The sequence below is a fragment of the Panicum virgatum genome, chromosome 7K, assembly GCF_016808335.1.
Source record: "Panicum virgatum strain AP13 chromosome 7K, P.virgatum_v5, whole genome shotgun sequence".
In the NCBI taxonomy this organism is placed as follows: Eukaryota; Viridiplantae; Streptophyta; class Magnoliopsida; order Poales; family Poaceae; genus Panicum; species Panicum virgatum.
In genome coordinates this window covers 21,444,555-21,516,643 of record NC_053142.1, presented here as the reverse complement: position 1 = coordinate 21,516,643, position 72,089 = coordinate 21,444,555, and the positions used below count along the sequence as shown (strand labels likewise).

The 72,089-nt window shown below is 47.1% G+C and overlaps 1 protein-coding gene and 1 long non-coding RNA gene across 2 annotated transcripts; both read right to left on the bottom strand.

Moving 5' to 3' along the window:
• Nucleotides 1-31,635: 31,635 nt before the first annotated feature.
• LOC120640516 lies at nucleotides 31,636-34,245 on the bottom strand. Its single transcript, XM_039916383.1, has 2 exons — nucleotides 34,106-34,245; nucleotides 31,636-33,732 (listed from the first exon to the last, which is right to left on the bottom strand). Exons 1-2 carry the CDS (start codon nucleotides 34,174-34,176, stop codon nucleotides 31,770-31,772), a joined length of 2,034 nt encoding a protein of 677 aa, XP_039772317.1. The 5' UTR covers nucleotides 34,177-34,245; the 3' UTR covers nucleotides 31,636-31,769.
• Nucleotides 34,246-57,245: 23,000 nt separating this feature from the next.
• Nucleotides 57,246-61,763, bottom strand: LOC120642948. Its single transcript, XR_005662805.1, has 3 exons — nucleotides 61,540-61,763; nucleotides 58,693-58,833; nucleotides 57,246-57,486 (listed from the first exon to the last, which is right to left on the bottom strand). It is a non-coding gene; the product is annotated as an uncharacterized LOC120642948 (long non-coding RNA).
• Nucleotides 61,764-72,089: the final 10,326 nt, after the last annotated feature.

The window sequence follows — 72,089 nt, the reverse complement described above, 5'->3', positions numbered from 1 at the left end:
ATGCTATAATAGAGCAACATTTAGTGGACACCAAATCTGAATTGACTTTGTCACATGATAAATATTGTACTAAATTTGGTGATAAAGAAGAGTTGTGTGATAGTTCTATGTTTATCCCTGTGCCACAACTTGTGAAGGAAATTGATCCTTTTATTTTGGAACCAAAGACTTATGCTAAAAATAAACATTTGATTCCAATTGCTACAGAAAAGGATGAAAGGACATTGTTGTCTTCTTTAAATACTTTGGGTTATATAGAGTTTGATACTTTGTGTGCACTTAGTAGTTTGGAGGAGAAATTTAATTGTGTTGGATTGCCATGGTTATCTCGATGTACATATCACTTTATTGGCAATTATAATTGTAAAGGAGAGTACATGGTGCATCGTGTTTATATGTGTTCAAATCTGAAATCTCCTTTTGCTATGCAACAATTAGATGAAAAAGAGGGCTATTTTAAGACTAATCCTATCACGTAGAGTTCCTCTTGTTCTTCTTTGTTTGTTTTGTCACAACAGGTTCAATTTCAAGAAGGGGAGCAACGCAGGATCATGTCAAGAATGGGAACAACTACTTCCGCAAGCATCAGCGACTTTGAGTCGAGGACGACTCAAAACCAAGAAGGGGAGAATGATGAGGACATGACCAATACGCATATGACCAAGGCCTAAGTGAAGATAGAGTTCAAAGCCCACTCCACATTGAAGTCCGATTTATTCGCGAGTCCGGTTCGGACTGCAGGAGCAGGCCTCACAAAAATGGACGCCCAGGCCACATACGGGCTCCGTTTTGGGCGTTCTATATATTGTTGGAAAGCTAAGGAGATAAGCTTTCCAACCCAACTGATCCCATATCAAAATACGCTCGGAGTCGACGGGAATCGTCGAAACAACATGACAACCAGAATCTGCCTGGATGCAGCGACGCCAGTTTTTGGGCCCGAAGGCCTTGTACTCCCTAGGGTTGCCCGGCCACCCCCTTGGCCGCCCCCCTAGCCTCTCTCTTCTATATACACAGCAGCCGCCATTAGGTTACTGGGGTTTTGCTTAGATTATTCTGTCGAGAACAGTTTCGCCGTCGTGTCGGTTTGTGAGACCCCAACTTGAGATTAATCTTTCATCTGCAGAGTCACTTCAATTGAGCTGCGTTCTTTCGAGTTCTTGCTTGTGTTCTTCGTTGCGCTTGCAGGGATTAGCCTTCTTGGCGAGGTCAACCGGGTTGTGACACGGTTGATAACCAGAGGAGTTGTGGTGCTAAGATTGCTGGATTCGGGTCTTAGGATATGAAGCCGGATCGGTGTGTCTCGCTCCGCCTACAACGAGAGTTATCCAGAACCTGACGGAAGATCGGGAACCCACGTCCCCATTATTCTTCAGGAGTCGTTACTCCAATAACTACTCCGACTACAAACCTTTTTTTGTTCTGGCAAAGTCAAAGTCACGGCCTATCGAGTAGTTGGGCTAAAAGACACGCTCTTCGCGGCCCTAGAGACAAGCTTTCTAGTTCTTCAGGAGTTGGTACTCCAATAACTACTCCGACTACCAACCTTTCTATCTTCTGGCAAAGTCAATGGCATGGCCTATCGAGTAGTTGGGCTAAGAGACACGCTCTTCGCGGCCCTAGAGACAAGCTCTCTACTTCTTCAGGAGTCGTTACTCCAATAACTACTCCGACTACCAACCTTTCTTTGTTCCGGCAAAGTCAATGGCACGGCCTATCGAGTAGTTGGGCTAAGAGACATGTTCTTCGCGGCTCTAGAGACAAGCTGTCTACTTCGTCAGGAGTTGTTACTCTAATAACTACTCCGACTACCAACCTTTCATTATTCCGGCAAAGTCAATGGCACGGCCTATCGAGTAGTTGGGCTAAGAGACACGCTCTTCGCGGCCCTAGGGACAAGTTCTCTACTTCTTCAGGAGTCGTTACTCCAATAACTACTCCGACTACCTACCTTTCATTGTTCCGGCAAAGTCAATGGCACGGCCTATCGAGTAGTTGGGCTAAGAGACACGCTCTTCGCGGCTCTAGAGACAAGCTCTCTACTTCTTCAGGAGTCGATACTCCAATAACTACTCCGACTACCAACCTTTCTTTGTTCCGGCAAAGTCAATGGCACGGCCTATCGAGTAGTTGGGCTAAGAGACATGTTCTTCGCTGCTCTAGAGACAAGCTGTCTACTTCGTCAGGAGTTGTTACTCTAATAACCACTCCGACTACCAACCTTTCATTGTTCCGGCAAAGTCAATGGCACGGCCTATCGAGTAGTTGGGCTAAGAGACACGCTCTTCGCGGCCCTAGAGACAAGTTCTCTACTTCTTCAGGAGTCGTTACTCCAATAACTACTCCGACTACCAACCTTTCTTTGTTCCGGCAAAGTCAAAGGCATGGCCTATCGAGTAGTTGGGATAAGAGATATGCTCTCCACGGCCCTAGAGACAAGTTCTCTACCTTCTTCAGGAGTCGTTACTCTAATAACTACTCTGACTAACAACCTTTCTTTGTTCCGGCAAAGTCAAAGGCACGACCTATCGAGTAGTTGGGCCAAGAGACATGCTCTCCGCGGCCCTAGAGACAAGTTCTCTACCTTCTTCAGGAGTCGTTACTCCAAAAACTACTTTGAATACCAACATTTCTTTGTTCCGGCAAAGTCAAAGGCATGGCCTATCGAGTAGTTGGGCTAAGAGACATGCTCTCCGCGGCCCTAGAGACAAGTTCTCAACCTTCTTCAGGAGTCGTTACTCCAATAACTACTCCGACTACCAACCTTTCTTTGTTCCGGCAAAGTCAAAGGCACGGCCTATCGAGTAGTTGGGCTAAGAGACACGCTCTTCGCGGCCCTAGAGACAAGTTCTCTACTTCTTCAGGAGTCATTACTCCAATAACTACTCCGACTACCAACCTTTCTTTGTTCCGGGAAAGTCAATGGCGCGGCCTATCGAGTAGTTAGGCTAAGAGACACGCTCTTCGCGGCCCTGGAGACAAGCTCTCTACTTCTTCAGGAGTTGTTACTCCAATAACTACTCCGACTACCAACCTTTCTTTGTTCCGGCAAAGTCAAAGGCACGGCCTATTGAGTAGTTGGGATAAGAGACATGCTCTCTGCGGCGCTAGAGACAAGGTCTCTACATCTTCAGGAGTCGTTACTCCAATAACTACTTCGAATACCAACCCTTCTTTGTTCCGGCATAGTCAAAGGCATGGCCTATCGACTAGTTGGGCTAAGAGACATGCTCTTCGCGGCCCTAGAGACAAGGCCTCTACCTTCTTCAGGAGTCGTTGCTACAATAACTACTCCGACTACCAACCTTTCTATGTTCCGGCAAAGTCAAAGGCACGGCCTATCGAGTAGTTGGGCTAAGAGACCCGCTCTTCGCGGATCTAGAGACAAGCTCTCTACTTTTTCAGGAGTTGTTACTCCAATAACTACTCCGACTACTAACCTTTCTTTGTTCCGGCGAAGTCAAAGGCACGGCCTATCGAGTAGTTGGGCTAAGAGACATGCTCACCGCGGCCCTAGAGGCAAGTTCTCTACCTTCTTCAGGAATCGTTACTCCAAGAACTACTCCGACTACCAACCTTTCTATGTTGCGGCAAAGTCAAAGGCATGGCCTATCGAGTAGTTGGGATAAGAGATATGCTCTCCACGGCCCTAGAGACAAGTTGTCTACCTTCTATAGGAGTCGTTACTCTAATAACTACTCTGACTAACAACCTTTCTTTGTTCCGGCAAAGTCAAAGGCACGGCCTATCGAGTAGTTGGGCCAAGAGACATGCTCTCCGCGGCCCTAGAGACAAGTTCTCTACCTTCTTCAGGAGTCCTTACTCCAAAAACTACTTTGAATACCAACATTTCTTTGTTCCGGGAAAGTCAAAGGCATGGCCTATCGAGTAGTTGGGCTAAGAGACATGCTCTTCGCGGCCCTAGAAACAAGCTCTCTACTTCTTTAGGAGTCGTTACTCCAATAACTACTCTGACTATCAACCTTTCTTTGTTCGGGCAAAGTCAATGGCATGGCCTATCGAGTAGTTGGGCTAAGAGACACGTTCTTCGCGGCTCTAGAGACAAGCTCTCTACTTCTTCAGGAGTTGTTGCTCCTATAACTACTCCGACTACCAACCTTTCTTTGTTCCGGCAAAGTCAATGGCACGGCCTATTGAGTAGTAGGGATAAGAGACACGTTCTTCGCGACCCTGGAGACAAGCTCTCTACTTCTTCAAGAGTTGTTACTCCAATAACAACTCCGACTACCAAAATTTCTTTATTCCGGCAAAGTCAATGACACGGCCTATCGAGTAGTTGGGCTAAGAGACACGCTCTTCGCGGCCCTAGAGACAAACTCTCTACTTCTTCAGGAGTTGTTACACCTATAACTACTCCGACTACTAACATTTCTTTGTTCCAGCAAAGTCAAAGGCACGGCCTATCGAGCAGTTCGGCTAAGAGACATGCTCTCCGCGGCCCTAGAGACAAGGTGTCTACTTGTTTAGGAGTTGTTACTTTAATAACTATTTCGAATACCATCCTTTCTTGGTTCCGGCAAAGTCAAAGGCACGGCCTATCGAGTAGTTGGGCTAAGAGACATGCTCTCCGCGGACATAGAAACAAGGTCTCTACCTCTCTAGGAGTTGTTACTCCAATAACAACTTCGAGTACCGACCTTTCTTTGTTTTGGCAAAGTCAAGGGCACAGTCTATCGAGTAGTTGGGCTAAGAGACATGCTCTCCGCGGCCATAGAGACAAGTTCTCTACCTTCTTCAAGAGTTGTTACTAGAATTACTACTTCGAATACCAACCTTTCTTTGTTTCGGCAAAGTCAAAGGCACGGCCTATCGAGTAGATGGAGTAAGAGACATGCTCTCCGCGGAACTAGAAACAAGGTCTCTTCCTCTCTAGGAGTTGTAACTCCAATAACAACTTCGAGTACCGACCTTTCTTTGTTTTGGTAAAGTCAAAGGCACAGTCTATCGAGTGGTTGGGCTATGAGACATGCTCTCCGCGGCCATAGAGACAAGTTCTCTACCTTCTTCAGGAGTTGTTACTCCTATAACTACTCTGACTACCAATCTTTATTTGTTCCGGCAAAGTCAAAGGCACGGCCTATCGAGTAGTTGGGATAAGAGACATGCTATCCGCTGCCCTAGAGACAAGTTCTCTACCTTCTTCAGGAGTCGTTACTCCAATAACTACTTTGAATACCAACATTTCTTTGTTCTGGCAAAGTCAAAGGCATGGCCTATCGAGTAGTTGGGCTAAGAGACATGCTCTCCGCGGCCCTAGAGACAAGTTCTCAACCTTCTTCAGGAGTCGTTACTCCAATAACTACTCCGACTACCAACCTTTCTTTGTTCCGGCAAAGTCAAAGGCACGGCCTATCGAGTAGTTGGGCTAAGAGACACGCTCTTCGCGGCCCTAGAGACAAGTTCTCTACTTCTTCAGGAGTCGTTACTCCAATAACTACTCCGACTACCAACCTTTCTTTGTTCCGGGAAAGTCAATGGCGCGGCCTATCGAGTAGTTAGGCTAAGAGACACGCTCTTCGCGGCCCTGGAGACAAGCTCTCTACTTCTTCAGGAGTTGTTACTCCAATAACTACTCCGACTACCAACCTTTCTTTGTTCCGGCAAAGTCAAAGGCACGGCCTATTGAGTAGTTGGGATAAGAGACATGCTCTCTGCGGCCCTAGAGACAAGGTGTCTACATCTTCAGGAGTCGTTACTCCAATAACTACTTCGAATACCAACCCTTCTTTGTTCCGGCAAAGTCAAAGGCATGGCCTATCGAGTAGTTGGGCTAAGAGACATGCTCTCCGCGGCCCTAGAGACAAGGCCTCTACCTTCTTCAGGAGTCGTTGCTACAATAACTACTCCGACTACCAACCTTTCTATGTTCCGGCAAAGTCAAAGGCACGGCCTATCGAGTAGTTGGGCTAAGAGACCCGCTCTTCGCGGATCTAGAGACAAGCTCTCTACTTTTTCAGGAGTTGTTACTCCAATAACTACTCCGACTACTAACCTTTCTTTGTTCCGGCGAAGTCAAAGGCACGGCCTATCGAGTAGTTGGGCTAAGAGACATGCTCATCGCGGCCCTAGAGGCAAGTTCTCTACCTTCTTCAGGAATCGTTACTCCAATAACTACTCCGACTACCAACCTTTCTATGTTCCGGCAAAGTCAAAGGCATGGCCTATCGAGTAGTTGGGCTATGAGACATGCTCTCCACGGCCCTAGAGACAAGTTCTCTACCTTCTTCAGGAGTCGTTACTCCAAAAACTACTTTGAATACCAACATTTCTTTGTTCCGGGAAAGTCAAAGGCATGGCCTATCGAGTAGTTGGGCTAAGAGACATGCTCTCCGCGGCCCTAGAGACAAGTTCTCAACCTTCTTCAGGAGTCGTTACTCCAATAACTACTCCGACTACCAACCTTTCTTTGTTCCGGCAAAGTGAAAGGCACGGCCTATCGAGTAGTTGGGCTAAGAGACACGCTCTTCGCGGCCCTAGAGACAAGCTCTCTAGTTCTTCAGGAGTTGTTACTCCAATAACTACTCCGACTACCAACATTTCTTTGTTCTGCCAAAGTAAATGGCACGGCCTATCGAGTAGTTGGGCTAAGATACACGCTCTTCGTGGCCCCAGAGACAAGCTCTCTACTTCTTCAGGAGTTGTTACTCCAATAACTACTCCGACTACCAACCTTTCATTGTTCTGGCAAAGTCAATGGCACAGCCTATCGAGTAGTTGGGCTAAGAGAAATGCTCTTCGCGGCCCTAGAAACAAGCTCTCTACTTCTTCAGGAGTCGTTACTCCAATAACTACTCTGACTATCAACCTTTCTTTGTTCGGGCAAAGTCAATGGCATGGCCTATCGAGTAGTTGGGCTAAGAGACACGTTCTTCGCGGCTCTAGAGACAAGCTCTCTACTTCTTCAGGAGTTGTTGCTCCTATAACTACTCCGACTACCAACCTTTCTTTGTTCCGGCAAAGTCAATGGCACGGCCTATTGAGTAGTAGGGATAAGAGACACGCTCTTCGCGACCCTGGAGACAAGCTCTCTACTTCTTCAAGAGTTGTTACTCCAATAACAACTCCGACTACCAAAATTTCTTAATTCCGGCAAAGTCAATGACACGGCCTATCGAGTAGTTGGGCTAAGAGACACGCTCTTCGCGGCCCTAGTGACAAACTCTCTACTTCTTCAGGAGTTGTTACACCTATAACTACTCCGACTACTAACATTTCTTTGTTCCAGCAAAGTCAAAGGCACGGCCTATCGAGCAGTTCGGCTAAGAGACATGCTCTCCACGGCCCTAGAGACAAGGTGTCTACTTGTTTAGGAGTTGTTACTTTAATAACTATTTCGAATACCATCCTTTCTTGGTTCCGGCAAAGTCAAAGGCACGGCCTATCGAGTAGTTGGGTTAAGAGACATGCTCTCCGCGGACATAGAAACAAGGTCTCTACCTCTCTAGGAGTTGTTACTCCAATAACAACTTCGAGTACCGACCTTTCTTTGTTTTGGCAATGTCAAGGGCACAGTCTATCGAGTAGTTGGGCTAAGAGACATGCTCTCCGCGGCCATAGAGACAAGTTCTCTACCTTCTTCAAGAGTTGTTACTAGAATTACAACTTCGAATACCAACCTTTCTTTGTTTCGGCAAAGTCAAAGGCACGGCCTATCGAGTAGATGGAGTAAGAGACATGCTCTCCGCGGAACTAGAAACAAGGTCTCTTCCTCTCTAGGAGTTGTAACTCCAATAACAACTTCGAGTACCAACCTTTCTTTGTTTTGGTAAAGTCAAAGGCACAGTCTATCGAGTGGTTGGGCTATGAGACATGCTCTCCGCGGCCATAGAGACAAGTTCTCTACCTTCTTCAGGAGTTGTTACTCCTATAACTACTCTGACTACCAATCTTTATTTGTTCCGGCAAAGTCAAAGGCACGGCCTATCGAGTAGTTGGGATAAGAGACATGCTCTCCGCTGCCCTAGAGACAAGTTCTCTACCTTCTTCAGGAGTCGTTACTCCAATAACTACTTTGAATACCAACCTTTCTTTGTTTCGGCAAAGTCAAAAGCACGGCCTATCGAGTAGTTGGGCTAAGAGACATGCTCTCCGCGGCCCTAGAGACAAGTTCTATACCTTCTTCAGGAGTCGTTACTCCAATAACTACTCCGACTACCAACCTTTCTTTGTTCCGGCAAAGTCAAAGGCACGGCCTATCGAGTAGTTGGGCTAAGAGACACGCTCTTCGCGGCCCTAGAGACAAGCTCTCTACTTCTTCAGGAGTTGTTACTCCAATAACTACTTTGAATACCAACATTTCTTTGTTCCGGCAAAGTCAAAGGCACGGCCTATCAAGTAGTTGGGCTAAGAGACATGCTCTCCACGGCCCTAGAGACAAGTTCTCTACCTTCTTCAGGAGTCATTACTCCAATAACTACTCCAACTACCAACCTTTCTTTGTTCCGGCAAAGTCAAAGGCATGGCCTATCGAGTAGTTGAGCTAAGATACACGCTCTTCGCGGCCCTGGAGACAAGCTCTCTACTTTTCAGAAGTTGTTACTCCAATAACTATTCCGACTACCAACCTTTCTTTGTTCCGGCAAAGTCAAAGGCACGGCCTATTGAGTAGTTAGGCTAAGAGACATGCTCTCTGCGGCCCTAGAGACAAGGTCTTACTTCTTCAGGAGTCGTTACTCTAATAAATACTTCGAATACTGTAACACCCGGTTTATAAAAGGACATAAACCGAGCAATCATATACGTGCCAGGATCAAGTCACACGTATATACAACAGAATGAACAGTATATCACAGCACATATCACGTAAAAAGATATAATAAAGCGAGTACAAATGTTATTTATTACATTAATGACAAAATGTCTGATACAGTGGAAGCGAAGTACAAATACGGTAAAAACTCTCCGAAGCTGAGCAGGGCGCCACAGGGACGTCCACTGGGAGACGAACGCCTAGAAGTCCTCGTAGCCCTGGTAGCGCTGAGCGAACTCCCCCGTGTCAGCAGGAACTGAGCAGCAGTAGAGTATCCAAGAGGAAAAAGTAGAGAGGAGGCAAGAGTGAGTACACAACTTGTACTCAACAAGTATAACACAAACTATGAGGCTCTAAGGTTGGCTGACTCAACTGCTTTAGATTTTAAGTGTTGGCAAAATTTTATTAAAGCTATTTACTACGAGTTGATGAATTACCAAAAACCCAGTTTCATAGTAATTAATCAAAATTAATCATGTTACTAATGAGAACCAAACCAAACCAAACCAAGCCACCCGGGGAAATCTGCCTCGTCAAAGGAAGACAACCCCACTAATCAAAAGGAGGATCTGGGCCGCTCATGACCGTGAGCACGTCTAGTATACCAGTTTTACACTCTGCAGAGGTTGCACATCTTTACCCACAAGTCGTGAGCTACGCTAGTTGTTCATCACACTTCCTTAGGTGAGATGACTAACAAACTCACTACGAGGCCTTTACAAAGAATCTCGTTGGTAGGGAGTAACCACGAGGGTGGATCGGCGACTATGGAGCAGGTCTAGTGGGCGTCAAGACACGAAGCACAGACGAGGCCACTCAGCACGAGGGCCATAGAAGCTTACCGCCCCTGCCCCACAAGTAAGTTACTCCAAACCAAAAAGACCTAATTATTACACCAAGACCGTCCCATTCTAGTCTTGTGGTAGCGCTGTTGTCCCAGGTTGTCGCTCTATGAACCGGTCCATATGGAGAGTGGCCAACCAAGCACTAAGCACCGTGCTGGCCCCCTAAACCATGTTTCTAACAAAACATATTTTAACGGGACGTGAGCCATCCAAGCACAGAGGGCCACTCCCAGAATTAAGTTGCATATACCATTAATCAAATTAATTAAAAAGGACCATTATGTGTTATAGCGCGGCACCTAGCACAACTAACAAAAATGCACCGTGATGGAAGACATCATGAACTCTTGAGAGGCTGAGAGGTAACTCCAGGCGATAAGCAACTTCGCCTTTCTTCTCTAGCACTTTGAAGGGACCAACATACCAAGGTGCTAGCTTCCCCTTGACATTAAACCTGCGGATTCCTCTCATCGGAGACACCTTCAGGTATACATGATAACCAACACGGAAAGTCAGGTCTCTCCGTTTGCCATCTGCATAGCTCTTTTGCCTGCTCTGTGCAATCCTCAGATTTTCTCGCACAGCCTGAACCATCTGCTCTGCATCTTCTATGATATCAGGGCCAAAGAGCTGCTTCTCACCAATCTGATCCCAATAGAGAGGAGTCCTGCACTTTCTGCTATACAATGCCTCGAAGGGGGACTTCTTCAGACTGGCCTGATAGCTGTTGTTATATGAGAACTCAGCATACGACAGGCACTTATCCCAACTAGTACCATACTGAATAGCACAAGCTCTCACCATATCTTATTTCCGGCAAAGTCAAAGGAATGGCCTATCAAGTAGTTGGGCTAAGAGACATGCTCTCCGCGGCCCTAGAGACAAGGCCTCTACCTTCTTCAGGAGTCGTTACTCTAATAACTACTCTGACTACCAATCTTTCTTTGTTCCGGCAAAGTCAAAGGCACGGCCTATCGAGTAGTTGGGCGAAGAGACATGCTCTCCGCGGCCCTAGAGACAAGGTCTCTACCTCTCGAGGAGTTGTTACTCCAATAACAACTTCGAATACCGACCTTTCTATGTTTTGGCAAAGTCAAGGGCATAGTCTATCGAGTAGTTGGGCTAAGAGACATGCTCTCCGCGGCCATACAGACAAGGCCTCTACCTTCTTCAAGAGTTGTTACTCCAATTACTACTTCGAATACCAACCTTTCTATGTTCCGGCAAAGTCAAAGGCATGACCTATCGAGTAGTTGGGCTAAGAGACATGCACTCCGCGGCCCTATAGACAAGATCTCTACCTTCTTCAGGAGTGGTTACTCCAATAACTACTTTGAATACCAACATTTCTTTGTTCCGGCAAAGTCAAAGGCACGGCCTATCGAGTAGTTGGGCTAAAAGACATGCTCTCCGCGGCCCTAGAGACAAGTTCTCTACCTTCTTCAGGAGTCATTACTCCAATAACTACTCCGACTACCAACCTTTTTTTGTTCTGGCAAAGTCAAAGGCACGGCCTATCGAGTAGTTGGGCTAAGAGACATGATCTTCGCGGCCCTAGAGACAAGCTCTCTAGTTCTTCAGGAGTTGTTACTCCAATAACTACTCCGACTACCAACCTTTCTTTCTTCTAGCAAAGTCAATGGCACGGCCTAAGGAGTAGTTGGGCTAAGAGATACGCTCTTAGCGGCCCTCGAGACAAGCTCTCTACTTCTTCAGGAGTTGTTACTCCAATAACTACTCCGACTGCCAACCTTTCATTGTTCCGGCAAAGTCAATGGCACGGCCTATTGAGTAGTTGGGCAAAGAGACACGCTCTTCGCGGCCCTAGAGACAAGCTCTCTACTTCTTCAGGAGTCGTTACTCCAATAACTACTCCGACTACCAACATTTCTTTGTTCCGGCAAAGTCAATGGCATGGCCTATCGAGTAGTTGGGCTAAGAGACACGTTCTTTGCGGCTCTAGAGACAAGCTCTCTACTTCTTCAGGAGTTGTTACTCCAACAACTACTCCGACTACCAACCTTTCTTTGTTCCGGCAAAGTCAAAGGCACGGCCTATCGAGTAGTTGGCTAAGAGACATGCTCTCCGCTGCCCTAGAGACAAGTTCTCTACCTTCTTCAAGAGTCGTTACTCCAATAACTACTCCGACTACCAACCTTTCTTTGTTCCGGCAAAGTCAAAGGCACGGCCTATCGAGTAGTTGGGCTGAGAGACACGCTCTTCACGGCCCAAGAGACAAGCTCTCTACTTCTTCAGGAGTTGTTACACCAATAACTACTCCGACTACTAACCTTTTTTTGTTGCGGCAAAGTCAACGGCACGGCCTATCGAGCAGTTGGGCTAAGAGACTTGCTCTCCGCGGCCCTAGAGACAAGGTCTCTACTTCTTTAGGAGTTGTTACTCCAATAACTACTTCGAATACCAACCTTTCTTTGTTCCGGCAAAGTCAAAGGCACGGCCTATCGAGTAGTTGGGCTGAGAGACACGCTCTTCGTGGCCCAAGAGACAAGCTCTCTACTTCTTTAGGAGTTGTTACACCAATAACTACTCCGACTACTAAACTTTTTTTGTTCCGGCAAAGTCAAAGGCACGACTTATCGAGCAGTTGGGCTAAGAGACATGCTCTCCGCGGCCCTAGAGACAAGGTCTCTACTTCTTTAGGAGTTGTTACTCCAATAACTACTTCAAATACCAACCTTTCTTTGTTCCGGCAAAGTCAAAGGCACGGCCTATCGAGTAGTTGGGCTAAGAGACATGCTCTCCGCGGACCTAGAAACAAGGTCTCTACCTCTCGAGGAGTTGTTACTCCAATAACAACTTCGAATACCGACCTTTCTGTGTTTTGGCAAAGTCAAGGGCACAGTCTATCGAGTAGTTGGGCTAAGAGACATGCTCTCCGCGGCCATAAAGACAAGTTCTCTACCTTCTTCAGGAGTTGTTACTCCAATTACTACTTCGAATACCAACCTTTCTATGTTCCGGCAAAGTCAAAGGCACGACCTATCGAGTAGTTGGGCTAAGAGACATGCTCTCCACGGATCTAGAAACAAGGTCTCTTCCTCTCTAGGAGTTGTTACTCCAATAACAACTTCGAGTACCGACCTTTCTTTGTTTTGGTAAAGTCAAAGGCACAGTCTATCGAGTGGTTGGGCTATGAGACATGCTCTCCGCGGCCAAAGAGACAAGTTCTCTACCTTCTTCAGGAGTTGTTACTCCAATAACTACTCCGACTACCAACCTTTCTTTGTTCCGGAAAAGTCAAAGGCACGGCCTATCGAGTAGTTGGGCTAAGAGACATGCTCTCCATGGCCCTAGAGACAAGGTCTCTACTTCTTCAGGATTAGTTACTCCAATAACTACTCCGACTACCAACCTTTCTTTGTTCTGGCAAAGTCAAAGGCATCGCCTATCGAGTAGTTGGGCTAAGAGACACGCCCTCCGCGGATCTAGAGACAAGCTTTCTACTTTTTCAGGAGTTGTTACTCCAATGACTACTCCGATTACTAACCTTTCTTTGTTCCGGCTACGTCAATGGCACGGCCTATTGAGTAGTTGGGCTAAAAGACACGCACTTCGCGGACTAGACACAAGCTCTCTACTTCTTCAGGAGTTGTTACTCCAATAACTACTCCGACTACCAACCTTTCTTTGTTCCGGCAAAGTCAATGGCACGGCCTATCGAGCAGTTGGGCTAGGAGACACGCTCTTCGCGGTCCTGGAGACAAGCTCTCTACTTCTTCAGGAGTTGTTACTCCAATATCTACTCAGATTACCAACCTTTCTTTGTTCCGGCGAAGTCAAAGGCACGACCTATTGAGTAGTTGGTCTAAGAGACATGCTCTCTGCAGCCCTAGAGACAAGGTCTCTACTTCTTCAGGAGTCATTACTCCAATAACTACTTCGAATGCCAACCCTTCTTTGTTCCAGCAAAGCCAGAAACATGGCCTATCGAGTAGTTGCGCTAAGAGACAAGCTCTCCACGGCCCTAGAGACAAGGCCTCTACCTTCTTCAGGAGTCGTTACTACAATAACTACTCCGACTACTAACTTTTCTTTGTTCCGGCAAAGTCATAGGCCCGGCCTATCGAGTAGTTGGGCTAAGAGACATGCTCACCGCGGCCCTAGAGGCAAGTTCTCTACCTTCTTCAGGAATCGTTACTCCAATAACTACTCCGACTTCCAACATTTCTTTGTTCCGGCAAAGTCAAAGGCCTGGCCTATTGAGTAGTTGGGCTAAGAGATATGCTCTCCATGGCCCTAGAGACAAGTTCTCTACCTTCTTCAGGAGTCATTACTCTAATAACTACTCTGACTACCAACATTTCTTTGTTCTGGCAAAGTCAAAGCCACGGCCTATTGAGTAGTTGGGCTAAGAGACATGCTCTCCACGGCCCTAGAGACAAGTTCTCTACCTTCTTCAGGAGTCATTACTCCAATAACTACTTTGAATACCAACCATTCTTGGTTCCGGCAAAGTCAAAGGCTCGGCCTATCGAGTAGTTGGGCTAAGAGACATGCTCTCCGCGGCCCTAGAGACAAGTTATCTACCTTGTTCAGGAGTCATGACTCCAATAACTACTCCGACTACCAACCTTTTTTTGTTCCGGCAAAGTGAAAGGCACGGCCTATCGAGTAGTTGGGCTAAGAGACACGCTCTTCACGGCCCTAGAGACAAGCTCTCTAGTTCTTCAGGAGTTGTTACTCCAATAACTACTCCGACTACGAACCTTTCTTTGTTCTGGCAAAGTCAATGGCACGGCCTATCGAGTAGTTGGGCTAAGAGACACACTCTTCGTGGCCCTAGAGACAAGCTCTCTACTTCTTCAGGAGTTGTTACTCCAATAACTACTCCGACTACCAACCTTTCATTGTTCCGGCAAAGTCAATGGCACGGCCTATCGAGTAGTTGGGCTAAGAGACACGCTCTTCGCGGCCCTAGAGACAAGATGTCTACTTCTTCAGGAGTCGTTACTCCAATAACTACTCCGACTACCAACCTTTCTTTGTTCCGGCAAAGTCAATGGCATGGCCTATCGAGTAGTTGGGCTATGAGACACGTTCTTCGCGGCTCTAGAGGCAAGCTCTCTACTTCTTCAGGAGTTGTTACTCCAATAACTACTCCGGCTACCAACCTTTCTTTGTTCCGGCAAAGTCGATGGTGCGGACTATCGAGTAGTTGGGACAAGAGACACGCTCTTCGCGGCCCTGGAGACAAGCTCTCTACTTCTTTAGGAGTTGTTACTCCAATAACTACTCTGACTACCAACCTTTCTTTCTTCCGGCAAAGTCACTAGCACGGCCTACCGAGTAGTTGGGCTAAGAGACACGCTCTTCGCGGCCCCAGAGACAAGCTCTCTACTTCTTCAGGAGTTGTTACACCAATAACTACTCCGACTACTAACCTTTCTTTGTTCAGGCAAAGTCAAAGGCACGGCCTATCGAGTAGTTGGGCTAAGAGACATGCTCTCCGCGGCCCTAGAGATAAGGTCTCTACTTGTTTAGGAGTTGTTACTCCAATAACTACTTCGAATACCAACCTTTCTTTGTTCCGGCAAAGTCAAAGGCACGGCCCATCGAGTAGTTAGGCTAAGAGACATGCTCCCCGCGGACCTAGAAACAAGGTCTCTACTTCACTAGGAGTTGTTACTCCAATAACAACTTCGAGTACCGACCTTTCTTTGTTTTGGCAAAGTCAAGGGCACAGTCTATCGAGTAGTTGGGTTAAGAGACATGCTCTCTGCGGCCATAGAGACAAGTTTTCTACCTTCTTCAGGAGTTGTTACTCCAATAACTACTCCGACTACCAACCTTTGTTTGTTCCGGCAAAGTCAAAGGCGCGGCCTATCGAGTAGTTTGGCTAAGAGACATGCTCTCCATGGCCCTAGAGACAAGGTCTCTACTTCTTCAGGAGTCGTTACTCCAATAATTACTTCGAATACTAACCCTTCTTTGTTCCGGCAAAGTCAAAGGCACGGCCTATCGAGTAGTTGGGCTAAGAGACATGCTCTCCGCGGCCCTAGAGACAAGACCTCTACCTTCTTCAGGAGTTGTTACTCCAATAACTTCTCCGACTACCAACCTTGCTTTGTTCTTTTAAAGTCAAAGGCACGGCCTATCGAGTAGTTGGGCTAAGAGACACGCTCTCCGCAGATCTAGAGACAAGCTCTCTACTTTTTCAGGAGTTGATACTCCAATAACTACTCCGACTACTAACCTTTCTTTGTTCTGGCAAAGCTAAAGGCACGGCCTATCGAGTAGTTGGGCTAAGAGACATGCTCTCCGCGGCCCTAGAGACAAGTTCTCTACCTTCTTCAGGAGTCGTTACTCCAATAACTACTCCGAGTACCAACCTTTTTTTGTTCTGGCAAAGTCAAAGGCACGGCCTATCGAGTAGTTGGGCTAAGAGACATGCTCTCCGCAACGCTAGAGACAAGTTCTCTACCTTCTTCAGGATTCGTTACTCCAATAACTACTCAGACTACCAACCTTTCTTTGTTCCGGCAAAGTCAAAGGCTCGGCCTATCGAGTAGTTGGGCTAAGAGACATGCTCTCACGGCCCTAGAGGCAATTTCTTTACCTTCTTCAAGTATCGTTACTCTAATAACTACTTCGAATACCAACCTTTCTTTGTTTCGACAAAGTCAAAGGCACGGCCTATCGAGTAGTTGGGCTAAGTGACTTGCTCTCCGCGGCCCTAGAGACAAGTTCTCTACCATCTTCTGGAGTCATTACTCCAATAACTACTCCGACTACCAACCTTTCTTTGTTCTGGCAAAGTCAAAGGCACGGCCTATCAAGTAGTTGGGCTAAGACACACGCTCTCCGCGGCCCTAGAGACAAGCTCTCTACTTCTTCAGGAGTTGTTACTCCAATAACTACTCCGAATACCAATTGTTCTTTGTTCCGGCAAAGTCAAAGGCACGGCCTATCGAGTAGTTGGGCTAAGAGACATTCTCTCCGTGGCCCTAGAGACAAGGTCTTTACTTCTTCAGGAGTTGTTACTCCAATAACTACTCTGACTAGCAACCTTTCTTTGTTCCGGCAAAGTCAAAGGCATGGCCTTTCGAGTAGTTCCACAATTCCGGCAATGGTCCATGTACTGGGTCACCACCAGTCCATGTGCTTGTGTTCCTGAAGGGCTAATATCCATGATTCCAGCGTCGCTCCATGAACTGGGTCGCTACCAGTCCATGCTTGCGTTTCTGAAGGGGTAATACCCATGGTTCCAGCAGCGCTCCGTGCACTGGGTCGCTACCAGTCCATGCTTGCATTCCTGAAGCGGTCTAACTCAAACATGGCTTCCATGGCTCGCCTTGGTCATAAGGCTCGGGGGCTACTCTGTCATACGGTGGCTCTAGCAAGGTCAAGCTTCTACAATGACTCGTCAAGCTGCTCAGTGCCTCATTGCTACTCCCATACTCGGGGACTGATGCTGATCCAACGACACCTCCATGCCACGATTTTGGATCCTTAATTCCAAATCTTGGGATTTCGATTCAAGGCTTGGGGGCTGTGGGATACGTGTCATCGATGGCTAATTTTTTCTGGAAGATAAGAAGGAAAGACTGATTTGACCCTCAGCCTGATTCTGCGATTCAACCTAAGGCTCGGGGGCTACTCCATTTGGAACGTGAGTTCATCTCGCACCATATAAATAAGATTTGGGGCTTGAGCACCTCATAGCCTCGATGCAGCCAAGTAAGTACTCAGAAGACTACTCGAAGAACTCGATGGACTCCCAGATGACATGATGGATTCCAGAAGCAATCGAAGCATTCGAAGACGCCTTCAGAAGTACTTGACGCCTACAGGACTTGACTACGAAGAGCTCGGGGGCTTCTCAGACCCGGGGCAGCGGGACTACTCACAGGCGTAGAATATTCTAGAGTAAGGGATAGTACATGGATATACCTTACCTCTACTGTAACTACTCGCACAGAAGTAGGACTAGTTGAAGTACAAGGAAACTACTCGACCTATTTGGAGTAGGACTCTATTGGTACTCAGCTAGGACTTTCCATATAACCCTGTCCCCCCGGATTATATAAGGGCGGACAGGGACCCCTCCAAAACATCGAACAACACCTAAGGCAATACAAACCACCACACAGGACATATGATATTACGCTCCGGCGGCCTGAACCTGTCTAGATCTTTGTGTTCCTTGCACCATCGCGTTCTGATCTAGGTGAGTCCCTGCCTACAAACCACTCTCCTCGGGGTATACCTCAGAGAACCCGCCTGTAAAACACCAACACTCAGGCAACCCGCCGGTAAAACACCAACACTCAGGCGACATGCCAAGTCCAGTAGCCAGATGCCATCCGAGTGGGAATCCCGAGGCAGATCCACCTTGAACCTCTGTTGTAACTGGTGGTGTAGTCGAGAAAAAAGGATTTGTTTGGGGCAATGACGTCACACCGGTAGTTTGTGATGACACCTAACCATTGTTTTCTTCTGATCGGTTAGCTAAAGCCGATAGAGCAGTTGCTGTAGTTGACCCCATAGGAGCAAAACCCATCTGATTAGGCTGCATGTAGCATGGTCCTAGGTATCCTTGGGTTGCCTCTACCGTCTTGAGCACTTCATTATGCATGGTTTTTGTCATGATGGGTGCACTGTTGACGAATGCTTGACCCATAGCTGGATACACCATGTCTATCATCTTGTTGTCACGTTGTGCTTCTGTTAACGGTTGGAGAGCTGGGAAGTCAAACTTCTTGATCACGTCGCTAGATCTAGTGGTACTGTATGACTTGAGACATTCACGCTCATATCTTTCCATAGCTTCACGCAACTCCTTTTGCTGATCTTCTTTAATCTTGTTCTGATCAACAGGGATGTAGTTATCATCATTGACACCAGCTCCATCTACAGATTTCGTCATGTTGAAGCTTCTTGTCCCAACAGGCGTGCCAAAAGATGTGTTGACACAAAAATCAACACACTAGAATCTGAGGGCAAGTGTTCGCCAAGCTTCGGAAAGTCAACCAAGCGTGCTAGTCAATTTAACCTGCAATTGACAAGGAAGAGATAAATGTTAAATTTGAGAGCATATCGGCTGGAATTCCAAATATCTCTCGTACAGGCGTATCGACAAAAGAGTATTCAATGCAGGTGCAAGATAAACAAGCGTATCGACAGATCAGCCGATACAGAAAAATGACAAGATCGGCTAGGAGCAGCCGATTACACGTGTATAACAATATCACAAGATTTCCACAGCCGATTACATGTGCTTCAAAGCAGATAGATTTGATAAAAGCCAAACAATAGGAAAAACCTATAAATTTAGCAAATATCGATAAATTGTGAATTAATCTAGACGAGACAATAGCGATACGCCCAGAAGTCAAAGCCTAAATATAATTCGATAACTTTTGAATAGATCTTAACGAAGCAACAGCGATGCGCCTGGAAGCTAAAGCTCAGATATACTCGGTAAAATGAAAACTTACCAGTAAATCAAGTCGCATCGAATGTGAGACATCCTTGATCAGCTTTAAAGAACTCGCCGAAAATAAAAAGGTGAAGTCGCCAACTTGAAAGTAAAGTGCAAGGAAATTATAAAGCGTTGTTGTATTGGATGTGTATCAATCTTTTCCGGTCCCGTGCAACTGATATATATATATAAATAGGCTATTCTAACAAGTCCTAGCCGATCACGGCGAACACATTACTTAGCTAAAAAGTAAAAACATATTCCTAAAAAATATACTAAATTACAACTGAATCATCAGAATCCTGATCGAATCCAATCTCCTTTTCTCTTTCTGATTCATCGGCAACGCTGTCATCAGTCGATTACCAAACCGCACGGACTAGCATCTTCTTTGGAATATTCCTTCGGCCCTTCGGTTGTAACTCCATCGGCTGACTCCAGTCCTGTGCATGTTTTGGTTTCTTTTGAATCGGCAACCTTTTTCTTCACGCCACCATCTTTCTTGACACATGTCAAAAAACGGTGTCAACACGCCTATGGCAAGGGAAACACTGCCACAACCACGAAGGTCGGCAAGGCTCCGCCAAGCGCGGGAATTATTATTGTTGGACAACGATAACCCTGCGACATATGCAGAAGCGATGGTAGACCCTGACTCCATGAAATGGCAAGAAGCCATGGAATCCAAAATAGAATCCATAAGAGAAAATCAAGTTCGGAACTTGATTGACCCACTTGATGGTGTCAAAACCATAGAGTGCAAGTGGATCTATAAGAAAAAGAAAGATATGGATGGAAATGTTCATATCCACAAAGCTCGACTTGTTGCAAAAGGTTTTCGACAAGTTCAAGGAGTTGACTACGACGAGACATTCTCGCCCGTAGCGATGCATATTTTGATTACGAAATATGGCAGATGGATGTCAAAACAGCTTTCCTTAATGGAAATCTGACCGAGGACGTGTATATGATGCAGTCCGAGGGTTTTGTCGATCCAAGCAATGCTGGAAAAATATGCAAGCTTTGTAATCCATTTATGGATTGAAGCAAGCATCTCGGAGTTGGAACATTCATTTTGATGAAGTAGTCAAAGGGTTTGGCTTCATTAAAAATGAAGAAGATGCTTGTGTTTACAAGAAAGAAAGTGGGAGCTCTGCTGCATTGCTAATATTATATGTGGATGACATATTGCTGATTGGAAATAACATTCCTATGCTTGAGTCCATAAAGACTTCAATGAAAAATAGTTTTTCGATGAAGGATTCAGGAGAAGCAGTATACATTCTGGGCATTAGAATCTATAGAGATAGATCGAAGAGGCTTATAGGATTAGGCCAGGATACTTATATTGACAAAGTGCTAAAACGGTTCAGCATGGAAGAGGCAAAGAAAGGGTTCTTGCCTGTGTCACATGGCATACATCTCAGCAAGACTCAGTGTTCTAGGACGGCTGATGAGCGGGAGCGCATGAGCAAAGCTCCATATGCCTCTGCAATTGGATCTATTAAATATGCAATGATAAGTACCCGCCCAGATGTTTCTTATGCTCTAAGTGTTACGAACAGGTACCAGTCTGATCCAGGTGAGAGTCACTGGACAGCTGTGAAAAACATTCTTAAGTACTTGAGAAGAACTAAGAATGCGTTTCTAGTCTATCGAGGTGAGGAGGAGCTCGTTGTAACCGGTTACACCGATGCTAGTTTCCAAACCAACAAAGATGATTCAAGGTCCCAATCAGGTTATGTGTTCACAATAAATGGTGGTGCTGTAAGCTGGAAGAGTTCCAAGCAGGAGACTATGGCTGATTCTACAACAGAAGCCGAGTACATCGCAGCTTCGGAAGCTGCGAAGGAAGGTGTTTGCATAAGGAAGTTCCTTATTCAGCTTGGTGTGTTTCCTAATGCATCCAGCCTGCTGGATCTTTACTGTGACAATAGTGGGGCTATTGCACAAGCAAAGGAGCCTCGAAATCACCAGAAAAGCAAACATGTCATGTGGCGGTTCCACCGTATTCGAGAGTTCATCGAATGAGGTGAGATCAAGATATGCAAAATACACACGGATTTGAATGTTTCAGATCCGTTGACAAAACCTCTTCCGCAACCCAAGCATGAGGCACACACAAGAGCAATGGGTATTAGATATATTCTAGATTAACTCTAGTGCAAGTGGGAGACTGTAGGAAATATGCCCTAGAGGCAATCATAGAGATGATCATATTTCCTTATATTCATGATTAATAAAGTGTTCGTTGAATATCCATGAAAGGCAACTTGTATTGATTGACTATTATGTGAATTGTTTGTGAAACTCTTTACTCGTATGGTTATTCTAAAGATGTTCCTAGTCGGAGTTCATGCAAGGACACACATGAATATTAGACTAGCACATGTATTAGTTGATGACTATATTTCACAGGTCATAGACATGGAGATGTCAAACTAATAATGTGGACTCATGTAGAACATGAGTATGAACTGACCCAACATGAGAGATGGTGATTTCTTATTACACAATATGTACGTTGTATCCTTAAACCTGAGGTTGTCGCATGTACTCAAGATGTGAACTGACTTACATAGGAGCCATCAAACGCTACTCCGTAACTGGGTAGTTATAAAGATGGTTTTCGGGTTTGCCAAGAAGCATGCTGTGAGACATGGTCAGTCGAGATGGGATTTGCCCCTCTCTATCTAAGAGAGATATCTCTGGGCCCCTCGAGTGAGTCAGATCAAGAAGTGCATGGCCATGCTGAGGTTAAGTGTTAACCAAGGATCTGAATCACGGCATCGAGAAAGAGAGGTCAGCTTAGAGCAAGACCAAATATCGTGAGGCAAAAGGAACAACATGTATATAACATTGTGATGGCTCGTCTGATATGATCTTTGCGTGCGTATAGAAGTTGACATGTCTTGATAGAGGCCGCTGTCTACTATTGGGCCGAGTAAGAGTACTCGGGCCATGTCTGTTCGCATGTGAGCCCATAGGGTCACACACTTAAGGGAAAGAAGCCTGATAAGGATTGAGATCCGAGTTAGACTGGGCTTAGGTGCACTAATGGGCCTTGTCAGGCCCAAAGGGGGCGCTCAAGGTGGGGCCCAAGAGGAGACCACGTAGGGGGCACCCCAGGGGCTATATAAGCAAGGGGGGCGCCCAAGGCTAACCCTAGCCCTCTTGCTGGCCACCCCTCCCAGGTCGCTGCCCTCCTCTTGCTTGGCGCCCCTCCTGCGCACCCAAGCCCTAGTTTTCTCTCGCGGATCTAGCAGTCCGGAGTGCGACGCTTCTTCCTGTACGTCTGAATACCTTGGAGGTGCCGCATCTGCTGCACAAGGATGAGCCACTCATGAGGAGGTTCTCACAACTGCACTGCTGACTTCCATCTGCACGACATCGACACGCTATAGAAGTTCCGCACCTGCGCGTCTAGTGGTAATCTAGTGATCTATAACAGCAGTAGTTCCTAGTTACGGGCATGCCCAAATCCCAACACAGCATCGAGGTCGTTGTGCGGGCGCAGGCGTGGGCGACAGCGTCCTCCTCCTTGGCGTTCCCTCCTCCTTGGGCTCGGCGACGGCTTCGGTGTCCCGGTGGTGTTCCTGAGTAGCGGCTCCTCCTTGCTGGCGTGGTGGCGGCATTGGGCTCCGGCAACAGCAGTAGCGTTGGTGGCCGGTGGCGCACCTCCTCCTTCTGGCCTCCCACCACGGCTCCTTCTTCTTCTCCCCTTCTTCTCTTCTGCTGGTGGCAGCGGCTGAGCAGAGGACAGGCCTCGGGCTTCCTAGTGTTCGTGGGCGGCGACGCTGGGTCTTTATAGAGCGGCCACTAGGGTTAGGGGCGCGAGGTTCGTGGGTGATGTGTGCAGGGCGCTGGCTGGCCGGGTGGCACCTCCATGTCTTGTCGCGCTGCGGGGGAGGGCGTGGCGCTGGCTGGGCAGAGCGGAGCGGCGCGTGAGGGGCGGCATCACGGGGAGAAGAAAGGGGAACAGGACCCCTAGCAGGTGGGGTCTGCCTGTCATTGGCTAGCGAAGAGGGTGTAGGAGTGGAATGGGCTGGCTGGAGCGGTGGTATTGGTCCGGTTTTGGGCTAGTGCGGCGTTGACGGGGTTTGGGCCGCGCGTAGGGAGCAGGCCAAAAAGGCTACTTGGTTGGGGCTGAAAGGATTAGGTGGGTTTAGGCTTGGCTGGGCTAGGTTTGTGTTAGGTGGGTTAGATGTTAGTTGGGTTTCGGCCCAAGTTAGGGGTAGGGGTAGTTAGACTTTGTGTTTAATTTGAATGACCTATTCAAATTAAACACCACTCAATATCAATCAAAAACCATCCAAATAAATTAATCAAGGTAGCTCCAATAAAATTCAAATAACTCCAAATATTTTCACACTAGCAAAATGATTTTCCTCAATTCAAAACAGAATTTTAATTTACTAGGAATTTAAAAAGGTAGAATTCTTACTTATATGAATTTTTACAGCACTAACATAAATTTTTTTTGAAATTCACATTTTTCGACTTTTTTTAATATTCCGGAAAAAATCCGGGATGTTACAGATTTGGATGCACTACTGGATCTCAACAAGTTTAGCAGCGACACTGAAGATGAGTTGGTAAGCTCCTCCATCATAAGCTTGCTCGATGATGTATGGTCCCAACCATTTGGGCTCGAATTTTCCCTTCATCTTATGTGTAACGATGATAGGGCATCAAAGTACGAGCACTAGTTCACCTTTCTTGAAAACTCGTCGCTTAACAAGTTTATTGTAGGCTCTCACCATGTTTTTCTTGAAAGCATCGAGCTCCTGGAATTGAAGACGTATCTGCTCGTCTTGAGTGAGGCCTTCGTGGAGCGCCACCTGTAGCGACGGTAGCTGAATTTCTAGTGCAAGCTTCACACCCACAGACAAGAGAATACGGGGTGGCTTGTGTTGGGGTACCACAGTAACTCGATACGCCCTCAAGGCTTCAAGGAGCCAGTCATGCCAGTCCCTCTGTCATTTGTGCACGGTCTTCTTGAGCATGTTGTCGAGGGTCTTGTTGAATGCCTCAATGGCACTATTTGCTTGAGGGTAGTAGCCATTGGAATAATTACACGTGATCTTGTACTTCTCTATAAATCTGTACATCTTATTAGACCTAAAAGCCTCACTACTACAAAAATGATTTGTAGAAACACTCCAATTTTTTTTAGGGGCGGACCAAAATGTCACCATTGATACAAATAGAGCGGGGTTACTGTAGCATCCGACTCACTTCTAGAAAAGTATTTTTAGGGGCTGGTCACCCCCTCAACCCCCCCAAAAAAAGAGCGTCATTTTCAGGGGCAGTTCATGGCGTCACCCGCCCCTAAAAAGAGCATTTCTAGGGGCGGATGACACCATGAACCGCCCCTAAAAATAGTGGCATTTGTATGGGCGGGGCGCAGCCTCATCCGTTCCTACAAATGCATTTTTAGGGGCGAGTGATGGCATGGCCCGCCCCTACAAATGGTTTCATGCAAAAACAAATTTATAATTTTTTCATATGATCTTGGATGAAGTCAAATTTTATATCAAAATTATAGAGAATGACGAGATCTAAAACTTTGTAGTTGATAACTTTTTCTTTTGAGGTCATCTAATGGTCCAAAAAATTATTATAAATTTTCTAATAGCTATAACTATATAATATCTCATATAACTCAAGTCATACTTTGAGGTTTTCACAATCTTAACTTTTATATATACTGAAATATACTTGGCATAGTTTTTTGTTTCTATAGTTCACAGTAACCATCGTGTAAAAGTTTCACATTTTTTTAATTTGTTTTGCTATATATAAACAATTAAATAAATTTTTGGATAAAATATAAACTATATTTAAGGGCGGGTGGTGGCATCACCCACCCCTACAAATGATTTGTGGGGGCGGGTGATGGCATCACCGGCCTCTACAAATTAATTTCAGAATTAATATAAAAGAATAGCATACCTCATAGAGTCACAAGTGACTGTGTAGTGTGGTGGTAAAGAAGGTACGCGCGAGGCTTGAGGTAGGTGGTTTGAATCCCGATTTACATAAGTGTGTATATCTCGTAAAAAATGTACCTCAATAAGAGAGAGGCTTGTGGTGGTGGCCGGATAGTAGGGATTTTTTTTCTTTTTTATTTTGCTATTTTATAGTTTTTTTCTTATTTTTTTGTGTTTTGGAAAATGATTTGTAGGGGTAGGTCATGGGCTCACCCGTTGCTACAAATCATTTGTAGGGGCGGTCATGTTACCCGTTCCTATAAATCTGATTTTTAGCTGCGAAAACTAGAAGTGGGTAGCACATCCGTTCCTAAAAAATAGATTTTTATCCGCCCCTAAAAATATTTTTTATAGTAGTGCCTTACCATCAGGGGCGTAGCCAGGATTTGGGTATAGTCGTATAGGGGGAGCCAATCAGTCATGGGCTAGCTTTGAGAGGGGCCAATATAAGCTAATGTTGATGATTAGTACATTTTATTAGGGAGTACTAGTGTGCTACGGGAGCATCAGGGGCGGCCAGGCCCCTGCACGCCCCCCTCGTGGCTCCGCCCCTGCTTACCATTTATCCGAAGTGATGCGATGCGGAATTCCAAAGTGATATATGTTTTGTCGCTCTAGGAAATTTATAACATGGCCACTCTTCACTTCTCGGAGTGACACGGCTTCGGCCCATTTGGATAAGTAATATGTGGCGGCCAAGATGAAGCGATGGCCTCCTGAGGAGGGAGGATCAATCGGACCAATAACATCAACCCCCCAGGCATCGTATGGCCATGATGGGACAGTTGGGTGGAGTGGAACAGGTGGTTGATGTTTAAAGTCACCATGAATCTGGCAACCTAGCAACCGCGACAGGATTTCGCTACTCTCATGCAGTCTTCCATAATGTTGGGCCAATAGTATCCAGCTAGCCAGATGCTGTGATACATCTTTGGCCCACCTTGATGTCCACCGTAAACCCCGTGGTGTACTTCCTGTTGGACTTGATCAGTTTCACTCTGGTTGATGTTGGGCCAATAGTATCCAGCTAGCCAGATGCTGTGATACATCTTTGGCCCACCTTGATGTCCACCGTAAACCCCGTGGTGCACTTCCTGTAGGACTTGATCAGTTTCACTCTGGTTGACACATCAGAGTAAAATCTCTTGCCCGTAGGAGTTCCTATAGAGGATGCCTGCCATGTAGACATAAGAGGGGAGACGACTTTGTAGCTGGCGTCTTTTAACTGGGTCGTTAGGGAGGCTGCCATGCTTGAAATAATCGAGGAAGGGCTGAAGCCAATTGTCCTCTTCAACAACATTTTTAGCAACAGTATTAACTTCAAATTCTTCCGGGATGAGCTCTAGGACAGTTCAAAGAAACCATCTTTTCCTCCACGGTAACTTGTGAGGGCTCGCCTTCCAGAAAGACAAGTGCTGCGGCAAGCTTCGCTAGGGCGTCAGCGGGTGCATTCCTTCTTCGTGGACATGTACGACTTCAATATGCTTGAATTTGCCCATGACTTTCCGGGCCGCCTTAAAGTACGGCACCAGCTCTGGTTTGCAAACTTCATATACTTCATTGATCCGTCGAACAATAAGTTGAAAATCTCTGTGAACTCTTAGAGAAGTTACCTCCATTGATCGATCGAGATGGCTCGAAATGGGCGCCGACGGGCAACAGATCCTCATCTCCTCCAGAGATCCTGCTAAGGATCCTCCTCGCCCACCTCCTTCCCCTGTCATATCCAAAACCAGCGTGTGATGCACCTCATCTCAGCGCCCCTTCTCAAGTCTGGGCCTGCGGTGCATGGAGCAGGGCGGCAGCGGTGGCAGAACGAGCTGGAGAGGAGAGCAGTCGGGATCAGGAGGACGGGAGCAGATGGGTAGGGGGCTGGGGGGAGAGCGGGGTCGTGGGTGGGCGGTGGACGCGCAGTCGCATTCGAGCAGATCGATCGGGCGCGATGGCGTCAGCGAGGGCGCCGGCGGGTGGAGCGACCACAGACTGATGGAGGCAGTGTCGCTGGAGGCGGGAGCGGTTGAGGTCGAGTTCGAGCGGATCGGCGTGACGTCATCGGCAAGGGCGCCCTGGTGCATGGTCGTGGGGAAGGAGGCATCGCGTGCGAGGGCCTGGGACGGGGGAGGCGAGGCTGCGTGCGAGCGAGGACAGGGAGCTGGATCGGACGTGGGCGATGGACGGACGTACGGGATCGAAGCGTTTCGACTGGAGGATCCAGATCGTCGCACGGCAGAGCCACCACAGGGAGGGGGCTTGAGTCGCACCAAAGTTTTTTCTCCCAATCGTTCCTTTTAGTAGTAGAGATTCTATCAAATACCTGCAGGTATCCCCCGTTTGTTGCCAAAAAGTTATCCCCCGTTCATTTAACCACTACTAACCATTATAACATGGCCCTGTATTCTATGGAAACAAAGTCTCTTGTGGAAACTTTGGAAACTCTAATCAAGGCCACAAGATTCTCATCCAAGGGCTAGGGGTAGAGGTGGGTTATTTTAGCACTTAAACCCCCCACTCATCCCGCCAAGGCTTTTCGGAAGAGGCAAAGGGGCACTACTACAAAAATACATTTTCGGAGGCAGGCAAAAAGCATTTTCCGAGGCGGGCAGCGCAACCGCCTCGGAGCTTCTGTCACAGTTAATGAAGCATTAACCGAGGCGGTTTGCTGCCCGCCTCGATTAATAAAATAAAAAATTTTAAAAAAATAAAAGCCCGTGCAAGCCCATCACGGGCCCGCCGAGCCCATCCGCCGCCGGACCCAGTCGCCGGTGCTGCCAGATCCGGCCTCGCCGCAGCTCCTGCAGGCCGGGAGGAAGGTCGGGGAGGGGGCCGCCGTCCACGGCCCGAGCTCTGCGCGCCGCACGCCGTCCATGGGGAGGCCGCTGCCGCCGCCGGATCCCGCCAGATCTGGCCCCGCCGCAGCTCCTGCAGGCGGGGAGGGAGGTCGGGGAGGGGGCCGCCGTCCACGGGCCACCATGCCGCCATTCGCCGCGCCACACGCTGTCCACGGGCCGTACGCCGTCCAAGGGGAGGCCGCTGCCGCCGCCGGGGAGGCCGCCCCGCCTCGGGCATGCTCTGCCCCGCCTAGGAGGCAGCTAGATCCACATTGGGCCGTGCCGGCCTCCTCCGCCGTCCGGGCTAGCCGCCAGCGCTGGGCCTCGCCGGCCTCCTCCGCCGGCCGCGTCAGCCGGCTGAGCTGCGGGAGGGGAGGGAGGGAGCCTGGGAGAAAGAGGCGGCTTGGGCTGCAGGAGGGGGCTGCGGCGGCTGCCTGAGGGAGAGGGGGAGGAAGAGAGAGAGAGAGAGAGGGGGGAGAGAATGAGTATGTAAACCCTAAAGTGTTGTTTATATATGCGTGCTCGAAATTGGGCCTTTTGGGCTAGCGGGCTGGGCCTAATTTACCGAGACGAGTCATTTACAATGCCCACCTCTGTTAATCAATTTTGCGAGGCAGTTTTTTATAACCACCTCGGTTAATAAATAGTGACCGCCTCGGTTAATGCAGGCCATTAACAGAGGCGGTTAATTTTTCTGCCTACCTCCGAGCCCATTTTTTAGTGCCTCGTAAAATAGAATTTTGTAGTAGCGGGGTTTGCACGAGCTCAAGCTCTCGACCTTCCCGACCAGACGAGCGCACTAGTTCTAACGATCACACACTCACACCAGAGACTTGGGGCACCCATTCCTCTCTTTACCGTTTGTACACGCCTACTGCAAACCAGTGCAAGATACACAAGCAGCCTCGAACTGGACGTAGAGTATTCCGCTTATGAGCGGCCCGAACCAGTACAAATCCTTGTGACTTCTTGTACACCATCCGCCCATTAATGCAAAATCCACGAGAATCACTAGCAGGGAATAAAAAAACACCGATAGTTGGCGCGTCAGGTAGGGAACTTTGCACGTTTTGATTGTTTTCTTCACCAGGTGGCGAATCGCCAGCGATGCCGGAGGTTGGGTCCCGGGCGCGCTCATGCGCTTTAGTGGACTGCACTTCATCGTCAATCTGGAGGGCAGTCTAGAGCGCATGTGCTCTCCCGGCTGCTCCACCAACACTGCCTGCTCCGACCCCGTCATCGACTCCCTGCGGGGGCCGCAGCTGGATGCAGCTGGATGCACCGAGGGGCAGTGCGCACCCAGTGCCCCTCCGCTGACTGCGGGAGCATGGAGCAGTAGCTCGGCGCATTTCTGGGCGACTAGCCATCCCAAAATGGTTTGCGTTGTGGCCTCTTCCCCCTCGCCGACGACATTGCACAGCTCCCCGGAGGAGAACCGATCTCTCATGAGATCCTCACCGGGAGCTGCCCACAGTGTTGTTGTTTTGTTGGCGTCAGTGTTGTCCATCTTCTCTAATCTGTCCAAAACAGCTGCAAGAGATTTGTTCACATCCCCAATAGACCTCTCTAGTGTGGCTAGCCTAGTGTTGGTGTCGACTTTGGCTGTTTCCATTTGATCAATGCGTTCATTGGTGACTCGAACATCATCATCTTGGTGTTCAGCGTGCAGCCTCACTTTGCGCTCAAAGTGCATCAACAAGGCCTTTAATCTTGGTGATTGGGGAGGGGTCCTTTCGTCTTCCTCTGTCATGGTTAGTAAGCAGCAAGAAATGCACACAAAAATATATAGGATCAACTACTAGAACTAGGTGACAACAACTCCATCCTCTCAATCTTGTGCAACCATGTTCGTACATGTTCTTACCATGCAAATCAGGAGGTGTTGGCAGCCAGCAAGAACAACACAAATAACCACACAAGCACAAACTTGTGATGAAGTAGATAATTTGTGGAGCTATAGGTGACTGTAGTGAAAACAAATCAAGGTACGGCTAGAACCATGTTAGTCAAAGTAAGTTGACTAAGAACTCATTGATGGTCAAATGCTGGTCCTAGGGATAAATCAAGTTAGAGACGTGAGCCTGAACACAAGTATTGTCACACACCAAAGTAGCAAAACAAAACAAGGAAACAACAGCTTTACCCCCATTACTTTTGTTTTTTTTTGCACTTTTTTCTTTCTTTCCTTACTTTTCAGGGCTAAAAATCTTTTTTTTTGTATCACAACAACCCAAATAAAGGGATTATTGCACACAGATCCTTTGAAATCAGATCGACATCTCGAGTTTTAGATAGCAGATTGCGAATCTCAAGCGCTATTGCGAAGCGTTCAGAAGGAATTTGGGAGCAAAGTTAGATCCGTTGGAAAGAACACAAGATAAGCTTTCTAGATTGTATATAAACACTTGAATCGTACATCTAACACAAAATATAGGATTGTTTTCTTTCAGTGCTTAAATCTGGAAGATGGATTCGTGGTGGCAGAAATGACAGCGAAAAAATGAATGGATTTGGTGAATTTCGTGGTGACTAAAAAGTGACCAGAACTCAAAACTCTAAAGATTAAATCACTAAGAACCAGCAACTAGTCCAAACAATACAATTGAAAACGCAACAAGCAAAGAACTAAGTAGAACAGTAAAGGCTCAAACTTGTTGAGATTTTCAGATCTAACCTGTTTTGTGATTTTTTCGGACTGTAGGTATAGGGTGGGTAGAATCTCTCATCAAAATATCTTGCTTTGATTACCACATGATAGAACCCGCATGGGTTTCTTCCCAATCTTTCAATGAGAGTGGGGGATAACTCGATTTGAGGTGGATCGACATTGTGCTGCCCAACTACAACACCACAAGGGTTGCGCCTTAGCGACAGTTACACCGCCTCCGTTTGTGTTGTTCTTGCTGTGCCAAGAACAACCTTGAATCTGCAAGCAAGTCGAAGAACAAGCAAGAACAGGTGGACAAGCAAACAGCACACAGACCTTGCCCAAAGGTTGAATCCGATACACACAAGTTTGGGGTTCTAAATCAAGAAAATGGGTGGTCTAATCGACACACGCGTTCACCAGGAAGTAGCAGAAGCTAAACTTACAACAAAACAAAACTCAAGTGTTTCCTGGTGGCTGCTACTAGTTTATATAAGTGGCAGCAGGATGGTGCTCAAGTTGAAACCCTAACTTAAAATGGGCCCCTAGTGGGCTAGACGAGATACAAGTGACCCAGCCCATGTCTGGAAGTCCGAACGTCATTTTGGTGATAATTCCTAGCTCCGGATGAATCTGATGATGAGGTTGGATCCATTTGAAAGTAGACTTCAAGATCTTTCCAATGAGTACTCATGGGCCTCAATCCTCCTCTGGAGTGAAGAGTCACGCTCAATGGGAGTTTCTGTTGCGTGAAAGGTCTGAAATAGGACGAGCAACTCTATTTCCTCCTCCATTTCTGCTGCGCGGACGGTCCAAAACGGAAGGAACAACTCCATTTGCTCCTGCTCCGCTGCTGCTATGCGAAAGGTCAGAAATGGAACGAGTTGCTCCGTTTGCTCCTCCAAATGTTGCTGCTGTGCGGAAGGTCTTTTAAGGACCAATTTTTTTTTCCTTCCCTCTAGTTGCCGCTGTCTGGGCAATGTAGACAGCCAAGAAAATAACGTGACATTGCTAGTTGCTTGTAAAACGTGACATTGACAGATGTGATGAGGATCAGCACCAATGACGACTTTAATGTTTCCGATCCAATCATGCACCTCCATACTATTATGAATGAAATCACAATATATATACTCATAAAGAGCTATTCTTATTATTACACAAAGATTATTAAGTTTAATCCAATACACAACTACAGATGTTTGTATATAGGATCACCGACAATATTGGCACGTACGGCTATCTTATGCACCTAGAAACTTCATGAGAAGGAGAACATGTGTGGCGAACTCCCCACCTGTCGCTAGATGCATGTAGTGGAAAGCGGCCCCGCAACGAGGAACGGTGTAATACAGCATCTCTGACCACACTGAGGTGATGAGGCCCCAACGTTGAGTTTCATCATCGATGCTCATGAGCTCCAAAGCCACCTTATGTGCATGGTGTACTGGTGAACGGTCTTCAATTCCAGCAATCCTCTGCCTGAGTTCCATGACAGCTTCCTTTTCACATAGTTTGGCCTGAGGCAAAGTTGATCCAATATTTCCACGAGTTCTGTCATGTTCAAGCTGGGATTCGTTAGTAAGCATAACACCACACTTGAAGACAAGGTACATGATATAGCTTGATAGTTCTCTGCTCATCTCCTTATGCCTCTTCGCTTTATCACAAGAACTATTGGTGTGGCCTTGGTCTTTCCAGTAGTAGCACATGTCTGTTGCAATGTGCCAGATGAGCACGCTTGCTGGGAAATCAACACTACCGCCGACGCTCCTGTGTATTGAAGAATCTGAATCTGCTACGACCTGAACATTGTCCATCTGCCACTGCTGAAGCGCTAGCTGACCACGGGAGCTGGCAATTTTGTTCCATTCTTTTCTTGTTCGGCAGCCTACCAATTCTTCTAAGATAAACTCCTTGATGCCTTCACTGAGGGGTACGTGCGTTACATCGAAGAGTTCAACACCCAAGAAAGACAATTTCTCACGGATCCGCTGCCACACCAATGCCATGTCTTGCCTCTTCATCATGCTGTATTGCGCGAGCTCTTGAGACCACTGCTTTCTGCAACATGCAGGCTGGATGTAGTTGGCCAGACGCAACGTTGCCCTCTTAATAATCCTGTCCTCCGGAACTATGGAAAAGATGAACACGGCGGCAGAGGAGATATCTAGGACTATTGCTCCTACAAGCAAAATGTAGGACACGATGATATCAGCTCTAATAGTAGTATGGTCCCCTTTTTTGGCGGCTGTGAAGAGCACAAGGGCTATCGGGGTTGCAACATACTGGAAGAGGGTGAATAGCAGACAGAGGGTAGATTTACCAAGGGAAAATGTTGACTCAAAAACTGCGTAGAAAGTACGTCGAACTGGGTTTTTGGTGTAGAGGTATTGGTAGCAATGCTCCAAACTTGCTCCCACAAACTCATAGGCCGCCCAACCGCAAAACTTCGGTTCGGGCATATCTGGTGGATTGTTTTCAACTTCTGTGGTCCTCAACACCCTAAGGGGAGCATCCGTTGACATGATATCAAGGACAAATGCTTTGATCCCCTCTACTCCTATCCAGCTCCAACTACTTTTCATCTTATGAAGAGTCCCAATTTGCCGCGTGGTTCGAGTTGGTAAGGCAGCAAAGTTATTAAATTCACGTAACCCACTTTCAATTATCTCCTCAGCTTCTGCTAGGTAGAAGGTAAGGATAGATAGGGACCTGAGCCATGCTGGGCTCGAAGCGAAGAAACAGATGGTCCGCTCAGCGTACTTGAAGCACCCAGAGAGGAACATGAGCACCATGGCGGCCCTGAGCCGTCCGTCCGGCCAAGAGGCCTTGGCCACAACATACCCGGCGACCGCTGCTTGGATCGCCAAGTTCAGCAGGTGGCGGTTCCATAGGTCATTGTCCTCCTTGGAAAAGGCGGTGATGGTGTCCTGCCCTCCCAGATGGACGAGCACGAACGGCGCCCAGAAGAACATGAGGTGGTGACTTGGCCCTCTCATGCGCACCGCTAGGTGGCCAAGCACGAAGACAGCCACGGAGTCGGCCGACAGGTACGCCAGCCACAGGACGGTGCGCAGGACCCAACCTGAGCTGTGCTTCCGCATGCCCGCCGCGAGGAAGAGGAAGACTTGCAGCAGAAGGCTTAGGAGGATAAGGCAGTGGATCTCCCATTCCTCCCAGAGCCCTTTGACAGACTCAAATACCCTGAAGAGTTGGTTCACTGCGTAAGCCCCCGTAAGCAATCTTGAAGCAATTAAACTCAAACTATATATATGCATGCAAACTTGTTATTAACAAAAGGGAATGGTTGGATCGGACACGTAATGTTTAAATTAAATTTTACTACTCCATCCGTTCCAATTTTAAGTTGTTTTAGCTTTCTAGTTACATAAATTTTGCTATATGCCTGGATTTATATATATTACATCTAAATTTGGGCGGCATGTTTGCAAACTCTACTTCAAACCAAATCAATATAATGTAAATTTGAGTGGCATTCTGTTTGCGATCTGCTTCAAAATGTTACTCTATTGCAACTCAGAACATAAACAACCAAAACCAAGCTGCATATTTTTACCTTTGTTTCTCCATCAGATTGCCCCCGTCGATTACCTCAGCATTCTTCGTTGGGAGGCATAACGAAAGCATTACACATGGTGTTGCCTGTCTATGCAGTCGTATTTATAGACGCTTGGAGTGAATGTCGATGGATATGCTTATACACTAAGGCCAGTCTCAGCTCAATGTGAGTTTCATGGAGAATTTCATGACATTAAATATTATTAATTTTGCTGACATGGCAAGAAGAGACAAGGATATGGTTTCACAGGATGTGAGGAGAATTTCATCACTATGAAACTCATCTGGCACGGTTACCTAGTTCTCAGTCTAGGTAATTGTGCCCATAAAACTCCCACTGAGACTGCCTAACAGAGAACTGTTCATATCAGGCCTGTTTAATTGTGTTTTAGCTAGGGATTCTAAAAGTCAGCTAGTATAGATTGAAGATTGTGAACAAAAAAGGTACACCATATACCAGTTTGAAAATGTAGGTTGTCTTGGGTTTTCTAGGTACACTCGTGTGTAGCTACTCTCATTATCAGTATACCATCGTGTATATATCCGCATACTCATTTATCACTTTGAGTATGTTCATGTACTTATTCTAAGATATTTCGAAGGTATATACATGAAAATTTTCAAAAGCAGCCCTATTTTTTAAATATACTATGATTATATCTTAGTATTAGTATATAAAATAAGTATGTCCATATACTCTATGTATTGTCACATACCCAACATATATATCATCATATGTATTTTAGTATGAACACAAACTCCACATGCATACTCTTCATTGGATCAGATACGTCATATATCATGAGATACACATATATGAGTATATATATATATATATATATATATATATATATATATATATATATATATATATATATAAAAGCTATTGGGAGCCCTAGCCACACGCGCGAGCTGGTTCAACCGAACCAACTCCCTCAACCAGCCCCCCACTTGCCTACATCAGGCCCATTGGGCCCAGCCCAGGACCCGACGTATATAACCATCCCTCTCAACTCTAATAATCTCCCTCCCCCCTCCCACCTGCAAGCAGGAAGCCGCCAGTCGCCACCCATCTAAACCGCACCCCACCCCTGCGGCGGCGCCGGCCCTCAGGCCACCGGCGAGGCACGTGCAGGTGGAGCAGCGGCGCATGGCGTGAGGGCCGCACGGGGCCAAGCCGGTTGCAGCGCTTCCAGTGACCGGAGGGGGCGGCGACACGGTGGCCACGCACGCTGGCCACGGTAGGCCTCGCGGCGGCGGGAGGCGCGGCCTCGAGGCGACCCGGCGGCAGCACTCCAGGCGTCCGGAAGGGCGGCGACGCGGCAGCCGGGCGCGGTGGCCACGACAGTCCTCGCAGCAGCGAGAGGCGCGGCCTCAAGGCGAGTGGTGGCGACACTGCGGCCGCACACAGGTTCACGGCGGCGCCCCTACAATCTCGTCTTCCTGGCGGCACCCATGCCCCTCCCGTCCCTCCTCTCCTTCTGACGCGTCGCCGCCCTTCCGGTGGGGTAAGCCCCATGCCGGTGGAGCAGGGGGCATGTGGCGGGATGCTCGCGAGCGGGAGGGCCACGCGGGCCCGTTCGAGGAGGAGGAGCTCGGCGCCCAGGGTGTCCGCGGCCACGGCGGGCTCGAGGCGGACATCAGCGGTGCGCCTCCCCATCCGCCCCGCGCGCACCCGGGCGACCGGCTCTAGGTAAGCTCTAGGCGCGCGCGGGCCCCTGCCTCCAAGACCGTCCCCGGCGGCGGTGTCCCCCATCCCCGGCGACCTCCCTCCCCAGGGGAGGCGCTCCCGGTGGCACCCCCTTCTCAGCGGCGTGGCCACCAGCACACACGGGGGCCCCTGCTCCCACGCGCGTGGCCCCCTAGAGCGCTAGCCGGCAGCGCGGATCGGCGGCCACGCGACGGGGCAGGCACGCGGTGGACATGCGCAGGCCCTGCAGGCTGTGGCGAGCGGTGGCGGCAGCGCCTGCAGCGGGTGAGGAGGCACTGGCGTGGTAGCCGCACACCACGGTGGTGACGGTGGCTCCCTGCGTGCTGCCCCGAGCGGCAAATAGGTGCCGGCGTGGTGGCCGCACACCACGGCGGTGACGACCCTCCCCTGCAGCGGTGGCGGCGAACCCTGCCCAAGCGGCGGACCCAAGCGACGGAGGCTATAGCGGTAGCGAGGAGCATGGCGAGGCGGCATCAAGCGGCGTCGCTCGGAGGGGGCTCATAGGGTGCGGCACGGAAGCTGCGGCGATGTCGAGCAGCGGGGGGCGCATATTTTCTATGCCAACGTTCATGCGTGTATATGCCGCTGTGTGTATATGCCAATGTTTATGCGTGTATATGCCAACGTTCGATCTCCAAGGGACCTGTATCATTGAATCGCTGCCACTTATGATCTGTATCTGTGTCTTCTAAGACATGTCTTATATGATTGTAACGCTACCTCCTATGACCTATAATCACTGCCTTATATGATTTGTATATCGTACTGTATTGTTGCATTCTATGGTCGTAGTATGACAGTGTGATTTCTTTGGCTCAATAAGATTCAAAAGTTCAAACTCTACGACATGATACTGTGATTTTTATGAGCCAACTAGATGCATCGCTGCCTTCTGTGCCCTGTATGAACTACCATCTATGACCTTCTATGACCTGCATCTATGACCTCCTATGACCTGCATCGCTGACTTCTATGCTCTATATGACAGTGTGATTTCTATGTGTCAAATTCTATGACATGCTACTGTGATTTCTATGAGTTAATTAGATTCAAAATTCAAATTTGTCCATCCCCATACTGTTATATGAGGTTCTATGGGTGTATGTACATATTTCTATGACATGCTAGATATTTGTTTCTATAGTTCAAATTTCAAATTCTAGAGAGAATTTTGTGCCTCTGCACATATATTTCTATGACTGCACGTATATATTCATATGCCATGTTTTTAGGACAGATGCATCTATGACTATAACCATGTGGATCTATGATGTCAAGATTCAAATTTTAAAAAAAATTAAAAAATATTCAAAAATGGATTCTTATGATGTAAAAAAATGTCAGGAATCTAGTGGTGAAGACCGTTTGCAAACTGGATATCCGAGTGAAAATTTATCGTGAAAAAACAAACGTGAAAACCACCTTTTTGCCTCTCTCTCACCTGGCTGGGCATGCATGCAGGGGGCTGGTGCAGGGCGCGCGCAGGGCTGGCGGACGCGGCTGGCAGGGGCGTGCATGGGTCCGGCGGGACCAGCTGAGGAGCGCAGGGGCCGGCTGGGGCTTCCTAGTGAGCCCAGGGCTTATTTTAGCGTGGGGATATATATATATATATATATATATATATTGTATTTGCTACAGTAAATGCATAGATCCCCTCCCGGCCTGCGCCCCCCGCCCCTCCCGGCCTGCGCGCCTCCGCGCTCGCGCCCCGCCCTGACATGGCCCATCTGCCCACATGTGGGCCAAACCCGAGCCCCCCCACCCCGCGCCCCAGCATATGGGTCCGCCTGGCGTGGCCCACCGCGATTAAACGATAAATTGCAATATTTTGTGTTACCAGTTGTACTGATTACAATTATCCAATTGCAACCTTGAGCGATGACTTTGAAAAAGGGCGTCCGGACAAAATAAATGTGGGGGGTGAGTTTTTTGAATGGATCGAGGAACATCCGAATCGCCCAGGTGGGAGGGACCGCTGCTGCCGCCACCGCCACCTCCAATGAGGGCGCCCCCTGATCTGGTTGTGCGGGTGTAAGGGTCACCGGGGTGTCCGACCCTAGAGGGGGAGGGGGTGAATAGGGTCGCTAATCGCTTTCTATCCTAGGGCTCAATCTATTTGCATAAGATAAATCTAACATGTCCTACACATGCTAGTTATGACTAAGGTTTATCTATGCTACTCTCTACTTACCCCTAAAAGACTTGCAACCTATAGCCAATCCTAATCAAACTAACTAGAAAAGTAAAAGCATGCAAGATAGAGCAAATGCAGAAACGCAATACGGTAAGTAAAGAGGTAAGGAAGAGAATATGCAAACTCCGTGAAGATTGAAGATTGAAGAGACCGTGAAGAAACCAAGTCCAAAGGATTCGAAGATTGAAGAGACCGTGAAGAAACCAAGTCAAAACAATCAAGACAGAGATATTTTAGTATCACCGGTTGAACCGATGCTAAGAAAATTACATACGTCGGTGCATTGACTTGGAGCACGTCTGGGAGTTTTGGTAACACCGGTTGAACCGACGCCAGAAAAGTTGAATACGTCGGTGCAATGAACTCAGCAGCTGAGGCAAAATCTATACACCAGATGAACCGACGCTAGATATTGGTGAACGTTGGTGCAGTTGTCCAGAGAGTTAGTTTTTCAGCAACTACACTCACCGGTTAAACCGACGCTGCATCGGTTGATTACGTCGCTCGATTGAGGTAGCTGTTGAAGCATAACGGCTAGTTGGAAAATGCACTCACCGGTTAAACCGGTGATGACAAAAACGGGAGCATCAATTTAACTAGTGATAGCGCTTTTTGTCAGCCTTTTTCCAACGGCTAGTTTGGGGTGTGTGGGCTATATATATGCCACCCCACAGCTCATTTGAGAGTGCTGGAGACTAAGGAAGCATACTACACTTGAAGAACACCTCCAACCACCATAGAACTTCATTGTACATCATATAGGCTTAAGCACACTTGTGAGAGTGCTTAGTGCTTGAAATAGGGATTAGTTCTTGCGAGAGCTCCCTTGAGAGAAGTCTTGCTGCGGCAAGCAATCCTTGTGATCCGTCGTGTGACCCTCCGACTTGGTGTGGAGTGGCAACGTCACTTTGTGCGGGGGAAGAGGAGACCCCCTCCTTGGTGGAGAAGCTCCGTATTGGATTTCGGCCGGGTGACCGAGAGAGACGGTGGTGGTGCACGAGACTCCGTGTCTTGTGGGCACTTGCCTTTGCTTGCCGGCATCGCCTTGGTGGCGTAGTGCAAGACGGTGATCGGAAGAGCCTCGGTGTCCCGTGGACGTAAGCGTTTGTGCCGAATCACGTTACATGACCATGTCTACTTGGAAGTTTGCATACCTCTTGCACTTACCTCTTTACTTACCATATTACGTTTCCGCATTTACTCTTTCTTGCATGCTTTTACTTTCCTAGTTAGTTTGTTTAGGATTGGCTATAGGTTGCAAGTATTTTGGGGTAAGTAGAGAGTAGCAAAGATAAACCTTAGTCTTAACTAGCATGTATAGGACGTGTTAGTTTTATCTTATACAATTAGATTGAGCCCTAGGTTAAAAAGCAATTAGCGACCCTATTCACCCCCTCCCCCTCTAGGGTCGGACACCCTGGTGATCCTTACAGTACACAAAGTAGTGTTTCCCTGAGCATGCAGGCATGAATACCTGTATGAAAAAAGAGACTAAGCCCCCAATTGCAAATAACTTACAGAACAGTTGCAAAAGCATAGTGAAAAAGCAACAGCAAAAAAGTGGTGGCTCACAAATCACTTGCAATGTGGGGGCTGATGTGAATGTGAAAAAATAGTTGACCAATTGCAAAGTAAGCTGGCAGCAGTTGCAAGTGAATAGTTGGCCAATTGCAAGTAAACTGGCAGCAGTTGCAAATAATAATTAACCAATTGCAAAGTAAACTGACAGTAGTTGCAAGTGGATAGTTAAACAAATGCAAAAGTAAACTAACCAACTTTGCCTTCAATATGTCCTCATAATGCTCAATTTCTGATTCCAGGCACTGCCATAACGTCTTGAAATCGTCGGTCTCGGTTACTCCATCCTCCATGTAGATGCTCTGAACGGACATTGCCTGACACTAGGATATATAATTTGAATCACATTGGGCAAAGAGAGAAAAAAAGACCAGTGAGATAAAAAAAGAGGTTAAAACAGCAGGTGAAAAAATGTTGTATAATCAGGGGCTGGGTGGGGGACTCACAAAGAACCCGGTTGTCAAAAACACCATGTATCCCACCGAGTCTTCCTTGTGGACAATGTTATCATAGCGAAGGCAATGCACAGTAAAGTCAAGTATGGAAGAGTCTCCATCTTTGTCATAAGCAAAACTAGTCAGTAGATCATTCCCATCAACATAGAGCAAAAAATGCTGAAGTCAATCAAAACTTTCCTGAAAAACACAAAACCAAAAAAAAATGTATTAGCAACTGTATGTGCAGGATTGTACTGCTGCTTGCAAGCAAAAAAAAAACAAAAAAATGTCAGTTGATTTGTGTTTATGCTTACTCTTTCAACGCTGGATCAGCAGCAATCTTGTTCTGCAATGCAAGTGCCTTAGTCAATGGAACATTCGGGCGACACCCTGGCAGTTTGAAGGGCGATATGTACTTCTTTGGTCTCTTCTTCAACCTCTGGCCAATGTACTTGTAGACCATCCTCTGGAACTGGTTGAAATTCTGTGAACTTTGTTCCATTTCCTCTTGAGACAACTAAACAAGTGGGGTCTGGGAGTTAATTTCGTCAATTGGATCCTCTGGGAACCCTAGAGCACCTGCGGCACTGGGGCCTGCCTCTGCATCAACTACATTGCTCTTCAACCTTTGAATTTCTTCATCAGTGTGCTGGCGCAACAAGATCAACTTTTTCTCGTGTTCATCGCGTAAAGCTTGGTTATCTTTTGCTAGCTGGGCCTTCGCCCTCTTGTTCTTTATAGCCTCTTTTGCTCTTTGCTATTTCAGCTTCCTGGTTTCCTCCATCTTGTTCTTTTCAGCCTCAGCCTCAGCGATCTTTTTTGCTGCATCATCACCTTCCTTGTTTTGAGCTTCGCTAGTGGAGCGCACGCTTCTTCTGCTGTATGCTATTGGACCAGTGTGAATGTTTCCTGCAGACTGAATGCCATATATTAAAGAAAAAAAGGAAGGATTAGCTACATCAAAAATTACAAAAATGAAACTTGTCAGTTGCAGACAACAACAAAAAAGAATAGTGTGTGATGGGGGGCAAAAGTAACTTACATCTGAAGTGCGTGATGGGGGGGCAAAAGTAACTTACATCTGAAGTGCCGCCACTTGCAGATCTCTAGGCTTTGGATGCGTCTTGGGGGGCGCGTTCATCTGCCATCTTGTTATGGGATGACTCCTCCTCATTCTCATTTGTTTTCTCTTGTAGACACACAGATTGCAACACTGTAAGTCACAAAAATGCAAACACGTCCGCTGCGAATTGCTACAAATGTGAAAAAGGGGCCCAAGTTGTGTTACTTCAAATGTGGCCCCAAGTACAGAACTCTAGGCGTTGGGTGCATGTTGGGGGGCACTTGAGTCTGCACCCTTGTTCTGCAGTGCCTCCTCTTCAGTGTCATCTCTTTTCTCCTGTACACATATAGATAAATTGCAAACACTATAAGTCATGAATTGCAAAAAAATCCATCATGTGTGAATTGCTGGAAAAGGGTGTGTGAAAAAAACACAATGCTACGCTGTAAAAAAACATGGAAACATGCACATTTCATCCTATTTTGAAAGAAAAAATGTCCAATGTGAAAAAAATAAAAAACCATAATACTTACAGCATGGTCCCTCTCCTCGTCGTTGCCATCTTTGTGGATGCGTGTATCACTGAGACCATCTCCATCCGTCACTGGATTCCTGATTTTGATTTTGAAAACACAAATTGCAACTCATTATGTATAGGAATTGCAAACGTGTGGTAGACATATTGCAAAAAAAGCTGTCAGAGTATTACATTTGATTTTAGACTATCATCAAGGAAGTGAGTCCTCAATTGTGGGGGGTTCTGGGGGGATGCGTTGAAGAAAAAAAGTCACAAAAAATGGAGCGTGGGAAGAAAAAAAGAAATAACTGTTGCATTAATGCGTACCAGGGCATCCGGGCGATAAGCAGTGAGCTGTAAAACATGTCACATGTATTATCCACATCATGCATAATGTCTCTATCTTCGGCATCATCATTTCCGTGGCTGGGCGCTGGAGAGCTGTGATAAGAATCATCTAGCGGTGATTCCGGAACTTCATCTTTTGGATCTTCACGTTCCAGCGGGATCTCGTCTAGGGGGCGATCACGTCCATCGCTGGTTTCTGGATCATCATCGTCTGCTGCGCTGTCATCATCTGATTGTGCCCCCCTGCTTCTGGCTCATCGATCCTTGGTCTAGCCTGCCTCCTAGCCTTATTGAAAGAAGCCTTATCGGCATGGGCATCAATAAGTAGCATCTGCATGGAGGTGAAGCACTCGTGGTGGGCTTTTGCCATGAGCTCATTTGCCCTTGATGTATACTCGACAGCCTTCTACATGAAATCCTGGGCCTGCCTGGTGCTGTCATCAAATGCCTTCAAGATGCTAAGCGCATCTGACTTCCTGCTTCTTCCAACTACATCAACAATGCTTTGGCCGAAAGAACTGCTGAAACTAGGGTACCGGTACGTGGGTGGAGGCTCCGCGTTGGCAGCGGCATGACCGCCAGGGGCATCAGAGGTGCCAGCCCCCCCTACTGGGAGCAACTGGTGCTGGCTGGGAAGAAGTGCCAATGGCGCAACAGGAGGGACACCGTAGCATGTGTCAGGCAAGCTCCTCAGCTGCCAAAATTTTTTTTATAAAAAATAATATAAAAGTTAACCAACTGGTGAATGAATGGGTAACAAATTGCAATGATGTATGTACACAAATAACAACTTTTCCTTCAATGCAGTTGCAAAAAAGAAAGCTGAAAAAAGAACAAAAAAAGAAGAAGAGGGATGTGTGCCAAGAGGGTGTGAGTCCTTACCATAAGTTTACCAAACTCAACAGTCTCACTAGAAGCATCTCGCCTGCGATCCATGTTTGCTATAGAATCAATGGTACTCGTGTCGAGGAAGGCACATCGAGGCAGTGAGAACGGGTTTGTATTTAATCCATGCTGCAGGTTGTCAACATATAGCATCTGCAAAAAAAATAGAAACAAAAAAGTTAGGAAAAAAGTACTGGCTATCATTGAAGATAAGCATGAGAAAAAAAATATGTGCCAGTTGCAAACTAAAAAGGTGACAACAGTTACAACATGATAGCTGCTCTAGTTGCAAACACATACATTATGGGAGGTTAAAATGAAGCACAAAACATGATAGCTACTCTGGTTGCAACATGATAGCTACTCTGTTTGCAACATGATAGCTACTCTAATTGCAAACACAGACATTATAGAAGGCTAAATGGGCACGAAACATTATAGCTACTCTAGTTGCAACATCATATCTACTGTGGTTGCAACATGACAGATACTCTGATTGCAACATGATAAGTAAATGGACACAGTTACACAAAAAAAAGAAAAAAAAAGAGAGAAGAAAAAGTATGGGGGAAACACTAACCATTAGGAAGATTCCACAGCCACTTATCGGTGCCATAATACCTTTCTCCGGGAAATCCTTTCTATACAAACGAGCAGCTTTCCGAAGATGATCAACTACTGCTTTGCACCAGTTCCTATAGCCAATGTTCTCCAAATCTTCGGTGTACTTTACATCCTCCAGCCTGATGTAGGCGTCAGTGTAAGAGAATAGCAGCGACTGGAACGCGCACATGAAGAACGCACTAAGCCCCAAACTTCCTCTGAGCATCTTTTTGTTCAAACCATCCAAAATGTCTCAAGCACTGAACTCCCGCCTTGGGTTATATGCATTACCACAAATTTGCAATCCCAACTCCCTCCGAATAATACGAGCTTCATCGTCCGTCATATGGGGTGGGTCACTTCCAGCATTGGGGATCTAGAACACACACCATACACTGTGCTCGGTGATTGCTATCTCTTTTCCACCACCAATCTCTAATTTCATTGTTTCTGGGTTCAGCTTCCGCATAAGCCATCTAAGCAAATGCCTATCAAGTTCATGAGGCTTGAACTGCAGCAGGCCCCCGAAATGCTTTGCCACAACTTGACCTTTCAGAGTATCGTCGAGAGCTGCGACAATTTCTTTGAATTTCATGGGGGAGCATCGAATGGAAACAGACCTCCCCTTCGGCACGTCTTGCCCACCAACAACACCGCGAGGGGCTGCAGCGGCGTCAGCGGGGGCGTGACGGCGAGCCTGTTTGCGATGCCTCTTCCTATTACTTCCCTCTGCTGCAATGCCAGCCTGGACAGGAGAGGATGGTACATAATCCGAGTCGTGTCCATCACTCTCATCACTGCCTCCGTTGGGTGGAGCAGGACTGTTCAACCTTAATACTTTCCTCCTTATCTGTACCATGATCTTCACCATGATTGCCGCTGCACTGATGATCTGAATCTGCGTCCATTTGTAAACACTGCAACAGAAAAACACAAAAAAAAGCCATGAGAAACGTTTGGATAGACAAATTGCAACTAGTGCTTAGGTATAAAATGCAGCACATCGTTAGCTAAAAATGCAGCACATGCTGATTTCTGAATTCTGATGACACAAAAATCAATCAAAGATATTATTCTTGCGCTAAAAAAAGATATCCAAAAAATAAACGAACAACGGCATGTTTGCTGTTCTCTAAACTGGTTAACTAGGCCAAAAATGCAAGTCAAATTGGAAATACTTTACACTTTTTAATACTCTGCTCACAGTGTTGCAACCATTTAATCTCCTATAGACATATAACCAGACATAGGACAGCACAAACTAACCAAGACGAAAAGAAAAGCACAAACATTCATAGGCCAGACAAAAATTGCAACCAGTACTTAACTTTAATTGCAACAAAAAGTTGGCTAAAAAAAGGATGCAAAACTAGCTGATAACACAAAAGCCTTTAGAGAAACGAATTGCAACCATTGCTAGCTGCAAAATGCAACACATCATGGACTAAAATTGCAAAAAGTTTTAAAAACACTAGCTGATAATTATTACTGCATGGATGGCATTCCCACCCTCAATGTATCATACTACATTGTAAAAAAATCTGAAAAAAAGTGCATCAAGGAGCAAACCCGTCTACCTAGTTGCAGAGTTGCAACCCCCCCCCCCCGGCCTGTGCCCCGTTGGCTAAATTGCATCGTTAGCTAACAAATTGCAAAGGTGGGCGAAAAGCAATTACAAAAATGTACGACCTCCATCACATAATCCATTAATAAACCGCAACACAAAAAACTCCCCAAGCACGCGGCATCACTGGGCCCCATCCCCCCTCCCTTCCCTCCCCCTATATGCACCAGTGAAACCCTAGGATGTAGCGCGAAGATGAAATTATGCGAGATTTGTGTGATTTTGGGGTGTGGAATGTGCAACGAAAATGTGGGGGTGCAGCAAATGCGGAGGAGGAGGGGGAGATATAGAGGGGTATGATGGTGTTCAAATCACTTCCCACGCCGGCGATGGAGGGCGCGGCATGCTGAATCCTATGTCTTGATGCAGTACGTGTGATTGTGAGCCCAAATGTGGTTGAGGGTCGAGGTTAGGGGGGGCATTGGATGTAACACCCGGTTTATAAAGAACATAAACCGAGCAATCATATACGTGCCAGGATCAAGTCACACGTATATACAACAGAATGAACAGTATATCAAAGCACATATCACGTAAAAAGATATAAATAAGCGAATACGAATGTTATTTATTACAATAATGACAAAAATGTCTGATGCAGCGGAAGCGAAGTACAAAATACGAATAAAGCTCTCCGAAGCTGAAGCAGGGCGCCACAGGGACGTCGACTGGGAGACGAACGCCTAGAAGTCCTCGTAGTCCTGGTAGCGCTGGACGAACTCCCTCGTGTCGGCAGGAACTGAGCAGCAGTAGCGTAGCCAAGAGGAAAAAGTAGAGAAGAGGCAAGAGTGAGCACACAACTTGTACTCAACAAGTATAACACAAACTATGAGGCTCTAGGCTGGCTGACTCAACTGCATTAGCTTTTAAGTGTTGGCAAAGTTTTATTAAAGCTATTTACTACGAGTTGATGAATTACCATTTACCCAGTTACATAGTAATTAATCAGAATTAATTATGATACTACTGAGAACCATACCAAAACCAAGCCACCAAGGTAAACCCCGAGAAGCACCTCCCTCGTCGGAAGGAGATAACTTCACTAATCAAAAGGAGGATCTGGGCCGCTCATAACCGTGAGCACGGCTAGTATACCAGTTTTACACTCTGCAGAGGTTGCACATCTTTACCCACAAGTCGTGAGCTACGCCAGTTGTTCATCACACTTCCTTAGGTGAGATGACTAGCGACTCACTACGAGGCCTTTAAAAAGAATCTCGTTGGTAAGGCGTAACCGCGAGAGTTAGGTCGGCGACGATGGGGCCCACCTCCGGGGGTACAAGCACAGGAGCGCAATCCAAGCACAGACCAAGCCGGAGGAGCAGGGACCATTGAAGCTTACTACTCTTGCCCCGCAGGTAAGTTACTCCAAACCAAAAAGACCTAATTAGTAAGCCAAGTCTATCCTATTCTAGCCTTGTGGTAGCGTTGTTGTCCCAGGTTGTCGCTCTATGAACCGGTCCTTATGGAGAGTGGCCAACCAAGCACTAAGCACCGTGCTGGCCCCCTAAACCATGTTTCTACAAAAACATCTTTTAACGAGACGTGAGCCACTCATCCACACAGAGGGCCACTCTCAGAATTATGTTCAAGTAAACCATTAATCAATTTAATTAAAAAGGACCAAAGTGTGTTATAGCGCAGCAACCTAGCACAACTAACCAAAAATGCAACCCAATGGTATATTTAAAGGATATAAACTGGCTAGGAAATCCTTAAAGGCATACAGTATTAAATGCAGTATGAAAATGTATTTAAACGTGATGGGTTGTTCATGTTACACTTGCCTTCCTCGTACTGCTCCTGCTGCTGCTCAAAGTGCTCAGAAGACGGCTGCTCCGGGTACTGGTACTGGGGCTCAGATGGATCAACGTCTACTCACGAACACATGGCCAAAACAATGCACGAAAATAAGCATACAAGCAAACTCTAACAAAAAGCTAAAGAACAGTACATCAATACATAAAAACAGCACACTAAACTAGTCTAAAACTATTCTACGCGTTACAACGATCGCGTGGATAAAAAGAACGCTAAAAACGGAGCTAAAACGCATAATCTAGGCTAAAAACAAGGTTCAGGGGCTTATTTGTAAGAAAACTGAAGTTTCAGGGGCTTTTCTGCTAAAACCGAGGGCTAAAACGTAATTAAACCTTAGTTTCAGGGGCTAACGCATAAAACTGCCACGGGTGGACGGCGGGTTCAAAATTAAAGAAACTCAGGGGGGTCCGTGCAAAATTTTGGGCTTAACTGCAATTATTTTTCAAAGGCGGTGGACTGCGGGTTAATTCAGCAGAAGACTGAGGGCTCTTTAGTAAAAAGTGGCCGCCGAAGGGGTATCTTCGAATCGGGGCTGTCGGTTTCTAATCCCGGCCGTTGGTTTCTAAATGGGCGGCTCAGAGGGCTCGGGCACGCGGGCGGCGGCACAGACGCCACGGCGAGCGGCGGCGCTGGAAGGGGGTCGCCGGAGAAGGTCGATTCCGGGGCTACGGTGCTCGGTTTGGACTGCGGTTTGGACGTGGAGATTCACCAGAGAACGCGTAAACCACTTGGGTGGCTAGCTGGGTTCGGTGGGGGTTTTGCGGGGTTCGCCATGGCGCCGGGCGGCGCTAGCTCGCCGGCGAGCGGCGTTCTAAGCCCCGAAGGGGTCTACAAGCTGAGTTATCAGGCGAAAAGGTACCAAGGGGATCTAGGGGTGCTTACTGAAGCCTTGGGTCGGCCAGAACCGGATCGCAGGAGTTCTCATGGCGGGGTCAGGAGGCGGTGCTGAGGCGACACGCGTGGTCCCGACGACGCTAGGCTCCCCAGGGCTCCAGAGCTGCACTGGTCGACGAGGGGTGCACCTACGAAGCAAGAACCGGAGTCAATTCGGGACGAACTGCACCGGCAGGGTGAAATCGTGGCGGCGCGAGTGACCTTACCGGACTTAAGATCCACGCAATTCCGTCGATGGCGGGGTCCGGGATCGGGGGCAGTATGCTTAGGGTGGGTCCTGGGCACACGGCGGAACTATTTCGGGGGGCGTGGCGGGCTGTGCTGCGGCAGGGCGGCGAGACCGCGGCGATGCAGAGGAGCGGCGCGGCGGAGCAGCACGGGGGCGGCGCGCTAGGGTTTACTGGCGGCGGAGGTGAGGGTGAGGGGTATGGAAGAGGCTGGGGACCCTTCTTATAGGGCGGCGGCGGCCTTGGCGTGCGCGCCTGGCGTGGGGGATCTCGCCGGGAAAGGCGGCGTGACGAGTGCAGCCGTTGCGCGAGGAAGGGGGTGGAGCTGACGCGTGGGCCCGCTCGGTCAGTGAGGAAAAGGGGTGGGGTCGGGCGAGCGCGGCCCGAGCGGGGTGCCGCTGGCGGGTGGGACCGGCAGGTCGGGCGGGCGACGCGCGTGGCGTGCGGGCCCGGGGCGCAGCGGCTGAGGGGGACGCGCGCGCGGCGCTGCGCGGGACGAGTGTGGGGAGGCGCTGGCAGGTGGGGCCAGGCGTGACGGGCGGACGACGCGCGGCGCGGGCGAGCGGGCTGCTGCGCGAGCGGGGGTGCGGGGCTGGGCGCGTGGGCGCTGGCCATGGGCCGAGCTGGGCCGGAGCGCTGCACTGGGGAAGGGAGGAACGGGCCGCAGGAGAGAGAGAAGGAGACCTGGGCCGCGCTGGGCCGGGCCTGGGGTGGGTTTGGGGGTCTTGGGCTGGATTGGGCTTGGGGTTTGGGTTTTCTTTAACCTTTTCTATTTCTATTCCAAAACAAACAAAGTTTGAGTTCAAACAAATTTGAATTCAAACTCCCTAGCACTCAACCAAAATAAACAAAATATGCACCAGCATGTATGCATCATCAAAATTTAAAATCTATGATAAATTTTAATTTCTTGAGGAACAAAATTGGATTAAATGCCAGCTAAACACAATAAACCTTAGAAAATTAAATAAAGCCAATTAAATTTATTAATAAATGCTGAAATTTAAATTAGGATGTTACATTGGAGCAGTGGAAAGGCGAATTAATTTTAAGCGCATGTGTGGTGGAGGATCGGGGCGAGGGGGGATGGGAGCGCAAGACTTACCACGCCGATGAAGCCTCGGCGAGCGCGGACCGGCGAATGAAGAAAAATGCGGCGAGGGGCAACGCGCGGAATCCCCCCCCTCGCGGCAACGCTTCCTCCACCCCCTGCTTGCTCCGCTCCTGCTTGCTCCGCCCCACGGAATCAGCAGTGCGGGGGAAGCACTCGGCAGTGCTTCGACGCCGGCGGACAAGGCGGCGCGGCGATGCATAGGCGCGGCGTAATCAATGAGGGGCGAGGCGGCGGTGCGGCGGAGCAGAGGAAGCAAAAAGAAACGATGCTTTCGAAAAATAGGGAAACGTGGGGTGCGGTTAATTGGGGACCGTGGGGGGGTGGGGGTGCAGTTAATCGGACCAAGTGGGCGCGCAGGGTGGTTCTGGCTCGGACTAGGTGGGCGCGCGGGGGTGGTTCCGGCTCGGACCAGGCGCGCCGGATGGCCTGGGTGCATTCTATGTGTAGAATGCACCCAGGTGTTATATATATATATATATAGAGAGAGAGAGAGAGAGAGAGAGAGCCCCTATACACACACGCACGCTATGTTTTGACATATAGTAAAAATAATGTATCTAGAAAAGTCAAAATAATCTACATTTTGGAACGGAGTATATCTTAAAAATCTAGGGGTTTTTGTATATTTTTGTCATGTTGAATTTTACTTTATTTTTTAAAAAAATAGGGCCTTTTGCTCCAGCCTTCAGGAGGCATGAGGAGCCAGGTTGAATTTTACCTTGTCGTATTGGACTTTGTATATTGTGATTGCTTGTTTCAGTTTGTATGCAATAATTCGTGGTTCTTTGTTTTGTGTGTCTGTGGAGCAGCATCCGAACCACCCTTTAAGACCTGCAAACTTATTGTTGACAGTCAAAATTGGCACCAACCGGTCTGACCGGTCGAGGCACTGTGGTCTGTCCGGCAGGGACCGACCGGTCCGACCGGTCGGACCGGTCCAGGTAGAGTCCGAGTACAACTACGGTTTTTCATAAATTTAGATCTGTAAATAGTATTTCTTGCGGGATAAGTCCACCCCACCCTATAAATATAAAGGGTCACGGCCGATTAGGGGATCCAATCGAACAAAATCAATACAAAGTCTAACATTTATCCTCTTCTCCAAACCCTAGCTTTTCCAACACCCTCTGTTATTCTTCCTTCGTCTCCGTGACATTTGAAGGCGTTCTAGGTGGCCTGCCGATCCTAGAAAAACCCTACGTGTGCCTACCCTGACGGGGTCCCTCCCGGGTTCGCGTTCGTCGGCCGTAGCCGATTCTCACCGGCGACTGGTCTGACCGGTTCCTTAGACCGGTCTGACCACTCCACGCAGGGAGAGCTGCATCGAGCTCTTTCTCGCGCCGCACGATCTAGTGCATTCGTGTGTTGACCGAGATTTGCATCAACATACTTTTTGGCGACTCCGCTGGGGAAGAAAGATCTTGGTTAATAAAACCGATCTAATCTACTCCAAAGAAGATGGGCTCCAACACAGAAATCGACAAGGAGAACATCATCCCTTTGACATATGAGCATCTTCCGGAGGACGTTCGTCTGCTACTGGTGGAGCGCAAGAAGAAGCGTGATGAAGAAGATCTACAAGCGGCGCTTGCGAACATCAAGGTCGGTCGATGCGGCAATGTCACCAAGATCAAGGAGATCGACTTCGCTTCTACCTCCTCGGATGCATCTACTGAGGTAATACCTGCTGCAACTGCTCCACCTTCCGGTGTTACTATGGAACAAATTCAGAAATTGCTAGCTGAGCGTGATGTTTATTGGGTTAATTGGCTTAGCTCTAAGGAAAGGGAATTGGTTGGTAAGAAACCAGAATCAACCGATGAACCTTCATCTGTTCCTACTTCTGAATTTTATGTTCCTCAACCATCGGCAGCATCTCCTATGAGTCAACCTCAATATGGGATGCCGATGAATTATTTCAGTGGTCAAACTGTTACACCCACGTACACTGGTCCTATCTCCGACCAAACGAGATTGTTCAGTACACACCACCAGAAATCTCCAGGAATTCAGTGCCACACACCAGTCCTATCTCCGACGAGATGTTCGACCGATATGTGCAGCATTGGCAAAACCGACAGAGACCGGTCAGACCGGTATATCAGACCGGTATATCAGTCCGGTCAGACCGGTTCCCCCCAACCGGTCCGACCAGTCCATCCGGTCAGTTTGTTCCAAACCAGCGTGAGGTATCTACATCCACACAGCCAAATTCTTCGAGTAATTTCGATAAAATGCTTACTGATTATAAGAATGATTTGGCTAATCTGCTTAGAGAGTTTTGGAGTGGATGTTAGAAGTAAAACCCGCACATACCAAAAGCCGTATCCTACTTCGTTTGATTCGGTTGCATACCCTGCTAGTTTTAGGTTGCCTGAGTTTGTTAAATTCAGTAGGGAATATACTAGGAGTACTTTTGAGCATATTAGTCAGTATCTTGCCCAATTAGGAGAAGCTGGTTCAATAAACGAGTTAAAAGTGCGTTTATTTTCTTTATCTCTAACTGGAACCGCTTTCTCATGGTTTTCATCTTTGGCACCTAATTCTATTGGCTCATGGGAACAATTAGAGTAGAAGTTCCATGAGCACTTTTTCTGTGGGCATGATGAGCTTAAATTGTGTCACTTGACATCGGTTAGACAATCGCGTGATGAATCTGTCAATGATTATATAAGACGATTCCGCGATACAAAAAACTGATGCTTTAGTGTGAATATTGCAGAAAAGGATTTAGCTGATTTGGCTTTTAATGGCTTGCGCTCTCATATTAAAGAAAGATTAGAGGGCTATGATTTCTTTACTATTACTCAGGTGCATCAAAGAGCTTTGACTGTAGAAAGCCAAAGCAAAGAGTCTCAAGAATCTCATAGGCATCATCGTTCTAGTGTGCATGCTTTAGAATGCAATTCAAATTGTTCGGACGATGAGTCTAATGATGTGTATGCTGCTGAGTTTGCTTGGTCATCTCAAGCTAAACCATTTACTTGTTCTACTCTTAAGCTGATTCAGAAAAATCAGCAAGATGAACAATTTACTTTTGATGTATCCAAGTGCGAGAGGATATTTGATGAGTTATATAGGATTGCATATGTCAAGATGTCACATACTCCACCGCCGCTTGAAGAGTTGAAGCGGCGAGCATATTGCAAATTTCATAATACTTTTTCACATGCTACTAATGATTGCAATGTGTTACGTAGACAAATTCAATCGGCCATTAATGAAGGACGATTGGATATTCCTAATATGCAAATTGATCAGAATCCTTTCCCGGTGCATATGTTGGAATTGAATAATCCCAAAGTGTTAGTTCGGCCAAGTCAAGCCAAATCGACAAAAGGGAAAAATATAGTTATTGGTGATGAAAGACCTGAAAAGAAGCTGACATTACAGACTTCTCAAGGCGCAAAAATACTCGGGGGGCAAGACAAAAAGAAGAAGGCCGACAACAAGTCGACCGGTCTGACCGGCCATAGCGGCGGTCTGACCAGTTCGATCGGTCTGACCGGTCATGGGACCGGTCTGATAGGTGCACCCAGTAAATCTGGGTACTCCTCCAAAATCAAGACAAGGCCGAGTTTTAAGGAACTCTTGGCCAAATATGAGAAGGAAGGGAGTGCTCAGAGACAGAAGGGGCCACCAAGCGAAGTCAAGGATACGGGATCATCGTCAAGACATCAAGAGCAATCGAGTCAAGGTAATTATACTTCATCTAGTGGACCGATTGCTCTATGATATTGCTGGTATCCTTACTTTTATACACCTATGGATTATAGTAGAATGCATATGCAATCATATTATATTCAATATCCTCCTATGTATCCAAATCATGCATTACTACAAAGACCAATTGTTGCTAGCAATAATCCGGTCAAGCAAGATGTTGATTGCAGCAAAGAGAAAGAGAAGAGCAAGGAGCAAGATTCAAAGTATTTACAGTCGAGGTGGTGTCCCTCAGGCTTGTCTCATACTCAGAAAGCGAAGGCTGCAACGTATGCGCAAGAAGGAGGCAATGGAACAACAAGTGGAGGCCGTGCCAAAGACGTCAGCGACAATGAAGAAGGTGTGGCAGCCCAAACAAGTTGTTTTAACATCGACTTGAGCAAAACATGGCCAATAATTGTTTACCACCTTTAATACAAAAAATGGCCGATGCAGTGTTAATCATCGCCCTTAGACAATTTTGGCTCAGAAGAATGTTTTTTAGCAAGCAAGCTTTACCAAAAAACAGGGGGGCATATGTTGACAGCCAAAATTGGCACCAACCGGTCTGACCGGTCGAGGCACTGTGGCATGTCCGGCAGGGACCGACCGGTCTGACCGGTAGGTCCGATCGGTCTGACCGGTCCAGGTAGAATCCGAATATAACTAGGGTTTTTCATAGATTTAGATCTGTAAATAGGATTTCTTGCGGGATAAGTCCACCCCACCCTATAAATATAAAGGGTCACGGCCGATTAGGGGATCCGATCGAACAAAATCAATACAAACTCTACTTTTTATCCTCTTCTCCAAACCCAAGCTTTTCCAACCCTCTCTGCTGTTCTTCCTTCATCTCCGCGACGTTTGAAGGCGTTCTACGTGGCCTGCCGATCCTAGAACAACTCTACGTGCGCCTACCCTGACGGGGTCCCTCCCGGGTTCGCGTTCGTCGGCCGTCGCCGATTCTCACCGGCGACCGGTCTGACCGGTTCCTTAGACCGGTCTGACCGCTCCATGCAGGGAGAGCTGCATCGAGCTCTTTCTCGCGACGCACGATCTAGTGCGTTCGTGTGATGACTGAGATTTGCGTCAACACTTATGAGCTAGTACCTAGCTCCAAAAAAAGATACGGCTCTTCTAATGATCTGACCCTTAGCACATAGTTCATAATATGAATGGCACCAAACGTCATCCTCTTGTAATCTCGAAGTTCGTGTATGAGGCTATCTTTTGAATAAGAGTTAGCTCGTCATTTTTGGCATTATTCATCGACTAAAAAATTCTATGAGCCAACTTTTGGAGAAAGCCTAAGGCAGTCTCAATGGGAGTTTTACTGACATTTAAGGAGGCTCCACGTCACTGTTTTCAACCAACGAAATGCTGATGATGAAGCTGCATTGAGCACTGCTAGAAAAACTAGCTCTAGTCCTCGGAACACGTGAAAAAAGGTGACCAGGGATTTATTTTCACACCCGTAAATGTATGTGCGGATCGCGAGGATTCGAACCCAATCTCCGGCCTCGCGTTAAGTTTCCTTACCATTCCACCTATGCATTACATGTGATTGGGTGGGAGATGCATTTCTTTTGAAGTAACCTATGGAGGATCATTTAGAGCATGTGTTAGAATATTTAATAGATGTAAGAGAGTGTGAAATAGATAATTATAATTATTAGTTATAAATTTTATTTTTATATTAATTCTAATTAGTCCGTGCAGAAGCACAGATTGATAGGCTAGTAAAAAACAAACCGGGATATAATCCAATTAACAAGCTAGACCGTAGTGTCTGAGATTGAAAGCCTATTGTTTGTTTCAGTTTTAGATTATGAAACCAACGCACATTGCACGATCCAAGTTAAATTTGCTCTTCGATCCGTTCATAATAACTAAGCATATATATATTTTACCTGGAACAAAGACCCTGGAATTATTTAAGATGACTATATATACCACCTCTCCTTACTGATATACATGTATATTTTTACATTGGAACATACATTAAATCTTGTGTCGTACACTACCTGAAAACAACTGCACGACTGCGAAAATTAATGCATTTTATATTCCACAGCATATATATATTCATGATTCTCGATGCTTCATAATCAGCGTACGACTGATGCGTGATGTACCCACATATATTAGCTGCCAATTATTTGTATCGTGAGGACAAAGATTGTTGTGAATTGATGCATTCTAAATGGTGTCCATTATTTTCGGAATTCTGTCCGATGCGTATGATATAGGTTTCATGTTATTCTGTGAGGCTGACCCACGTTCTGCATGCTATTAGAACCTGTTTTTAAGTGACCCAAGAGCCACGGCTTTCGTTTCGGTTTTTTTTTAAATCATTAAGTACAACTCAGACACTACAGCGCAAGTACACTCACTGCTATAAATATTATATGATATTTTGTTGTCATGTGAATGTAAAACGACTACAAGAAATTAATGAGAGATTAGTTAAAAAAATTGCTTGTTTTAAAAGTAACGACATAATGATGGAATATTTTTTGGCATTTCAGAATATTAGCAGTACACAGGGAGCTCATCAGATTGGCCATTTGTCGATGTACAACGGATACAAACTGAGGTCACATGCAACCATGATTATGGCCAACATTTGAAGGCAGCGGGTGTGTCTGTACATCGGGGAGAGATGAGAGTTACCCCACCTTAGATTGCAATTGCTACTAGTGGCAGGCACAGCTTAAACTTATTACCGCGTGTGTCGCTCATCTGATCCTGAATTACTGACGCTGTCACCAAGTGCAGTAACAAGTTACTTCAGCACCAACCATGGACGATTTCCACAATTACTGATGCCTGGTCCACACCAGTCACTGAGGCCGCCTCCAATAATTGTGATTCATTTTTTTAAAGAATCTACAGCAAGCAAGAAGCCGGCCGCCTGAACATTATATTGATGCAAACGTTGGTGCATACAAAGTTTTGTGAAGATTGTGATTCATGAGTTAGCGCTTATTTGAATTTTGATGAGGCAAAGAAGAGAAGCAGAGAGATAATCATTTGTTGAAGACAAAAAATTAATTGCACTCCAGGTCCCCAAACTTATTCCGAAGTTTCACTTAGGTCTCTAAACTTCGGGACAAGTTTGGGAGCCTGGAGTGCAATTTACTCAAGACAAAATGTGACATAATGACAAAGCATAGTTATGAGGCCATCAATCGAGATGTCTCTCATCTCTTTTTATAAAACAATAAATTAATATATACTTGTAGGAGTCTACACAATAGAATATGTGACAAATAGTGATAATAACATGACAAATTAGAGATAGTTCAACTCCTCTTTTTTGCGACTAGAGATAGTTCAACTCTTACCTTCTCTGCCGTTGGCCCTGGTCACTGACGTGTGGGCCCGGCCCCATGCGTCAGTGACCCAACGGCAGTGGGACCAACGGCAGAGGATCTTTTTGGGGCGAAGGTAATAACACTAATATATAAGGGCTTTTAGGGGCGGGTGCAGTACCTGTTCCTAGTTCTCGCAGCTAAAAATGCTTATTTTAGAGATATGTAACGCAGCCAGGTCATGCTATGGTCCGCCCCTAAAAATTCATATCCAGAAAATAAAAAAATAAAAATAGCAAAAGAAAAAAATATCCTAGCCAACCAGCCACCACCCCTAAAGTATCGAGCTACAATTTTTTGGACGAAATATGCACACTTGCATCACCTGGGATTCAAACAACCTACCTCAAGCCTTTTGCATACCTTGCTTGCCACCACATTACGCAATTACTTGTGACTCCATGGGATATGCTATTCTTTTATATTAACTTTAAAATTGATTTGTTGAGGCAGGTGACGCCACCACCTACCCTTAAAAATCTATTTCTAGTGGCGGGTAACGCAACCACCCGCCCCTAAAAATATTTTTCTATTCTATCCAAAAATTCATTTATATCTAATGGACTGCAGTTTCAAGAGGAAGCCTAATAGAATGCAGTTACAACTATTTGTATCTAATAGTTTGCCATATTATTCGAATGTCTGGGAGCACGGGACGCCTTCCGATCCCCTTCCTCCGCTCGTGACCATGTGTTTTTTTCCTTGGCGTCATATCATCACCTCTGTTTTTGTGGAGCCTGTCATACTTCACTGCAGTGGTGATGCCAAAGGGTAAATGAATAAAACTATGAAGAGCATTCGAGCATGTCTATGGAGAAGTACTACCATACATGGACTCGGCGGATGGTTAGGCATTTGAGAATAATGGTGGTTCACTCTTGGATGATGAGTGCTTGATAATATTGGGTAGATTTGATGTATATCTTTGAAACGAACCAGTTTCCAAAAGGGGAACCCGACTCTCTGTATCGTCGTGATAGTCCCTGGATCAGTAGCTATCACATACAGAACTCATTTCAATTTCTTATCACAGACATAACTCACGATAAAACATTACACGGATTTATTTATTACATAATCCAAAGGATTGTAGTACGAGTCTCAGAGTACAAGTTCCTTGGGCTAAAAGAAAAACAAACAGAAAAGCGGAAACAATATCTAATCTTCTGGGCAAACTCAATCTTCACTACTCTTCTCCACAGGCAACTCGGAGTGTAGCTCGGGCCATGCTTAACTCTTCCTTCGTCGTCATGTCGACTCCTTCACTCGGATCCTGCATCTATCAGTCTATCCCAAAGGACGGGATAGGTTCACGTCACCATCCGCATGCAAGCTTTATGAGGATGCATGGTATAAAATAATGCCAAGGATAGGCTATGTCTTCCTATGCAAGCAGTAAATATATGTCATCCAAATCACCTTCGACGTGGGCAGCTCTGGCATCCCGGACTCCCGATCTACTATCCTCCACTACAAGTAACCCAACTCTGGTTCGGTGCGGGAACTCTCTCTCCCCGCACCTCAGCTGTTATCCGAGCAGGAAAAGTGAACTAGAGGGAGGTAGAATATTATATGTGGGTCTACCTATGATGTGAAGCCAGATTCAGAGTTGTACATGACCGAGTACGCGGCTGTACGTATAGTTTTCACCCTGTAGGGGTTGTACACCTGTACCCACTCGCCCCGAATCAAGCCAGGAGCAACCTGACTATCTCCGAAGCACCAGTCTAACGAAACTAACAACTACGGCACCAATCTGCTCCCGGTTTGGGTTGCGTCCTCCCGCGAGAGGTCGCCCGGGGCTGTGAAGCAATCTAGAATGGAATCCAAACGAATCCAGCTGATCGAAGGCCATAGACCTGCCCTCTCCCTCTAACACTGATACTCTATCCTCCTGCAGACTCGGTGCCACGCATAGCTAGCCCGGACTGGGTCCACCCTCATAATGGATAAGTGGCGTGCACATTTGACATAGTTCCGTCTCTAGGGCCACAAAGTCAAGTCCTTAATCAAGCTGAGGCGAGCATCTTTGTCCAAAGAAAGCATTTCGTCAACACAGTTCGCGATCGGTACCCATTACAGGTATCGACGTCCTAACACCACTGTAGTTCTCGAAGGAACAGCCTTGCACCCGCCATAGGTGCTCGTCACCCATCACAGGTGCTCCGCAGGATTGTTCCCAACACACAAATCCCCAGCTCCCAATCTGAAGATCGGGAAAAGGGTCTGCTCGCCCCCGCTAAAGCCCTAGTCAGCAACTCCTATATGTGGTGGCATCTTCATGCAAGCAAGGACTACCACAAGATGAATTCCCATACAAGTATCTCACTCATAGTTGCCAAAGCATTCATGAATTCAAGGTAAATATAGGAAAACAAGGAATACGGTAAACAAAGTGGCCATGCAAGCTCATCACATCTCACACAATGTAGTAGCGTAGCGTATCTAGCAAGCAATGCCTAATAGGTACTCAAATCGTAGATGTGCGTGAACCTGATAGGTCTTTGTGGTCCTCCTCGGTCTCTGACGTCTTCTGGTCGTCCGGTACGTCCTTCTGGATTCTCCGGGTGTCGGGGAAGTCCTTCTGGATACTCTGGATGCTCAGAACGTCGGCCAACTCCTTCTCATCAGGACCTAGTCGTAATTACATATAAATACAGGGGCCAAAGTACAAGAACACATAAAACAGGCTCAAATAAGATCCAAATCACAATAAAACCTAGTCTAACGTGTTGATCATGTTTTTAGAAGAATTATGAAATTGGTTTCTTAATTTTCGAAGGTCTGGTTAATTTATTATGAATTTTCTATGATTAAAACATTTACTGAAATTAATAAATGATTATCGAAAAATAAAAATCACACAGAGGTGACATGTGGCAGCACCAGAGCATGCCACGTGGCATGATGATGTCAGCATGACGTCACCAGGCCGAGTCAGCTTGCTGACGTCAGCAGTGGGCCCTGCTGACGTCACCCTTGACCAAGTCAACGTTAACCGTTGACTGGTCAACATGTCGGTAGGGTCCGAGGGCTCGATGCGATCAGTGGGTCCTGCGGGTCAGTCTCATGGCATAGGTTGACAGGTGGGACCTGCGCGACAGGTTTCCAAAAAAAAGAAAAAGAAAAAAATGTTTTAAGAGCTACTAGCCGAAAGTGTACAAGCGGCCCAACAAGGCTCGGCTCGGGCTTTAGATCCGGCTTGGCCTGCAGCTCGCAGGCCGGCTCGATCGGGTGGCTTCGAAAAAGGCAGGCTCGGCTCCAGGTTGCGGGTCGGCTCAGTCTCGGCTCGTTGGCCCAAAAACAGCCCACATGCTCACGGGCTTCCCCTATCTCCCCTTTCCTCACTCCTCTCTCTCGGACCCGGGCGTTAGCGCGCCGCTGCCGCTGGCAAGCGGGCCCGCGGGTCGGTCTCTCCTTCTCCCCTCCTCTGTTCCTCCTTGCTTTCCTCCCTCCTCCGCTTGGACACCCGCAGGTGGAGCAGCAGCGGCGGACTTGGTGGCGGCGGCGGCGGCGTGGCACAGCGAGGCGGCGACGAGGTCCTAGAGGTGCGTCAAAGGCCTCCTGGCGGAGTCCAAGCTCCAGCATCCGTGACAGCTCCAGCGGCGAGGCAAGGCTTGGCCCAGCCGTGTGCTCGCACGGGGGTGGCGGCGCCGGGCCAAGGCGAGGCGAGGCAGGAGCAGCGTTCACCAAACCGGTGGGAACCTGTCCGATTTGACCGGTTACCGGTCAAACCGGTCCGGTCCGGTTCCGGTTTGGGCTGGTACCAAACCGGCCCAAATTCAAAATTTAAATTTGAATTCAAAAAAATGAAAAATTCTCAAAAAAATCCTAAAAATACTTCAAGGTGCGACAAATCTAATGGTGTCAAATTTTCTCAAAAATCCGTTCATTTAGTATAGTTTGTGGGGATTTGAAGTTAAACAAAAAAAATGTGCATACAAAAGTATACAAATACAATGTAAAAGTAGTACAAAAGAGGGTTGGAGGGTTCATTTAGGCTAAAATATGTTATATAAATATTTATTTAGTATACTTTGCGGGTATTTGAATTTAATCCAAAAAAGAAAAAATTTAAATTTGACCGGTTACCAGTCAAACCGGCCGGTATACTTGCCAAACCGGCCGGTATACCGGTCTAACTGGCCGGTATACCGGTACGAACCGGTTGTATTGCGAAATTTGAATTCAAATTTGAATTCCATCGTTACCGACCGGTTTCCGGCCAAACCGGACCGGTATACCGGTACCGGACCGCACCGGTTTGGCCGGACCAATCGGTAAGTAAAACCCTGGGCAGGAGAAGGGCACGGTGGTGAGGTGGCTTGCGCATGCAATGACCGGGCACTCCCGGCCCACGGTGGTGGCATGAGGTCAAGGGCAAGACGGTCCGGTCCGGTGGATTCACGATTGGGCATGGCGGAGCACGCCGGAGGCAGGATGTCAGCGAGACGAAGCTAGGCTGGGGGGTTACGACGGCGTGTGCAAGACCGGTGCAAGGCCATGTGGCACGATGGTGGAGGAAATGAGACTTACTCCCGGGTGCCGGCATGCAGAAGCGCACACGAGGCGTGGCCACGGCAGAGCGGCGGATCACAGTGGCGGGCCAAGGGGGAAGCATGTGTCAAGACCCAGGCTTGGCACGGTTCGTGGCCGGGTGCAAGTCCAGGCGGCCTAGGATTGGGGTGGAAACGGCGGTGAAGAGGTCGTGGGTTCATGGCGTGGCACGGAGAGCGGGCCGATGGGCTGCGCGGACGCAACACGGACGCGACGTCGCGTTGACGCCGGGTGGTGGCCGCTCGCGGCGTGTCCACGCAGTCCTGCGCGCACGGCAAGGCCGTGGCAAACTCGCATGGTGAGCTGGCTCGGTCCAAGGCGACCAAGGCAAGGCCTTTGACCTCGGCCCTGGGCGGAACGCGTGACGTCACGCACGAGTGCGTGGCGGCGGCATGGCTACCGTGCCCACGGCATGGCTGTGGCGCAGCGGCCAAGGGCACCGGCTAGCCTACGCGAGGGCCAAGGAAGGGCCTCTGGCCATAGCTTGGCGCACGCGTGCGCACACGGGCCTCTGGTTCAGGCCCGCGGCACGGCAGCGGCGACGCATACGGCCACGGCACGGCCAAAAGGCGAAGCCTTTCGGGCACGCCGAGGCCCTGGCACGTGCGCGGGCATCCGGGAAGCCGGAGCTGCGGCACTGCCGGCGGTGGACGGTCGGCGGCGGCGACTAGCACCTGGTGAGCATGCAGGAAACTCCCTCTGCTCGCTACGTGTGGTTCAAAGGCGGAACAGGGCAGAACAGACATAGGAGAGGTGTGGGGCAGTGGAACGGTGGTGGCCTACCGGTTAGGATGGGGAAGACGAAGGCGACGCAGAGGAGAGTCGAGACCGTGGCGCGTCGATGCAGAGCAGAGCAGAATAGGGACGTCGATGTCGTCGATCGGTGGGCACCGGCTTGACGACGGTGCTTCCTCGGTGGCGGCGCTCTGGTTTCCTCTCCTCCTTCTTCTCCTCTTCCCCCTTCTAGGCTGTCTGCTTCTCCACCCTGCTCGCGGCGGCGGCAAGGGGAAAAGGAACCCCAGGTGGTCTAGGGTTTGGAGGCTGGTGGCTACGGGTTTTATAGGTAGCCTCTATGGTTTGGAGGGCGTGGGGCACAGGGACGGTGGCGATCCTTGGTGTTCGCATTGAGGACGCATGGCTCGCATCGCGCGGCCACTGGGCTGGGGCTTGGGATCCGGTGCGCGGGGGCGGTCAAAAGCGAGGCGAGGAAAGGTGGCGCGGCAACCTCCGCGCGTTGTCGCAGAGCGGCGCTGGCGGGTGACGCAGGTGCGGGGCAAGCCGCGTCAGCGTGCGGGGCGGAAAGCATAGCACAGGAGTGGCAACCGGTTGGAAGAAAGGGGAATAGTTTCCCCGACATGCGGGTCCGGGGTGGCAGGCAAAGGAGGGGCGCCGCGGGCAATGCCAGCGCGTCCGCGCGGGTGAACTGGGCCGGGGCGCGAATGGGCCGGAGCGCGCGGGATTGGGCCGGTGAGCAGGCCGGCTCGTCCGCCAGGGTGAGGCGCCTGGCAGGCCACGCGGAAACGGGCCGGTGCAGGGAAAATGGCCCAGGAACGGGCAGGCTCAGCTGGGCTGAGGGTTTTACTGGGTTTGGGGTTCGACCGGGCTGGACTGGACTAGGGTTTGACTTGCGACGGGTCACGAGTTAGGGTAGCAAGCTAGGGCCGAGGGTTTGGATTTAATTTGAATGGTCCAATTCAAATTAAATCCCACACAAGGTTTAGCAATTGAATTTAAATCGAAGGGCACACTTCGATTTAAATTTCACTCAATTTCACACGAGAGAAAAATAAATCCGAATCAAATTCCATTTAAACAAGGTAGAGCCAATTAAATCCAAATAACTCCAAATATTTCCACACTAGCAATTAATATTCCTTAATTGGAAGCAAGCTTTTAATTTACTAGGAATTTTCGGAAAGGCAGAAAACCTACTTAAGTGGATAATTACAGCACTGCCACAAATTTTTTTGAAATTCACATTTTTCGACTATTTAACATTCCGGAAAAATTCGGGATGTTACACTCTTGGCTCGTGATGTGCAGCTGTAGGATGCAACATGACGTTCTACGGCACGTGGTGAAGGGAGAGCTCCAGCTTGGGTGTGATGGACCATGCGGTGATGACAAGCAAGCAAGAGGCTTGGCACCGATGCATCATGCGGTGGTGAAGGACAAGTGGAGGCTTGACATCGAGGGATCCAAGGAGTCTGGGAGGAGACATGGGCGGTCCACATGGCGCTTGATCAAAGCAAGAATACATGGAGGGCGAGACGGTGATGAAGACGGCGTCGGCAAGTCAAGGAGGAAGACGATAGAAAGTTCTAGTAGGCTGCCCGTGCAGCGGGAGTACGAAAGACATGAAAGCGTCATGCACTTGGTGGAGACTGGACACACGTCGACATCGGTTAGTCACGCAAGGAGAGTGTGCAAGAGGGTTTGACCGGTTTGGCCTCAAAACCGAGGGCGCGTCCGGGGCAGCCGGATGGCGGTGATGGAGGGCACATGGCATCATCGCGAATGTGTCGAGGCGAGGTAGAGGCATGAAGACTGTGTGGTCGTCTAGTGGTCTAGTAAAAAGTTAGACGGTTTTACTCCTTAGAGGTATTTAGATTGTATGCTTAATGTAAGGATGTTTTGATCATTTGTCAGGCATATATATATATATATATATATATATATATATATATATATATATATATATATATATATATATATATATATATATATATATATATATATATATATATATATATGATGAGTTTTTTTCTACACTCGTGTGTAGCTACTCTCATCATCAGTATACCATCGTGTGTATGTCCGCATACTCATTTATCACTTTGAGTATGTTCATATACTTATTCTAAGATACTTCAAAGGTATATACATTAAAATTTTCAAAAACAGCCCTATTTTTTAAATATACTATGATTATACCTTAATATTAGTATAAAAAATAAATATATCCATATACTCTATATATGGTCAGGTACCCAATATATATATCATCATATATATTCTGGTATGAACACATACTTCACATACATACTCTTCGTTGGATCAGATACGTCATATATCATGAGATACACATGTAGGACTAACTATATATATATGTATATATATGTATGTATATATATATATGTATATGTATATATGTATGTATATATGTATATATATGTATATGTATATGTATATATATATGTATATATATGTATGTATATATTGGGAGCCCTGGGCTCACTAGGGAGCCCTAGCCACGCGCGGGAGCTGGTGCAACTGAATCAGCTCCCTCAACCAGCCCCCCACCTGCCTACATCAGGCCCATTGGACCCAGCCCAAGGCCAGACGTATGTAACCATCCCTCTCAACTCTAATAATCTCCCTCCCCCCTCCCACCTGCAAGCAGGAAGCCGCCAGTCGCCACCTATCTGAACTGCACCCCACCCCTGCAGCGGCGCCAGCCCTCTGGCCACCGGCGAGGCGCGTGTAGGGGGAGTAGCGGCGCGCGGCGTGAGGGCCGCGCGGGGCCAAGCCGGTTGCAGCGCTACCTTTGACTGGAGGGGGCGGCGACACGGTGGCCACGCGCGCTGGCCATGGCAGGCCTCATGGAGGCGACACGGTGGCCGTGCACGGGGGCCACGGCCTCGCGGCAGCGGGAGGCGCGGCCTCGAGGCGACCCGGCGGCGGCACTCCAGGCGACCGGAAGGGCAGCGACGTGGCAGCCAGGCGCGGTGGCCACGACAGTCCTCGCAGCAGCGAGAGGCGTGGCCTCGAGGTGAGCGGTGGCGACGCTGGGGCCGCACGCAGGCTTGCGGCAGCACCCCTGCAATCTTGTCTTCCCGGCGGTGCCCATGCCCCACCCGCCCCTCCTCTCCTTCTGATGCGTCGCCGCCCTTTTGGTAGGACAGGCCCCGCGCCGGTGGAGCAGGGCGCGTGCGGCGGGATGCTCACGAGTGGGAGGGCCACGCGGGCCCGTTCGAGGAGGGGGAGCTCGGCGCCGAGGGTGTCCGCGGCCACGGCGGGCTCGAGGCGGACATCACAGTGCGCCTCCCCATCCGCCCCGCGTGCACCCGGGCGACCGGCTCTAGGTGGGCTCTAGGCGCGCACGGGCCCCTGCCTCCAGCACCCTCCCCGGCGGCGAGTCCCCTGGCGGCGGCGGTGCCCCCCATCCCCGGTGACCTCCCTCCCCGGGACGGCGCTCCCGGTGGCACCCCCTTCTCAGCGGCATGGCCACCAGCACACACGGCCCCTGCTCCCACGCGTGCTATGTTTAGACATAAAGTAAAAATAATATATCTAGAAAAGTCAAAATAATCTACATTTTAGAACGGAGTAGATCTTAAAAAGCTAGGGGTTTTTGTATATTGTTGTCATGTTGAATTTTACTTTATTTTTTTAAAAAATAGGGCCTTTTGCTCCTGCCTTCAGGAGGCATGAGGAGCCAGGTTGAATTTTACCTTGTCGTATTGGACTTTGTATATTGTGATTGCATGTTTCAGTTTGTATGCAATAATTCGTGGTTCTTTGTTTTGTGTGTCTGTGGAGCAGCATCCGAACCACCCTTTAAGGCCTGCAAACTTATGAGCTAGTGCCTAGCTCCAAGAACTCTAAGATACGGCTCTTCTAATGATCTGACCCTTAGCACATAGTTCATAATATGAATGGCACCACACGTCATCCTCTTGTAATCTCGAAGTTCGTGTATGAGACTATCATTTGAATAAGAGTTAGCTCTTCATTTTTGACATTATTCATCGACTAAAAAATTCTATGAGCCAACTTTTGGAGAAAGCCTAAGGCAGTCTCAATGGGAGTTTTACTAACATTTAAGGAGGCTCCACGTCACTGTTTTCAACCAACGAAATGCTGATGATGAAGCTGCATTGAGCACAGCTAGAAAAACTAGCTCTAGTCCTCGGAACATGTGAAAAAAAAAGTAACCGGGGATTTATTTTTACACCCGTAAATGTATGTGCACGATAGCGAGGATTCAAACCCAACCTCCGGCCTCACGTTAAGCTTCCTTACCATTCCACCTATGCATTACATGTGATTGGGTGGGAGATGCATTTCTTTTGAAGTAACCTATGGATGATCATTTAGAGCATGTGTTAGAATATTTAATAGATTATAATTATTAGTTATAAATTTTATTTTTATATTAATTCTAATTAGTCTGTGCGGAAGCATAGATTGATAGGCTAGTAAAAAACAAACCGGGATATAATCCAATTAACGAGCTAGACCGTAGTGTCTGAGATTGAAAGCCTATTGTTTGTTTCAGTTCTAGATTATGAAACCAACGCACATTGGACGATCCAAGTTAAAATTGCTCTTCGATCCGTTCATAATAACTAAGCATATATATTTTACCTGGAACACAGACCCTGGAATTATTTAAGATGACTATATATAATATATACATATATAATATATACCACCTCTCCTTACTGATATACATGTATATTTTTACATTGGAACATACATTAAATCTTGTGTCGTACACTACCTGAAAACAACTGCACGACTGCGAAAATTAATGCATTTTATATTCCACAGCATATATATATTCATGATTCTCGATGCTTCATAATCAGCGTACGACTGATGCGTGATGTACCCACATATATTACCTGCCAATTATTTGTATCGTGAGGACAAAGATTGTTGTGAATTGATGCATTCTAAATGGTGTCCATTATTTTCGGAATTCTGTCCGATGCGTATGATATAGGTTTCATGTTATTCTGTGAGGCTGACCCACGTTCTGCATGCTATTAGAACCTGTTTTTAAGTGACCCAAGAGCCACGGCTTTCGTTTCGGTTTTTTTTTTAAATCATTAAGTACAACTCAGACACTACAGCGCAAGTACACTCACTGCTATAAATATTATATGATATTTTGTTGTCATGTGAATGTAAAACGACTACAAGAAATTAATGAGAGATTAGTTAAAAAAATTGCTTGTTTTAAAAGTAACGACATAATGATGGAATATTTTTTGGCATTTCAGAATATTAGCAGTACACAGGGAGCTCATCAGATTGGCCATTTGTCGATGTACAACGGATACAAACTGAGGTCACATGCAACCATGATTATGGCCAACAGATGAAGGCAGCGGGTGTGTCTGTACATCGGGGAGAGATGAGAGTTACCCCACCTTAGATTGCAATTGCTACTAGTGGCAGGCACAGCTTAAACTTATTACCGCGTGTGTCGCTCATCTGATCCTGAATTACTGACGCTGTCACCAAGTGCAGTAACAAGTTACTTCAGCACCAACCATGGACGATTTCCACAATTACTGATGCCTGGTCCACACCAGTCACTGAGGCCGCCTCCAATAATTGTGATTCATTTTTTTAAAGAATCTACAGCAAGCAAGAAGCCGGCCGCCTGAACATTATATTGATGCAAACGTTGGTGCATACAAAGTTTTGTGAAGATTGTGATTCATGAGTTAGCGCTTATTTGAATTTTGATGAGGCAAAGAAGAGAAGCAGAGAGATAATCATTTGTTGAAGACAAAAAATTAATTGCACTCTAGGTCCCCAAACTTGTATTGTTATGTAAAAATATGTATTTCTACTCTATGCTTAAATGAAAGAAAACAAGTTATATGAAGAAGATTTAAGAAATCCTAATTGACTTACAAACAAATGCAATTAAACGAAAGAACATGATTTTAGAAAAGTTTAAGAAAAAGAATCATCGAATTTGGAGTTCATACGCGGGAGAAATACCAGTTAAAAATTTTAATTCCGAATTAAAAAGAGAAATACTGATCATATTTGTGTTCTTCAGGCTTTGCATCACTCACGTGGCATGACCTATTAAAATTGCTTTAATGCTGAAGAAACTCACAAACGAGGACGTAGTACAGTGGTAATGCCGCAAGTTTTCGTCAGCTAGCTCGCCAGTTCGATTCCCTTGGAGCACAGGGTTTGTTTTTGTTTTGCAGAAATACTACGACTATTTAATGTATACTAAAATGCATAATGCGCTTGTCAACCACTTTTGCGCTACCAGCTCAGTGGTAAGGCTTCAATGCTTCCATCCGTGATGGTGTGTGTTCGAGCCTAATTTTTGGCAGTTTTTATTTTCAATTTTTCAGGTTTTTTTAGTTTTACTCACCCACGTGATGTATAGAAATTATTATTATAACAAGCCTTGGCATGAAGGAAATGGTGGTATATTGGTAGGTGCTGTCCACTCTAAGCCTCGTGCTGGATTCGAACCCTGTCCTTGCTGCAATTTTTCACATTTTTATGAATCCTTCTCCCTCCAATTTTCTGTGGCCGAATGGGTTTGCCCAAGTTTGGCTGTGCTGTTAAAAATAAAAATATTTTGGTGCAATAAAATTCCAAACAAATTGCTGGCGCAGTGGTTGCATTGATTTTGTCGAAAGCTAAGGTGCTGGTTTCTATTCCCGCCAGAATCAATTTTTCTTAATTTTATCCTATTATTTTTCTGGTGTGGGCTGAGCCAAGAAAGGCCACGAACTGGACCTGGGCTGCATTGGGACAATGGGCTATAGCGAGATAAATGATAGTTTGAGCGAGATAAATGATAGTTTGAGCGGGATAAAAGAAAAGAGAAAAGAGTTTGGTCCAAATTATGGTTTGAGCACTATATAAAATTCATGACGATATAATTTTCATTCTATGACGTTGTAAGCATCTAGGTCCTCTAGGTATGTTTCGGTGATTAATGACAACCATTATTGTGACTAATGAGTTTGTGCAGCTTAATGAATCATTATCGCTCATTTGGTCATATGTCAAAAGAGGCCCCTCATTTTCGTTATTCAAAAAGGCGATCTCGGTATTCAACTCAAATATATAACAAGACTAAGGACATTTCTAGTCCTAAGTGTCGTAAGGTTGAGAAGGACACTTAGGTTAGTATAGGTTTTATAGTTTTGTAGTGATCGCACTATTAAAAGGGGTTAAGGTCAAGTAACTTGAGCATGTACATGATCAATCAAAAATGGATGCACACTATGGTCACTCAAGTTCTAAAGAAGTTCAAATAAGTGGTTTTCAACTTATATCTCAAGAATATTTGGATTTCACTCAAGACTCAAATCAGAAAAGGCAAAATCAGAAAAAATCTATACACCGGTTTAACCGACGCTTCCATTTTTCTATACGTCGGTTAAACGCAGTTAGCAGAGTCTGGACAAGTATATACACCGGTTAAACCGGCGATGTTTGAAATTAACGTCGGTGCAGTTGTCCAGAAGGTTGGTTTTCTAGGGTGTTTCAAGGTTATATACACCGGTTAAACTGACGATATTTGAAATTAACGTCGGTGCATTTGTCCAGTGAGTTGGTTTTTCCAGGGATTTCAGAAGTTATAATCACCGATTAAACCGACGATGGATTTGAGTTAACGTCGGTGCAGTTGTCCAGAGACTTGATTTTTCAGTTGATCAGTGGACAACTACACTCACCGGTTAAACCGATGATACGTCGGTTAATCTGCCCGAGTTGTAACGGCTAGTTTCCAAAAGGGGCAGTTTACACTCATCGGTTAAACCGACGCTGACAATTGGAGGATCGTCGGATTAACCGGCGTTGCGTACTTTTCTGGCAGCTTTTCTCCAACGGCTCTATTCGTGTGAGCTGCCTATATATACCCCTCCAATGGGTCACTTTGCTCTCTCTTGACACCAGGAAACATTCATACACTATACTATTGTTGAGAGCCACCTTGAGCTTCATCTTCCACACATTTATTCATTCAATCATTCAAGAAGCAAGACTAAGGACTTGAGTAGAGAGAAGCTTGTGTGCATCCGTTCTTGGTGATCGGTTCTTGCTCAAGTGAAGACCCTAGCTTGTTACTCTTGGTGATTGGCAGCACCTAGGTGATCTTGGTGATTGAAGATGTTTCTCCCGGAACTTGCCAAGGATTGTGGGAGCCCGAAGAAGTTTGTACGTGGCTTGAGCTCCACCATGCCGGGATGGTGAACGGAGACTCTTAGTGAGCGCCCAAGTCTCGGTGACATGGGAGGTGACAAGACTCTTAGTGAGTGTCACAACGTGGATTAGGGGTGTGTGCCAACACATCGACACCACGGGAAAAAAATCCGGTTGTCTCTTGCCCACTCTTTTATTTCAAGCACTTACTTTCATGCAATTATTCATGTGCTTGACCTTAGAGATCATAACTTAGCTCTACCTTGCTTAGTTTCATATCTTGTTGTATCTTTGCTAGCTTGTGTAGTTTGCTTTGTTAGCCGGTTGGTGAATTGAGCCTTACTAGCATTGCATAGGTTAAGATTGTTTTAATTGTTTTAGAAATTTGAAAAAGGCCCAATTCACCCCCCCCTCTTGGTCCATCGATCCTTACAATTGGTATCAGAGCCTCGTTACTCATTTGGATCATTAGGCTTCACCGCCTAGATCTATGGCCAAGATGGGTGGTTCATCGCCTCACTTCGAGGGCAAGAACTTTACCTATTGGAAAGTTCGTATGGCCGCATACCTTGATGCGATTGCCCCCGAAGTGTGGTTGGCAACAAAGACCGGGTTCACCGGAACTCCCACATCGGAACAACTCAAGTGGAATGCCAAGGCTAGAAATGCAATTTTCGAAGCCATTAGTGAGGAAGTCTTTGCTAGAGTAAATGGCATGGACTTAGCAAGTGATATTTGGAAAGAGCTAATTGAAATTCATGAAGGCTCCACAAAAGTTCATGAACAAAAATATCGCTTGTTTAGAGCTAAATATGATTCCTTTAAGATGCTAGCTCATGAAAATTGCAATGATATGTATTCTCGCTTGAATGTCATTGTCAAGGACATTAATGCTCTTCTAAAATTGACAGTGGCTCCATCAACCGCAAGATTCTTATGCTCCTACCAAAGCCCAAATACAACATCATAAATACTATGCTTCAAAAGGAGAATCTTGATACAATGGAAGTGGGAGAGCTTGTGGGCGAAATTCGCGCTCATGAAATGGGTATCCTTGGTATGTCCGAAGAGCCAACTACAAGCAAATCAATCGCTCTCAAAACCAAGGCCAACAAGCCCGGCAAGCTCAAGATGATCAAGCAAGAATCAAGCTCAAGCAATGAAGAAGAAGATCATCATGAAAGCTCATCCGATGATGAAGAAGATGGAGAACTTGCTCTCATGATGAGAAAGTTCACATGTTTGAGCTACAAGATAAACAAGAAGGGTTACAACTTTGACCCTAAAAGAAGAATGTTCCGGCCAAGGGAGGATGTCAAGCACAAAACATGCTACAATTGTGGAGAAAAAGGTCACATCTCTCCCGATTGCCCCAAGGCAGACAAGAGAAAGAAGAACAATAAGAGCAAACATCGCCATGACTCAAACGATGATGAAGAGGATGAAAAGAAGAACAAAAACAAAAAGTTTGGGAAGAAGAAGAGCCATGACAAGAAGACCAAGCTCTTCCCAAAGAAGAAAGGCCACACCAAGACAAGCTTCTTTGTGAAAAAACAAGGGTGGGTGACCGATGTCTCATCAAGTGAATATTCAAGTGATGAAGAAGACATCGTCACCATCGCCCTCACCAATGAAGAATCACCGCTACCTCCGCCTCCCATGTGCCTCATGGCAAAAGGTAACACAAAGTTATGTGAGGTGAATAGTGACAATGATAGTGATGAAGAGCTTGACCCTTATGAGTTTACTAACCTCATTAATGAGTATACATCCGTTATCAAGAGGGAAAAGGGCAAAGTCAATATTCTTGAGAGCACTCATGCCAAGTTAGAGCTTGCCCACTCCGATTTGCTTGGCAAGTACAATGACTTGCTCAAAAAGCACAATGAGTCACTTGTACTTGCTAAGCAAGTTGAAGAGAGCCACAAAAAGCTTAAACAAGAGCATAGGGAGTTGGCTCACAAATATCAAGAACTTGAATTTGCCTATGAAGCAATTGACCCAAATCTTGAGAACTTTGTCAATGAAACCATTGAAAAGGTCAATGCTTCTACATCATGTGATGACCTACTCATTAATGAAAATGCTACTAATATTGTGCCCGAGCTTGCTCCTTCTAGGGAAAAGGAATTGATGGATCAAGTGGCAAGCCTCAAGAGTAGTGTGGAGAAGCTCTCAAGAGGAGAATACATCCACAAGGAAATTCTCTTCAACAATGCCCGTGACTATGGCAAGAGAGGTCTTGGTTCATTTCCGGAGCCAAATCAAGGCACTACTCCTTCTCCGGGGATCAAGACTAGCTTCATCAAGAAAGTTGGTTCATATTGCCAACATTGCCAAGTCACCGGGCACCACACTAGGGAGTGCACCTTACCATCACGTCCTCTTCCCACTTTACCAAAGAATTA

Excerpts from the sequence above, each read along its gene's own strand:
- LOC120640516 (XM_039916383.1), bottom strand. The coding sequence starts at position 34,176 with ATGCTTTCGTTATGCCTCCCAACGAAGAATGCTGAGGTAATCGACGGG. Across the intron at positions 33,733-34,105 it reads AATCTGATGGAGAAACAAAG|GGTATTTGAGTCTGTCAAAG; the intron begins GTAAAAATATGC and ends CCAACTCTTCAG.